Below are 72,089 nucleotides of genomic sequence, written 5' to 3'. Positions count from 1 at the left end.
TCTAGAATTACTGAACCAAAAGGAAATGTCAGAGATATTCCCGCGGGGAACATACTTTAAGTTCATTTGATACATATCATACATACATTGACTTAGACCAATTACATGCAGCTGATGGCAAAATCAGCCTGTGGGAGACCTTGAAAGAAAGGGTCCACAAGACCCAGGAGCATGCCCTGACTTGATAAAGGTTTGCTCAGGTGTGAAAACGTGCAAGGTCCTGGGTACACCGAGGCCTGGGACAAACAGAAGTTCTTGGGCAGATTCTTCAACTCTTAGAACCTCATTTTTAATAGTTGGCATTTCTTGAAATCCCTTAGTGAATGTGACTATTACTTTTCAGCACACATTTTTAAAATCTCTAGAACCCATCAAATAATGTTCAGTGATTTTTGTGGGGTCATGTTAAGGTTAGCATAGAAAAAGGACCACCCACATAGCCAAACTGGCATGCCTCTCTTTAATTTTCGTTGTCAGGAGAAGGACAAAGGAAGGATTTTAATGAAGTGTTTTTCAGTTGTCTTTTGTTTCATACTTTACACAGGAAAAAGGAAAATGTTTCTTCAGTTCGGGGCATCTGAATCATATTTCCAAGGGGACAGGCATTTTCAGGACAGTAAGTACTAAATTATAAATAACTTTCAATAAATTAAACTGTTGTCTGGCTTTTTTTTTTTCTTCTTCCTTGGAAACATTTAGCCTTCAGAAGACTTAATTGTCCTTCAAGATAAAACGACAGTTGCTTCTAAAGTCTATAAGGCAATTGGGCATATGTCAGTTATGACGCAATGACAAGATAATGTGGTACAACATACTTCGGCAAGAGGCTCCATTGAACCAATGAATGCAAATATATTCTAGCTTTCTGCCTCATGTCAACTAATCCAGCTTGCAAAACTGGACGAGCCCTCTATTAGTGGTTTGAAGACCCATAACAATCCTTGTTACCATCCAATGCCATCTCATCACACGCAGCGTGAAGGAGACAAGTGAGGCAGTTATCCTGATAATCAGAGGCCGGGAAATAAACTGGTGCCTCAGTCATCTAGATATTCCAGGTGAACACGTTCACCTGTTCACATGTTCAATTACTTGACGCCTGGTCACAACGCAGACCTTCCACAGACAAAAGATTGGTGCTGCTCCTCTCTTGTTTCTACTCCTGATGCCCTCCCCTTCCTTCCAAACTAGCAAAGTTTGTAAAAGTATGTTACTCCACAGATCACTGGGCAAATGGCCAACAGTCCTCTGGGAAAAGCCAAACCTGATTTTCATTTTAAATGGATACTTTTTTTTATGGCCCTAGGTTACTGTAATCAGAGAATATATATTGAACTAAAACTCTCCGACATACACAAAACGTTTGCACTATAGAATATGGATCTTTCAACCTGAAATTTTCAAGTTTTTTATAATATAAGATTACAGTGATGTACACCAGTAAGGGTTCTCATTGGCAAAATCTTTTCTACTTCCCTCCGCTAAGTTAAGCTATCCTTCCTCTGAATGCTGGTAGCAATTTATCTGTATTCTCTTACAGTCATGCCATGTCCATTTGGTATTATTGTTATATATGTGCCTGTCTAACCTCCCCAACGAAGGAATATCCCCCATGAATTCTTCAGAGTGCCTTGTTCCCTTACCCCTTGCCCATAGATTTGCTATAAGCCGGAATCGACTCCATGGCAACATTTTGGCTTGGCCACAGCTTGCCCCTAGAATGCCCTCATAATTTTTTGTTTCTTTATAAAACAAGTGAGTAAATCTATTCTAATTGTAAATCAGTTAAACTATTGGTCAAAAGAATCCCCACAAATAATTTACATCCTGAGATATTTAGACTTAACCAGAATTGTTAACTCTAACTGAACGCTCACTTTATGCCAGGAAGCATTCTATGCATTTCAGTTGTCTTTTCCCATTTTTAACGCTCACTAGAACCCTTTTGGAATCCCTGGGTGGCATAAACGGTTACGTGCTCAACTACTAACTGAAAGGTTTGTTATTCTAACCCACCCAGAGGCACCTCAGAGTAAAGGCCTAGGAATCTGCTTCTGAAAGGTCATGGCCTTGAAAACTCTAAGAAGCAGTTCTACTCAACACCCTGTGGGGTCACCATGAGTCAGAAGTGACTTAATAGCAACTGGATTGGGTACTTTGTTGTTTTTTGTTTGGAACGCTTTCTGCTAGTATTATCCTCTTTACAATTGAGGAAGTTGAAGCTTAGAAAATTGTCCAAGTTGACCCTGCTATGTTTATGGAATTGGCCAAAACTGAATTTGTACCCAGGCCATCTGATTCCAAATTCCATGTTCAGCAAACACTGTCCATCTGACCGGCCCATCAGGCAGAGTAAGGCCTTCTAGGCCCTTATTCCAAGAATCATTTCTTAGAAAGAACCCAGGCACAGCTTATATACTAGAAGGCCAGCTACTAAGGTCTGAAAAAGAAAGATACTTCCTCACAAAAGGAAACAAGTTCTTTGAAGGTCTAAAAAGCACCCTCTCCTCCCCCTCCCACCCACAGAAGTGCCAGAGTCTTTGAAGGAAGAGTGACAGTAAGTCAGGTTTAAACCCAGGATGACCCGGAAGCACAGAGAGACAGCAGGCTCCTGTGATACCCAAAAGCCTATTGTGCTGTAAATTTATCATCTGGGAAGTTGTTTTTTTGTTTTTGAACAGGAAAAGAACTACAAAGCTCCTGCTCCTACTGGAATAGATCTTTCATAACTCAATTTACCCAGATTTATTTTTCATGAGGTACCTACTTTTTTTTTTCCAGGGAGATTATTTTTCAACATTTCCTTATAAGTAATTTTCTTAAGGAAAATATGCAATTACATATTCAAGGCCTTGGGCTATTTTTTAAAAAGAATTCATGCTTAAGTGAGGGTAGTCTACATTTAGGCTCATGGTTAACATTGAAACACAACAGGTATGTATTATTACCCAATCTTTCATGCTCTAACGTGTCTCCTTGCTTAATTAGAGCAATAAGTCGTAGGATTCACTGGGGTTTTTTCCTGGCTGACGTCACTCTTCATTCTTGAATCAAGATACTTACAAAGAAATCCTCAAAACAACAATGGAATATTCATTCATGTGCACTGACTTATCCCCAGGTGTTACTTAGGAAATTCCCAGTCCTGGGAATCTTCTTTGTCCTGAAAATGCCCTATAGCTGTCATTTAGTTCTTGCCCTTTATTCAAAGCTTTGGGTGAATGAAATTACTGAGGTGCACATACGCTGGTGACATTTTGAGGAGGTGCAAATTTGTTTCAGTACCATGTGACCTGGTATTTTTAACCTCCTGCTTCTCTCCTTTCTGCCTTTGCTCCCATTCTTAGAAAATGCCTAGACCTTCTGATCTTTTTGGTGTCACAATCTGATCCTTTTTTAAAAAAAAAAAAAACAATTTATTGAGTTTTAGGTGAAAGTTTACACGGCAAATTAGTTTCCCATTCAACAATTCATACACAGATTTTTCCATGACTTTGGTTACTATCCCTGCAATGTATCAGCACTCCCCCCATTTCCACTCTGCCTTCCTTGCTTCCATTCCCCTGGCTTCCCTGCCCCTCCCTGCCTTCTCATCTTTGTTTTTGGGCAAATATTGCCTGTTTGGTTTCCTATAGTTTATCATTTTAAGAAGCACATTCCTCATGGGTTTTGTTGTTTATTTTATAGGCCAATCTATTATTTGGCTGAAAGGTAACCTTTGAGAGTGGTTTCAGTTCCAGGCTAAAAGGGTGTCTTAGGGCAATAGTCTCGGGGGTTCCTCCTGTTTCAATCAGTCCAGTAAATCTGATGTTTTTTATGAATTTGAATCCTGTCCTACACTTTCATCACATTCTAATCAGGATCTTCTACTGTGTCCCTGGTCAGAGAGGTTGGTAGTGGTAGCCGGGCAACATCTAGTCCTTCTGATCTCAGGCTAGAGGAGGCTGTGGTTTGTGTGAGTCTTTAGTCCTTTGGACTAATGGCTTCGTTGAGTCTTTGGTTTCCTTTACTCCCCTTTGCTCTAGATAAGAAGAGACCAATAGTTGTATCAGAATTTGATCCTTTTTTAAAAAGCCTTTTTTAGGTTCTGTGAAGGCAATCTGAACACCAGAGTCTGAAGGGTTGCTTCTTAGACATGTGGGGAGTAAGTTTTTATTCCCTGTTAAAGGCCTTCTGGGCACTGGTGAAGGTCCTTGTGTAGCACAGTTTGCTCTCAACTACTGACCCAAAGGTTGGCAGATCAAACTCAAGCGGTCGTGGCATGTAAGAAGGTCTGGAAACCTGCCAAAAAAAAAAAAAAAAAAAAGTCCATGGAGCTCAGTTCTACTCTGTAACATATGGAATCACCATCAGTCAGAATAGACTTGACAACAGGTTTGGTTTTTTGGTCAGGCACTGGTGAAGGCATTGTGTGAGTATCTGGAGTTTGGGATTCCTTGAGAGAATTTCTAAAAGAACATTACCTGGGCGGCAATACTGCCTGCCTAGTGAGAGGGGCCTATCAGTAACAGTACAAACATCAGAGGAAAATTTATCTCAAAATAAATTTAATAATAACTAATAATTTTTGAGTGTTTACTATGTTGCCAGTCACTGTTCTAAGGGCCTTGCTTGTATTACCTTGTTTAATTCCAGCAATAGCACCTTGAGGGTGGACTCCTGTTGTTCTCATCTTGCAAATGGTTAAGTAACCTGCCAAGGTTATATGCACGTAGTAAGTGGTGAACCTAGGACTCCCAATTAAAAGTAGGTGTCGTGTTACAGTGTTAGCTGTTTGGTCCCTTCCATTTACATTTGAACTAACTGATTGAAGATGAAGGAAATATATGAAGGCTAATATGAAGTATTCTCAGTTATTTGTCTCTTGTTTTTGTCTTTCTTTCATATTTCTAAATTTAGAAACAAACTCTCCTTCTCTGCTCTTCAATGTCCTAGAATGACTGGGATAACTTTTATGAAAGTAACTTATATTTTGCTTTTGTAAGGCTAGAAATTGTCCAGGAGCTCTGGTGGTACAGTGGTTCAAGTGCTTGGCTGCTAACTGAAAGGTCAGTCATTCAAACCCACCAGCTGGTCTACGGGAGAAAGATGTGGCAGCCTGCTCCCATAAAGATTACAGCCTTGGAAGCCCTGTAGGGCAATTTTACTCTGTCCTATATGGCTGCTATAGGTCGGAATTGACTCGACAGCAACAGGTTAGAAATTGTTCAATAGCCAGGAAATAGTTATAGGTTATACTAGCCCAGAACCTCCCTAGGTGATGTGCACAGTTATTGTCAGACAATATTTCATGGTTCCTCATAACATTGACATGAACAAAAGTGCTGGACAAGATTGTTCTGCCCATCTTGTTAGGGAAGATGATGAAAACTTGAGGGCCAGAAAGGTACTCCTTGAGGGGTTGGCCAACTAGTTGATCATTTTCTTTCAAAAACAAAGAATCAATCAATTAGCAAGTATTCACTGGAGTCCTTGGAAACCCTGGTGGTGTAGTGGTTAAGTGCTATAGCTGCTAACCAAAACGTCGGCAATTCAAATCCACCAGACGCTCCTTGTAAACTCTATGCGGCAGTTCTACTTTGTCCTATAAGTCGCTATGAGTTGAAAACTACTCGATGGCCACGGGTTTGGTTTGCTTTTTGACTTTTGTAAGTGCAAAGTACAGTGCTGGACTTTAGGACAGAAAGAGGGGAAAATATCAAGAAGGGATGGAAAGCAGGAAAGCAGAGGGAAAAGAAGGGTTGGAGAGAATAAAGAAGGAAGAAGGGAAGGAAGGAGGGAAAGAAAAAAAAGTGCTTCAATGACATCCATAAGTTGAAATTCCTTTTTGCTTTTCACTCCTCCCCTTATGAAAATAATTCTAAAGAAATCCTTCATTATCCTTATAAATTCTGTTGTAATACCATAGATTTTATGCATTTCTCTGGCCTATTTTAAGGAAGAGAGAGAGAAAATAGAAGTCAATAGATGTAGTTAGCCTTTAATCTTTAAAGATGACTGTGGATTCTCTAGAACCTTGCATATTGGTTAAATAACTCCAGGCTTCCTTGAAAATCCTGTTTACAAAGTTTTTATTAAGTCTTTCACAGCAGTGTTATAATCATCTCCTTAACATACAATGGTTCTTTCCTTTTGTGGGCATTTTCAGAATTGACCCAAATTATATCCCGGGGAATCTGAGGGAGAACAAATGGCAAAATGTCTCCTTTATAAGGAGACAGAACGCAATTTGAAAATTTTGTGCTCTTTTGTCCTATGCCTAAAAGTCAATATTCTTTCCATTTATGTTCTTTTCCTGGAAACCTTTTCCCCAGGGTTCAGTTTAAAAATACTATATTTGTCTGTTGAGGGTGATCTAAAAATGAGACCGATCAGGAGGTCTTATACAGACCATTCAGTCTCATGAAACTTGGATTCTATCAAGAGAGACTCACGTACCCATTTGCCCAAGACAGTCCTAGTTGACCTCTGTGGTCCTGAGGTAATTATTACTTCTGCCTCCTTTCACTCTCTAAGATACCCCGATTTGGATGATAAATTTCATTGTCACCTAGAACTTAAATCTAAATATATGCATAGAAGAAGCACATTTTATATTATAGTAGAGAAAATGGACACCTTGAACTCAGCACTAGTTATATGATCTTACACAAGTTATTACCTCTCTGAGCCTCAGTAACCGTGTTTTCAGCTAGGAAGTATAATTCTCTACCTAAAGTGTTGTGTGACGATCCAGAAAGTCAAGGTCTGCGAAAGCACTTTATAAATTGTAAAGCTCTCACAATTCTTGGCAATCATTAGTGATCTAATTCAACTTACCATAAATTATGTGGAAGAAAGGACCAAGAAACTACAAAATCTGCAGGTCTGGAGAAATACGACTTCATAAGAAATACTGAAACTGTCTTCAGATTGAAACAAGAACAAAAACCTTGTTCAAGTTTTAGGTTATAAACATGGTCACTCAGGACCTAACAAACATGAATAAACAACAGCTACATACAATTTGCTGAATGTTGTACAGCCTATGTATTTTTATCTTAGATGATTTATAATATCTTTGCTACTAAAAGAGTGTTATGTTACTACTTTACAGATTTGAAAACTAAGGATGAAGAAAATTGAGAGCTTTTTTCCAAGAACACATCTCTAGAAAGAAAGAGAACAGGGTCTTCATTTTTGTCTATAATACATAACTGGAGCTCATTTGTCTAAGCCATGTTTCTGTAATGTGATAGAGTTTAATTTCTTAATTATCTCTGTATTCAAAGATCTAAATAATAGGGATATTTCAAATAATATGAAATAGTAAAATACTTGGGAGGTGACTACTATCTTTTAGGTATCAGTGGTGGTGGTGGTGGTGTTACTTGCCGTTGAATTGACCCCAACTAATGGCAGCCTACATATAAAAAAAAAGTAAAGCATTGCCCAGTCCTACACCATCTTCATGATCTTTGGTATGTTTGAGTCCATTGTTACAGCTAGAGGGCTCATCTTGCAGCACTATGTTACATAACATTCTGTTGTGATCTATAGGGTTTTCATTGGCTAATTGTCACAAGAGGCTTTCTTCATAGCCTCCCAGTCTGGAAGCTCTGCTGAAACCTGTCCACCATAGGAAAACCTGCTATTTGAAATACTGATGGTCTAGCTTCCATTATCACAGCAATGAATAAACCACCACAATGACAAACTGACGGATGGGTAGTGGTAGGTATCTGTAGTAGGCAATATTTTGATAATAGATTTAATTGATGATACTATTCAAGGTACTTTATGAAGGATATAATACAAATTGGAGCCCTGGTGGTGCAGCGGTTAACAGCTTAGCTGCTGATCAAGAGATCTGCAGTATGAATCTACCAGCCACTCCTTAGACACCTGATAGGGCCGTTCTACTCTGTCCTATAAGGTTGCTATGAGCCAGAATGAACTTGACAGCAACAGGTTAATAACAGATTTTTTTTTCTTCGTTTGCAACGAAGATTTTAATGGTGTGGGGTGTCTTTGCCACTGGCCCCAGGAGTTGATTTCACTAGAGTGAATGAAGTAAGCCCATTTACTTAGTTTTTTTTTCATTAAGAAGCCACAATGTATTTGGTGTTTCTTCACCTGTTAAAACAGGTTAGCAGCTACTTGGCTTACCAGTTTTCTAGAGGGATTTCTTATTTGTCACAATCCAGCAGTGCAAGTCATCTAGATCCTCTTTTTATCCCATTGGGGCTGTTAGAGAACCTCTCAGCAGCAAGTGAACCAAAGCAGTAAGGGTCCAACTTGCTTTATTTTGGTCAGCAGGTCAAACTTAAGCCAACTATTAAACTTCTTTTTTAAAAAAGGCAAACAAACAAACCAAAAAGATTTTAAGATCATGAAAACAGTCTCCTTTCCAAGCATATTAAAATTATTTATTTTGAACTTTAAGTTTTGTTGTTATTTTATTTTGATTAAGAATTCTTTCTGCTCAAGAACAGAGCGGTAAATTTGGCTCATCATCCCAGAAAAGAGGAGAATTTCTGGCACTGAGTCATTATAACAACATTATTTTCCAGCTCATGCTTACCCATTCTCTAGATGGGGGAAGCATTTATTTTTAAAGAAAATCTACATTCCTTGTAGTGAGAAGTGGTAATACTACAGGATAAACAGTCAGTTTAAGGATTAACCCAGTAAGTAAGTGGCTTACACAGAGTAAACTGACTACTTGGAAATAGATAAGAATTTCATAATTTATACTTAGTGATTTTCTCCTATCACTGTTGAATTGTCAGGATTCAAACACTGGAAAAGACACATAAGTATAGGTCCTAGGGACCTAAACCAGCAATGCAACTGGGAGTATTCCTAGAAGCTCTCTCCTTCCTTCCTCCCCATAGCCATGTATGTGTTCTGTTGATTTTACCTCAGCAATGATGTTTGAATTCTTCCTGTCTTCTTCATTTCCCCGGCACTCTTCACAGGCACTTAGAAATCATTGTTGTAATCTACCAAACATTTTACTTGACACCGCTTTTCCCAACCTCAATTCCATGGTTTTCAAACTATTTTTAGCTGTAGAAATTATTAAAATATTATGTGTGGATGCTCAAAATGAAAAACAAAAAGAAGATGATTTGTTTGAAGGAAGTCCAGGAGAACCTAGACCAGAGAATAGTTTGCAAACAAAAGCTCTACTCCAGTTTGTTTTCAAAACTAACTGTGCATCGGGATTATCAGAGGGGCATAAGATGCACATTCCTTGACCATGTCCCAGTGAGTCTGTTCAGCACAGCTGGAATTAGGTGAAGGAATCTTCGTTTCTGACAAGCATCCAAAGTTGATACTGAAATATTTGTTCTAATTCTGTTTTGACATCAAAGACATCATACATGAAAGCAAGAGGTCGTTCAAAAGATGGGAAAGAAAGAAAAGACCAAAATGGATGTCAGAAGAGACTCTGAAACTTGCTCTTGAATGTAGAGTACATATATTGAAAGGAAAAATGAAGTAAAAGACATGAACAGAAGATTTCAAAGGGTGGCTCAAGAAGACAAACTAAAGTATTATAATGACATGTGCAGGGATCTGGCATTAGAAAACCAAAAGGGAAGAACATGCTTGGCCTTTCTAAAGCTGAAAGAACTGAAGAAAAAATTCAAGCCTCAAGTTTCAATAGTGACAGAATCTATGGGCAAAATACTGAATGACACAGAGAGCATCAAAAGAAGATGGAAGGAATACACAGAGTAACTGTATCCAGAAAAACTGGTCAACATTCAATCATTTCAGCCAGTAGCATATGATCAAGAATTTATGGTACTAAAGGAAGAAGTGCAAGATACATCAAAGGCATTGGTTAAAAAAAAACAAGGCTCCAGGAATTGAAAGAATACCAATTGAGGTATTTCAAGAAACTGATGCAATGCTGGAAGTGCTCACTCGTCTATGCCAAGAAATTTGGAAGACAGCCACGTGGCCAACTGACTGGAAGAGATGCATATTTATTCCTATTCCAAAAAAAAGGTGATCCAAAAGAATGCACAAAAACTATCGAACAATGTCATTAATGTCAAACACAGTTCAAATTTTGCTGAAGAACATTCAAAATGGTCACAGCAATACATCGACAGGGCACTGCCAGAAATTCAAGCTGGATTCAGAAGAGGATGTGGAACAAGGGATATCATCACTGATGTCAGCTGGATCTTGGTGAAAGCACAGAATACCAGGAAAATGTTAACCTGTTTTTTTTTATTGACTATGCAAAGGCATTCAACTATGTGGATCATATCAAATTATGGATAAAATTGTGAAGAATGGGAATCCCAAAAGACTTAACTGTGCTCATGAGGAACCTGTACATAGACCAAGAGGCAGTCATTCGAATGGAACAAGGTGTGATTTAAGGTCAGGAAAGGTATGCATCAGGGTTGTATCCTTTCACCATACTTATTCAATCAGTATGCTGAAAAAATAATCTGAGAAACTGGACTATATGAAGAAGAGCGGGTATCAGGTTTGGAGGAAGACTCATTAACAACCTGCGTTATGCAAATGGCACAACCTTGGTGGCAGAAAGTGGAGAAGATTTGAAGCACTTACTGATGAAGATCAAAGACTATAGCCTTCAGTATGGATTACATATCAACACAAAGAAAACAAAAATCCTCACAACTGGACCAATACGCAACATCATGATAAAGGGAGAAAAGATTGAAGCTGTCAAGGATTTTATTTTACTTGGATCCACAATCAATACCTGTGGAAGCATCAGTCAAGAAATCAAACGATGCATTGCATTGAGCAAATCTGCTGCAGAAGACCTCTTTAAAGTGTTGTAAAGCAATGATGTCACTTTGAGGACTAAGGTACGCCTGACCAAAGCCATGGTATTTTCAATTGCCTCATATGCATGTGAAATGAAAACTGGACAGTGAATAAGGAAGACAGAAGAAAAATTGAGGCTTATGAATTATGGTGTTTGTGAAGAATATTGAACATACCGTGGATTGCCAGAAGAATGAACACATCTGTCTTGGAAGAAATACAACCAGAATGCTCCTTATAAGAAGCAAGGATGGCTTGACTTCATCTTACATACTTCGGACCAGTTATCAAGAGGGATCAATCCCTGGAGAAGTAGAGGGTCAGCAAAAAAGAGGAAGACCTTCAATGAGATGGATTGACACAGTGGCTGCAACAATGGGTTTCAGCATAACAGCAATTATGAGTATGGTGCAAGACTGGACAGTTTCATTCTGATGTACATAGGGTTGCTATGAGTTGGATCTGACTCAGTGGCACCTAACAACAACAACAAATCCAATTTGAGGAAGGCTGTCAGTTTTATTCAACCTCTACATCTTGTTTTTGTCACTTAATTAAATGGCTTCCCAAATATTAACTAGCAGGTAAGTAAGGATAAAAAAACCCAATTAGATCCTTCAAAATCTGACCTCCACCTACATCTTAAACTCTCTTTCTCTGAAAATACTTTCACTGACTCAGCATTTTCATTCTTCCTTGAGAATAGCCTGTCCTTTCATAAAGTAGTCCCTTCGTGCCTCCACTTTTTACTTCCTAGAATCATTTTCCACATGGGATATTCTTACAGTTCCTTTAAGGTCCAGTGCAAATATTGGCATCCTGGTAAACTCTGACCTCTTTACTTCCAGAGTTAATCACTTCCTTTTCTGTGATATTCAATTTATGGCAGACTTTATCACTTTCTTTTATAATTACAGAATCTATTTATAAGACGATCTCATCTACTAGACTGTAGGATTCTTGAAGCCAAAATTATCCTCCTAGTCATCTATATTTCCACGATGTAGCAAGAATTTGAGTACATAGAAAGAGGTTAACAAATATTTGCCAAAAAAATTAAGTAATGATATATGGTAGGAGAATAGATAAAGTATTAGGCATGAGGTCAGAAGACTTGGGTCAAGTTACTCTTCTGCCACTTACTAGCTTCGTGAGAACAAGAAAACAACTTTATGACAGTGCATTTGACATCTTAGAGGAAGTGAAAAAATATTCCATGAAAATCACAAGATTCCAAAACTGGCAATAAATAAATAAATATGAATAGCTCTGTATCTTGCAAGAAAGTTGAATCAGTAATGAAAAAATAATAAAGTTACCCAAAAAAAAAAAAAAGTGAAAAGACTTCAAGTCAGGGTAGTTTTGCCAGTGGGAATAATGCCAGTGTTACACAAACTTATTCAGAGAATAGCATCACTGGGAATACTTCCTAACTCATTTTATGTGGCCAACACTACCCTTCTACCAAAACCTGAATAAAATATTATAGGAATAAAATATTATAGGAAAACAAAATTAAATACCAATGGGATATACACTAAAATTCTTAACAAAATAGTAGCAATATATGAAAATGATAAAATATTTTGCTCAAATGGGATTTATTTCATGAATGCAAGTTTGGTTTAACACTCAGAAATCAACCAATATAATACACAACATTAACAAGCTAAAGAAAAAAACAAATTATATGGCTCCATCTCTAACACTGAACAATTCTACCTCTTATGAAATGTTGTCAATCTGCTTACCTGGCTGGCCCTTTGTAGCAAACCAAGGACTCCAAAATATACCTGAAGCCCAATGAGAAAGTCTCTCCTGCTTTGAAAATTCCACCCTAATAGAGCATTTACCAATCAGAGACTGTATTTTCTCTTTTTATTCTATAAAATGCACTCTCCTTTCTAGCACCTTTGAAACCTTGCTAAAATCAAAGCGCCACAGATGGGTTCTCTGGATACAATTTGACGAATAAACAGCCTTCGTTAATTTTGTCTTGGACTTTTGTCTTTGGTACATTATAGGACAGACGAGTCTTCTCCTGCTCTGAAAATGGGGCCGTCACACTGAGAACTGTCATAGAAAGAGCTCTCCAGGTCATTGTCCTTATCATCAAAAGAGGTTCTGAAGTCAAAAAAGTTCCACCACCTAATTGACCCTATAGGCGGGTCCCACACCTTAAAGAATCACAGTGACTGTTAGTACATTGAAAGTTTGGATGAAGAAATCTTTTGTTTAACCCAGTATATTCCAAACTTCTTCAAATGTGGAATTCTTTTTTCCCCTGTATACTGCTATAATAAACTAATCACCAATCTTTTCATTCTGGGCTCAGTCTGAAATGGCTTAGCAATGTGCCCAGAGGCTACTAACTGGCCAGATAGAATAATGCCGGTGAAGACAGAGGAAAGGACAAGTTAATAGGGAAAGAGAGAAAGAAGGAAAAAGAGATACGACAGTGGAAAAAGTCAAACATCTGTAGCCTACCTGGGAAGAAATAAAACATTGGAAGCAATTGCAATCAAGCAATGCAGTCAACAGAGACTATGTTGGAACCATTGAAATGGCAATTATTTTAGTCCAGCAGACATTGAACCCTCTCCCCTAATTTCTCTTCTGAAGTAGTTTTTGGGTGGCCAAGCAGGTTTGAACATACCAGCCGCTCCATAAGAGGAAGTTGTGGCTGTCTGCTTCCATAAAGATTACAGTCTTGGAAACCATATGGACAGTTCTACTCTGTCCTATAGGGTCTCTATGAGTCAGAATTGACTTGTCAGCAATGGGCTTGGGATTTTTTTTGGTTTTTAGGCCTTTAGGGTAAATTTCAAACCAGGGCTTTAAAATTGTCTGGCTTTGAAGAGCACTTAAGCTTTCAAAAGAAATAAATTGGAACACTGCAGTGTCAAGCTAAATAGATGATTTATTGACACTTTTTCAGAAGGACTGTAGGTTATTTTTTGTGGCATATGTCCAAATGGAATAGCATCAAGGTATTTATATAGGCTCCAATTTCTGCACTACTCCAATATCTGGCATGAAGTATTCTATGCATCTAACCTTTCCCATTAAACTGGTGTTTGGTCATCCTTTTAGCTGAAAACGGATCAGTGTCTGAAGATTTGAGGAGGTATACTTGTACCAAGCAGTTTACATGGCTGGTGGAAAACCAGTCTAACAATAACTTTGCATTGTTTTAATTTGAGGAAATTCAGCAGACCAGGGAGATGCCATGTATTGAGATGAGTTGCACTGAGAGTTTTACTAAATTGTGCGGGTGTCCAAGGTCTTGCCCAACCCAAACGCCTGTGTTACTGCATTCAGGGTCTCTGCATGCTGTGCAGATCGTGTCCTGCACAACGGTTCCAGGCTAGAGGGCAACAGGAGCCCAGATCATACTCTTCTTGCCAAAGAAGGCATTTGTCCATGGGGCTCCCAATGCTCAAATTAGTCACCATTACCAAACTCGCAGAGCCCTGGTAGTGTACTGGTTAAGAGCTCAGCTGCTAATCAAAAAGTCAGCAGTTCAAATCCACCAGCCTCTCCTTGGAAACCCTATGGGGCAGATCTACTCTGTCCTATAGCGTCGCTATGAATCTGTAAGTTGGAACCAACTCCATGGCACCTAACAATAACAACGAATTTTGGACCAAGGTGCCATAAAAATGAGAAGGAGCCCAGAAACTTTTCACTCACTCAACAATTGACTCAATCAATCAGTGTTGATTGAGTGCAAGGCACTGTTCTAAATATTGTGGGAAAGGAAAAGATTGAACAATAGAGTCTAGGGAGATTCAAGTAGAAAGGGTAAAAGAAACACAAAGTAGTAGGAGTGGGCTCAAGGCTCTGAGCCTCATCTCTGAATTCCTCCTGAACAACCAAACCCATTGCTCTAGAGTTGATGCTGACTAATAGTAACCCTATAGGACAGAGTAGAACTACCCATAGAGTTCCCAAGGCTGTAAACCTTTACAGAAGCTGACTGCCACATCTTTTTCCCCAGGAGTGGTTGGTGGGTTTGAACTGCCAACCTTTCTGTTAAACGCTGAGTGCTTAGCCACTGTGCAACCAAGGCTTCCTTGAATTCCTCCTGAAAGCCCCTGTATTTCCACTCTTTCTTATCTCTTTTCTTTTGCTGGTTTGGACATAATACAAGTCTTTTATAACTCTGATCATCTCCTTTTCTTCTATGTCTCATAATCGCTGATACCAACATCAAGAGCCTTGCTTCAACTTATTCTTTTTTGTCTCCTCTTCCACCATATTTATAGCACACTTATGACTTGTGTGCCATACCTTATTACCATTTTCCCACAGCAGAGTCTCTCCACTATCTTGTGACCTAAAGCAGGGGTCTGAAAACTTTTTTGCAAAGGGCCAGATAGTAAATATTTTAGGCTTTATGGACCATATAGTCTCTGTTGCAACTATTCAAATTTGTGGTTGTAGGCAGAACCACCCATAGATAATACGTGAATGTGAGTTCCAAGAAAACTTTATTTAAGGACATTGAAATTTGAATTTCATATAATTTGAACATGTCATAAAATACTATCCCTCTTTTTATTTTTTCTTCAACCATTTAAAATGCACAAAGCATTCAAAAGAGATGGCAGGCCAGATTTAGCATACCAGTCCATAGTTTGCCCACCGCTGACCTAGAGCACACATAGAGGACAGTGACCTCAAACCATAGGGATGCAGGCAAGATGGGGAGAAGAGGAGAGAGAGGTTACAAGGAAGAGTGATGGATAGGAAGGTATAGCGTTGAAATCTGCTGGGAAGTTCAATGTTAACAATGCTCTAGCACAAGGTTTATAAGATTTTCAGTGCAGAATTGGCATGGCTGCCTATAGGACAGAGTAGAATTGCCCCATAGTGTTTCAAGAAACGTCTGGTGGATTCAACATTTGGATTGCTGACCTTTTTGTTAGCAGCCAAACTCTTAACCAGTACGCCACCAGAGTTCAGAGTTCTAAGTTTGTGTAGCAGAAAATACTAGCTGCTAAACAAAATGAGACTAAATGGGCACACCAACTCAGGGACAAAGAAGAGAAGGCAGGAGAGCACAGGAAAGCTGGTAATAGAGAACCTGAGGTCAAGAAGGGAGAGTGTTGACATGTCGTTGGGTTGGCAACCAATGTCACAAAATAGTATGCGTATTAATTGTTTAATAAGAAACTAATATGCTCTGTAAACCTTCACCTAAAGTGCAATTTAAAAAAATGCTAGCTGCTGACCAAAACTCAGCTTCCATTTCTTCTTGGTTAAACAAATAGTATACATTTCCCAGACTCCCTTGCAGTTAGCCACGGTTATGTAACTGGCTCTCACAATGGAGTGTGAGCTGCTGATGTGATATGAAGTGCTTCATTTTTAAGAAGGTAAACCTCTTCCATTCAGGTCTCCTCTTCCATCAGCTGAATGTAATTGATGATGGGCCCCAGCAGATGGTGGAACCACTTGATGGAAGGAGTCTTGGTCCCTCAAGGACCACATATATAAAAGCTCCTCGCTGACCAGAAGTATCCACCTTGGGCCACTACAAGAGCAGGATATATAAACCATAAAAACCAAACCAGTTGCTATGACGTCAACTCCAACTCATGGCAACCCCATGTGTGTCAGAGTAGAACTGTGCTCCATAGTTTTAAATGGCTGATTTTTTGGAATTTGGTTGCCAGGCCTTTCTTCCGAGGCACCTCTGGGTAAGCTTGAACTGCCACTTAGCAGCAAAGCACTTAACTGTTGTGCCACCCAATGACCCAGACACACATATACGTACACATTACAATAGCTAATGCTATTCTAATTAATACAGTAGTGAAGAATGGGACCATGCTTTATTAATCTTTGTGCTTCTAGCATCTGGCCCAGTGCTTGGCACATAAATGTCATCGAGTAAGCAATTGACAAACTAAAATACAACATCTTGGAATTTCATACTCTTCTCTTCTTCACTCAGTTCCTTTTATCTTCTCTCCTGCATGGTACCACTGCCCTCATGATGCCACTTAACTACCCAAGTTTGTCATATTGTACTAACTCCTCCAGTCTTACCCAAACAGTATTCTTAGAACAATAGTCTTATTCCACTTTCTCTAAAATCTGTTCTTATAATTGAAGAGAGCAGTTAGATTAATTTATGCTAAGGTATAAATGACTAAAAATGGTTTATTATATGACCATTATTCACAGAATACAAAATACATATTCATATTTTTCAAAGGAAAATACATCCTTAACGTGAAAAAAAAAATCTAGAATTTTTATATCAATGGAAGGTTCGAAGAATACATTTGGGGACATACGATACAGATGACTGCCTCCCACCTAAATAGACTGGAGGTGATCACAGGAAGAGGGAAACATGCCAAAGGTAGTCAAAGCACAAGAAAATTTAATATCAAGTTTTCACTGGCCTTAAGCCTTCATGGTTTAGAAATTCCTATTCTAAGCCTAACTCCTTCATTCTTCATTTTCATAGACATGTGAAATTCTACATTTTGAAAGGACTTGGATGTCATCATGTCCAATCTGTCACCTTAAGGGAAAAACGGGTTGCCATGATCAATAGTATAATCCTTGACATAGTTGAAGAATTATATCCCTGTCTTCTCTTGGCCAGGCTCAGTAGCCCCAATTCCTATAGGAATTTTCTGCAAATGTATTTTAATCCATTAATCTTTTTCATTTTTCCTCCAGTTGTTCACTCTTTCTTAGGTTACAAGGTTCAAAAAGGGACATGAGATTCTAAATAAAGACACAACCAACAAGGCCAGCCAGGCCTATGTATAGACAGAGTTGAAAGCTGCCAGCCTGGTTTGATTTGAGATGCAGAAATCTCCTGGTTCTCCTCTTCTCCAGTCCTACTCACCCACCCAAAAATAGCTCCCCTATCTTGCCTGCCAAAGCTGATTTTCCCATCAGTGGACGGCCTTGGGAAAGGGGGCAGAGGAAAGGCAACTAGTATTTCTTAAGAAAATGTGCTTGGTACTATGCTAAATACATTGTATGCATTTAAATTTTAGAAGTATCTTAAGAAGTTACTTAAAAAAAATTTTTTTTTTAGTAACTTCTTAAGATACTCCTAAAATTTAAATCTTAAGAAGTTACTAGTGCAGATAAAATAAAGGAGGTAATAAGTATTTAGTATAAGATAAGAACTTCATCTTTCCCAACAGACAGACCTGGGTTTGAATTCCAGCTCAGTATTTACTGGCAGTGTGACCTTAGCTAATTTATCCTCTCAAAACCTCAGGTTCCTGACCCATCAAGGATCCCATTGAAAAAAAAAAACAAAAACCCATTGCCATTGAGTCTGTTCCAACTCACAGCAACCCTACAGGACAGAGTAGAACTGCCCCGCAGGGTTTCCAAGGAACGTCTGATGGATTCGAACTGCCAACCTTTTGGTTAGCAGCCATAGCACTGAACCACTTCGCCAGCAGGGTTTCCCTATCAAGGATATGTGAGATAATCTAGGAGGTAATCTATGTGGCTAGCCCAGTGCCTGCTTCTTGACAAACACTTAGTATATCTGAGCCACTATTATTATTATCCCCTTTTTACAGATAAGAAAACTGAGAGTCAGAGAAGGTAAATGATTTGCCTCAGGGTACAGACCTAGGAATTGGTGGAGACAACATCTGAACCTAACTCTGTCTCCCAAGCTTGGGTTCTTTCCACTTGTTATGGGTTGAATTTTGTGTCTCCCCCTGCCCAAATATGTGTGTAAACTTGGCTAGCCCATTATTTCCCAGTATTGTGCGATTGCCCACCATTTTATCATCTGATATGATTTTCCTATGTGTTGCGAATCCTACCTCTATGATGTTAATGAGTTGGGATTAGCGACAGTTATATTAACGTGGTAGGACTCAATCTACAAGATTAGGTTGTGTCTTAAATCAATCTCTATTGAGATACAAAAGAGAGAAGGGAACAGAGAGACAGAGGGACCACCAAGAAGTGAGAGCCAGGAGAACAGTGCATCCTTTAGACCTGGACTCCCTGCGCTAAGAAGCTCCTTGGCTGGGGAAGAATGATGACAAGGACCTTCCCCCAGAGTCGACAGAGACAGAAAGCCTTCCTCTGGAGCTGGCACCCTGAATTTAGACCCTGAATAGCCTACTGGAATGTGAGAGAATAAATTTCTCTTTGTTAAAGCCATCCACTTGTAGTATTTCTGTTAGAGCAGCACTAGATAACTGAGACACTACTGCGGTCCAGTTGCCATCCAGTGGATTCTGACTCGTAGAGACCCTATGTCTGTCAGTATAGAACTGTGCTCTATAGAGTTTTCAATGGCTAATTTTCCAGAAGTAGATCACCAGGCCTTTCTTCTGAGGTGGCTCTGTGTGGACTCTAACCTTCAACCTTTTGGTCAGCAGTCAAGAGAGGCAACCGTTTCTCCCACTATTGTTTCCAAAAGCCTTCTCATAAGTGCATACAAGTTGTCTAGGAGAAGACGTACGTATGGCCCACCACAAGCACATAAAGTCCACTACCACAAATTTAGACTGTCCAATTTAGGAACTAAGTTTGTAGTTCTGAGACAATTACAGGCAATAAGTAAGTCTTGATAGCTGGAAAGAACAAGTCAGAAGATAAATTTTAAGAAAGTGTGGCTCAGAAGGGAGAAGGCAGAAAAAGGGCCTCCAGGGAGTTAGGTTGCCCAGGGCTCTAGTTAAGAGCAGTGGGAATGTGCTGAGAAATAACACCAAAAAAGGAGGCAAGAAAAGGAGTAGAAAACAGACTTCACCTAATTCCTAATTGCTCTAACGCAACTTAAAAGTTAGACAGCAGTTCACACTCTGACCTAGACCTGCCTTTGATAGCATCTCAATTTTTCAAATTGATACAGGAAAAAACCTTGAAGAAGTCAGGTACTTAGTCAAGGATAAAAGAAGACTACAGGAAGGCCGAAGGCAGATTTACTTGGCTCTGTTACTCAGAACAGTGTTAATCAAGCTAGGACCCATAACAGAGTTTCTTGATATTTGTTTACTGCCTTGTAGGATAAGATGCATATTCATTCAAAATATAGTGATGACATTCTTGACTCCAAAGCTAGACATGCAGGATTCAAATCTTCATTCCTGTCCCTGTGGTCCCTTGGATCATAGAAAATTCATGTTCTGCATAATTTTTAACGCCTTCCTTATATATTGAAATTTCCTTTGTGTTCCCCAATACTTCTAGCCACCACACACCTCAAAATGCACAACGTTTTGAGTTAATATGGAAGGATATGAATAGAAGTAGCTTAATTCTTACCATCCTAGCTCAGAGAAAGCCCAGTTTTATTTTTGTATTCCTTTTCTCTGAAATGTAAAAGCTTAACCCATCCATCCCATAGGTCTGTGAATCCATAAACTTTCAACCTGTTTCCTAGAGGATCCTCAGTAAGAAAGAAGTTCTTGCTCAGAGTGAGGGCCAGTGCAGGGAGGCCAAAGATGCCACGTGCAGGGTAAAATGCCCACCTTAACTGAATTGTGGTGAGAGAAGTGAGAAATATTGACTTGGTAATGGAGAAAATAAGCATTTCCAGCCTCCCTAATGGCCTCCACAATAACAGATCATCACCTGTGTGATCATGTGAAACTGAGAATAAAGTTAACCAAGTTGGGGTTTGCCTAAGGGCCACAGACCCAGAACTCTAGCCAGTGTCAACATCAGGCTGGTAACTGTGACTGCCACAGGCATGAGCAGCAATAAGGACATCCACTGTCTTATATGCACCCTACACCACAGACCTAATGTCCAAATCCCCAAATCTGTCTGGCTTTAGCTGAGTCCTGAAAGCATGGATTTAAAAGACCATAAATCATCTTCTTCAGACTAGAGGTAGCACAGGATGACTCCTAGAGAAATATGCCAGGGTCTTCCAAGAAAGTAATAGAACATGTTCCCATGACAACTTGTATATCCCATTTTTGGCACATTGCATGGTATTGTGTTTATAGACGCCTATCTTTCCCATCTGTCAAGGAGATTCTTAAGAACAAGAATGATATCTCAAATACCTTGACATCTCCAGGTCTGTGATCGAGCCTAGCACATACAAGAAAACCAGCACATATTTATTGAATGGATAAATGGATGAAAGTCCAACTTTATAGCAGTGCTGAAAACATGTCCTATCTTGATAGTAAATAAATACTGCACATTACTTGCCTTTTCCTTCAAAAATACAAGAGCTATCATCCTAAATAAGAGACATGACATTTACTTATTACATTCCAGGCTAAGTCCACATTTGGTATCAAGTACCTTGAGAGTGAGGAAAGATTTAAAAAAAAAAAAAAATCTCCTTACCAAGACACACCATCTAGGAATAAAGAACATCATTTCATCTTGTGACAATAAACATTTCAGCTCTCTTATGTGGCATTCCTCTGGAGAGTTTATTAAATGATTCAAGGTTAATCAGGGTCTCAAAGGAATCTAAAACAGCTCTCAGTACCAGATGCCTCAATAGGGTCTTGTGGAGTTTCATAGAGAGAAACAATAGGTTCTCTCCTACTTTCCACACAACTCAACTCATTTTTAGAGAATCAGTACTGCCTTCATATAATAAATACTGAAGCCAAAGGAAAGAGAAAGCATTTAGGATTTTTTAAAAAAGCATCAGGAGTTCCAGGTCTGTAACATGTAAAATGTGACAAGGGTACTATGGAAAAAGGCATAAATGATGCTAGGAATATGAACTCAAAGAAAATTGTATAACAGGAAGAATGTATGGCTTTCAGTTCACAGCAGGTAAAATAGGTTCAGGGTAAAAATAGAAAAGCAACATTTAAAAACAAGGAATCCAGAAGGATGAGTAAGCACTTTGGAGATTTAGATTTCAGTTAACAAAGTTCAGGAATGCTAGCCAAGTAAAGATAAGAGACTGCCAAGGAAAAATAATATCCAGTGAAATTAAAAAAAAAAAAAAAATATGCATTTGACTTTGCCTCCTCAGACTGGGGGTTTTGTAGAACTTAAGAAGCACACTGGAAGAATTTTTTTTTTCTCTTTTCTTAATTATAGAATTTTAGAAAACCACAACCACTGTCAGCAATATCTGAAGGTATTATATTAGACAGGTCCGGAGTAGAAGGTTGAAAAAAAGATCTTTTAAATTGCTGATAAATCTGAGCTATGTCATTGTCATTAGGTGCCATCAAGTTGGTCCTGACTCATAGCAACCGTATATACAACAGAGAGAAACACTGCCTGGTCCGGGCCATTCTCATAATCGTTGTTCTTCAATTTGTCATTCCAAACATAGTAGACCATATGGTTTTCTGATTCAGAATGGCCAATACCAGTTCATTTTAGTTCACTAGGATATCGATAACATCTAATAGTCAATCAAATCATCCCTGTTACCTACCTTCCCAAGCATGTAATTACCTGTTGCTATATGGGCACAATGTGTTAGAGATTGATCAATTTATGGTTCATATTAACAATGTTAACCAAAAGTGTCAAATGGTGGTTCTAAACTAAACACAACAATATAAACTACACACAAATTTCAACACATCCACACTGATCAAGTCTGCCTAAATTGTACAAAATATAAAACTAAAACCTGGTTTACATGAAATAACTGAAGTTCACACTCAGACTATTATCAATAGTATTAGAATAATCAGAGAAATTTGGCTTAAATAAAATCTTGAGAGAACCAAGAAAAATATGTAATATATCTATCATCAGATAAATGGCAACATTGTATAAAACATTGTGTAGGCAACATATATTCAAATACTAGTAGCGTCACCCATAGTGGACAGGTTTCAGTGGAGCGTCCAGGTTAAGACAGACTAGGGAGAAAGGTCTGCTGATCTACTATCAAAAATTAGCCAGTGAAAACCCTATGGATTACAACAGAATAGTATCAAATTTAGTGCTAGAAGATGAGCCCCCTAGGTTAGAAGTTACTCAAAATATACAGTATCTGCAATGATGGACTTGAGTGTACCAAGGACCATGAAGATGATACAGGATCAGGCAATGTTTTGTTCTGTTGTACACTGGGTCACCATGCGTCAGATTTGACTCAACGGCAACTAATAAATAATAGATCTTTTGGCCTAGTGGTGTTAAGAGATGGTGAAAATAGTAATACAGAAAATGAAAATAAGAGTGACTCAAGAAAATCCCTGCAGAGAATGTAATTTAGAAAGTTAGAATTTTTCAGTAGCACAATAGGTTATAATATTGACTAATAGTTTTATTGTGCTTTTTGGCATCTTTTATTGTTATTGTTGTTGTTGGGTGCCATCAAGTTGGTTGTGACACGTAGGGACCTATGTACAAAGAATGGAACAGTGCCTGGTCCTGTGCCATCCATATAATCATTGCTATGTTTGAGCTCATTGTTGCAGCTACTGTGTCAATCCATCTCGTTGAGGGGCTTCCTATTTTTCTCTGACCCTCTGCTTTACCAAGCATGGTATCCTTCTCCAGGGATTGGTCACTTTTGATAACATGTCCAAAGTACATGAGACAAAGTCTAGCCATCCTTGCTCCTAAGGAGCATGCTGGCTGTACTTAATTCAAGACAAATTTGTTCCTACTTCTGGCAGCCTAAAATATATTTAATATGCTTCACCCCCACCATAATTCAAAGGCATGAATTTTTCTTCAGTCTTCCTTATTCATTGCTCAACTTTCACACGCATATGACGCAATTGAAAATATCATGGCTTAGATTAGGCACACCTTGATCCTCAAAGTAACATTTTTGCTTTCGAAAACTTTAAAGATGTCTTTTGCAGCAGATTTGCCCAATGCAATAGGTCATTTGATTTCTTCACTGCTGCTCCCATGGGTGTTGATTATTAATGAGTCTTCTTCCAATCCTGATGCCATGTTCTTCTTCATATATTCCAGCTTCTCAGATTATTTGCTCAGCATACAGATTGAATAAGTATGGTGAAAAGATACAACTCTGACACACATCCTTCCTGATCCAAGCCACACAGTATTCCCTTGTTCTGTTCAAACAACTGTCTCTTGCGCTATGTACAGGTCCCTCATTTTCTAGAATTCTCATTCTTCTCAATGTCACCCATAACTTGTTATGATCTACACAGTTGAATGTCTTTACATGGTCAATAAAACATAGGTAAACCTCTTTCTGGTATTCTCTGCTTTCAGCCAAGATCCGTCTGACATCAGCAGTGATGTCCCTCATTCCACATTCTCTTCTGAATCTGGCTTGAATTTCTGACAGTTCTCTGTTGATGTACTGCTGCAACTGCTTTTGAATTATCTTAGCAAAATTTTAATTGTGTGTGATATTAATGATATTATTCAATAATTTCCACAGTCTATTGGATCACCTTTCTTTGAAATGGGCACAAATATATATATATATATATATATATATATATATATATATATATATATATATTTCCAGTTGATTGGACAGGTAGCTGTCTTCCAAATTTCTTGGCATAGATGAGTGAGCACTTCCAGTGTTGCATCCTTTTGTTGAAACATCTCAATTGGTATTCTGTCAATTCCTGGAGCCTTGTTTTTCTACCATGCCTTCAGTGCAGCTTGAACTTCTTCCTTCAGTACCATTGGTTCTTGAATATGCTACCTCCTGAAATGGTTGAACGTAGACCACCACTGGTCTGTCAGTTCTACCACCTCTCTGTCAGTTTGTGGTACTGCGGTGGCTTGCATGTTGCTGTGATGCTGGAAGCTACACCAACAGTATTTCAAATACCAGCAGGGTCACCCATGGTGGGCAGGTTTCAGTGGGCTTTCAGACTAAGACAGACTAGGAAGAAGGACCTGGCAATCTACTTCTAAAAAAATTGGCCAGTGCAAACCTTATTATTTTTTACTAGAATATCAAAAAAGAATTTAAGTTATTCATGTTATTCTTCTATGTGGTGACTATTGTTATTCCTACTTCATAATAGAAAAAAAACTTACATATGGAAACTACTCTGAGGATTATCTGGATCTTAGGAAAAAAAAAAAAGGAGGGCCCAGTCTCACTTATTTTTTATTAAATGACGGTATAAACACGTTTGGTTTACCTTTTTTTATCGGTAATACCAGACAAATGCCCCGTGCAATTTTTCGTTGAAACTTCTTGTTTATCTAAGAACAAATCTAGATAATATTTGCAGGTAGTATTATTAGAGAGAAGGAGCTCTGGTAGCACAGTGGTTAAGTGCTTGGCTGGTAACCAAAAGGTCAGCAGTTCAAACCCACCAGCCACTTGACAGTAGAAAGATGGGGCAGTTTGCTTCCATAAAGATTACAACCTTGGAAACCCTATGGGGCAATTCTAGTCTGTCCTATAGGATAACTATGAGTTAGCATTGACTTGATGGCAAATGGGTATTATTAGAGACATCATACATTCTTTCTTGGATTCTGTGATTCCTATCAGTATTACTGAAAGAACAGTACTCTCTATGTTTGCAAAAGGCTGAATTTGAATGGAGAATTACTAGCTTTATTATCATCATTTACACACTTTTAAATTAAGTTGTCAATATTTTCAATAAGGTATTTCACTCTTGTTTTAAATTTTTAGTTAGATAAGTTCTTCCTTTCTCCACTTGCTCTGGCTATGTTAATTCAATATAGTCATTGAATAGGGTATCATGCTTCCCCAAACAAGCAGGAATTAAAGACACAATCCATAGGCAAAAGCTCATTATTGCTGGATTATTTAACCCTTGGAAATGATCACTTTTAAAGCAGCGATTTAACCTGGTAACTCTCAACAACTTAATTACCTTGGCCATTCATTCTAAAACTATTTCTACCATCACACTCCTGCAATCTTCTCAAACGCTTCTAGAAATCCAACCCTATGACCCAGGTTCTGTCTTTGGGCCCTTATCCACTGCTATTCCCATGCAAAGGAACATGTCAAAAAAAAAAAAAAAAACATTACCGCTACATTGGTGTTTATAGGGCTCCAGGAGCAAAGCTTCCCACAGTGCAGCTGCGTCAGAATACCCTGTCTGATATAGATTAATACTAACATTTTCAAGGAAATTACATATACTTTTGCAAGTGTTGGTACAAGTTACAGCTTTCCACTTTGATTTTTCCATTTACACCTTTAAAGATGAAGGTCACTAGAATTGCCATTGAACTGTAGATTTCAGGTGTTGTTTATTGACATTATTAATAGAAGAATAACTGATGCCACAATTCTTATGAATTCAAGTTCTATATTTTGGCTGGAAAAAAACCACTGGACTTAAACTTGATCTTTTGCCAGTAATAGGCTCACTTGCGGCCTCAATTCTACGTTTTTAAAATGAGTGGATTGCACTAGATATCTATGAAGTTCCCTCCAAAATTTTGAGATCATTTAAGACTTAAGATAAAATGGAGTGATTTTTTTTTTCTATAGCAGATGAATCGCCAAACCCCCACCACCACACACACCCTCTTAGAGAGCTTGCTTCCATTATGTAGTTAAGCCTCATCATTTGTCAGGAGAAAAAAAAAAAGATATAATATATATATAAAAAAAATTTTTTTTTTATTAGAACAACTGATATTCCAAAATTTACCGATATCTTGTTTTGAAAGACAGAGACATACCTCTCACTTAAAGATCCAGGTTGGAAAACAAACTATCATGCAGCCTTGTTAGAACTCTTTATGGGCTGTTCTTTCCCTCTCTGGAGAATGCAAACTGTTGATGACAGCCTGAGATCTAACTAAGTGCCTGGGCACATGAGAAGAAATAGTGGATATGGATTGCACTATTTTATCTAATTCCAGGGTTTACTTTACCTTCCTGACCTTCTTCATAAATAGGTTTTAGTGAAATTCAATGATAGATTAACTTAAAAGTCAGTGGTAAATAATCAGTGAGCGCTGGGAGGGAGGAAGGAAGGAAGGGAGGGAGAGAGGAGGGTAGGAAGGAAGAAAGGGAGGGAGGGAGGGAAGGAAGAGAGGGAGGGAGGGAGGGAAGGAAGGAATGAGGGAAGGGAGGGAGGAAGGAAGGAGGGAAGGGAGGGAGGGAAGGAAGGAAGGAAGGAGGGAAGGGAGGGAGGAAGGAAGGAGGGAGGAAGGAGGGAAGGAGGGAAAGAGAGAGAGAACATAATTAAAATTATTCACAGCACTGTCAACATTTTCTTATTATTTATTTTTATTCTCTTCATCTGGGAAAGTTGAAGGCATGTTGTATTTTAATGTTGCCCCATGCCAGGAATTGCCGGGAAATAAGTTTGGTGTTCCAAGCAATTCCCCATGGTTTTAAAAAGAGATGAAGGAAAAGAAACAGCTGGTTTAAAAGCAGTCATAGAATCCTCCACATGCGTTCCCATGAACTGAAACAGATAGCGGTTTACGTTTAAGATACAATAAAAACAGGCACCGTAACCTGTTTTTATTGAATGGGTGTGTTCACTTTGAAGGTCATTGCCAACTCCATATCAGTTTGTGGATTCAAAATAGTTGTTAGCTTCAAAAAAAGAGAGGACCTTAGACCAAGATTAGCAGACAAAGGACTAGAATGGCAATAAGATAATGTGAAAATTGAAATTTGGAATTCTGATGCAAAATGGTTCTGGAAAGAATTTAAGCAATTATCCAGCTTAACCAAAAAGAAAAAAAAAGAAAATTTCCACCATGCTATTAAGCCTAGAGGCAATTTTGAGGTAAATTATGCAGACTTTCTTTCATAATGATTAAACTGCCTTATTGAGTATAAAACTCTGCTCAGTTCACCCACAGCCAAAGACTATTAAAATCCTAGGATGTCAGACAAGTAGGAACCACACAGATGGTCATATTCCATCACACCATTTTGGAGATGAGAGAGCTGGGGGTCAAAGAGTTTAAATGATTTGCTTAAAGATATAGAACAGAGTCCAACCAGAACTCAAGTCTTGAATCTCCTAGCCAGTTCATTCCCCATTATGTAACATTGGTCATGTAATTGTTCAGCAAGAAGAAAGATTAATGTTGACAAAATTAAAATCATATAGAAAAGTGAAATAAGATTAAATAATATTATGCTAAATATATTTAATGCAGAATAATTAGTTTTTTTAATTATTATAATGGCACACAGAAAAAACACTATAATTTGAATGTGTTCTATAAATGATGATCTCTAAACATGGACTTTTTAAAAAAATCTTTATTGGGGAATAATTCACATAAAATACAATGCACCAATTTCAAGTGGGCACTACAATGATTTTTCACCATTTCCCCTTCCTCCCACTGCCTAGTAACCACCAGTTTTCTTATGTCTCAATGGACCTTACATATTCTAGATGATTCATATAAGTGGGATCGTACAATATTTGTCCTTGTATGTATTTCTTATTTCCGTTAACATAATATTTTCAAGGTTCGTCTATGTGGTGGCATGTATCAGAACATAATTTTTCTCTGTAGTTGAATAATGCTCCATTGTGCACATATACTACAATTTGTTTATCCATCCAACTGTGAATGGACACTTGGGTGGTTTCTACATTTTAGCTGTCGTGAATAACACCACAATAAACGTTGGTATGCTTTTTTTTTTTTTTTGAGTTGCTGCTTTTTATTTTGGGGGCTATAAACCCTGTGGGGTAGCTCTACTCTGTCCTCTAGGTCACCATGAGTAGGAATCGACTCGAAGGCAGCAGGTTTTTTTTTTTTTTTTAACACCATAAGTAGAAATGGTGGGTCATATGGTATTTCTATGTTTAACTATTTTAGAAACCGCAAACCATTCTCCACAGAAGCTGCGTCATATGTACATTCCCACTAGTAATGTGCTAGTTGTTGTCGTTGTGTGCCATCGGATCAATTATAACTCATAGTGACCCCATGTGACAGAGAAACACGGACTCTTGTAGGATTCATTGGTTTTCTATGTTTATCGATATTTTATATCCTTTGTTCAAAAAAATTGGAAAGAAAGATCAAATAAAATCTTTAATGTCTAGGATTCAGATTTTAAATTTTAGCAGCATATTTACTGTAAATATGCAATCCAAACACCTACTTTTTAAAATGCATCTTTAGAAACAGCTGTAAATTGCTAGGCAAACCAAGATACCTACTTCTACCCCTTTCTGATTAAATCTCCCAATTTTCCTAAGGCATCTCAACAGACTGGAGAAAGGGTATGAGTGAGCAGATAAGCATGTGACTGTGTGAGTGTGTGTGTTACCTCTGAACTCTGGACAATGTTGATAATGCCTGTGATGGTTGTCAACTCACTTGAAAAGATAAATAAGGCTCTATCTAGATAATAATTGTTTTACCCCAAATATTGTTAAAAAACAGAAAGCCCAAGATGCCCAGGAGATATCCAAGAGAGCAGAGCACTCTGGCTCATTCACTGTGTGATTATCATATTTGTTTATAGGTTCTCACTGAAGAATAACACAGATAGTGGATTCTCTACTATTAAATCCAAAAGGGTCTTTAACATTATAGTCATCCAACATATTTCACAGAGGAGAAACCATTCCCAATTTTAAAAGTAGTTTGTATAGCTCAAAGACTACTAAAATCTAGACTTTTCAGCAACTAAGACCGATTCAGGCCTTTTCCCAATACATTTCACGCTTTTATTTTATTTTTTATAAATTTATTATAAAGTTTTAAAAGTTGGGAAATATGTTTGCACTATTGGAAAATATTGATTTTAATTTCATAGAGAAATCTGACTAAATCAGATACGAAAATGTTCATTGCACAATACATACCCATGTCATAGAGGAGGTTAACATAAAACTCCAATATGACACTTAATATCTGCCTCCATATGTCATGCTGAGACTGAAGCCCTGGACTCCATGCTAAAAGGCTGTGAGTGTAGATATTTAACTAAAATGATTCTTCCCTAAAATATCTACTTTTAAATGGAATTCAACCAAGGGCTAGCTTCAGCAGTTCAATTACGATATATTTCTGTCATTAAGGCTCTGTTCTCAGAGAGGCTTCCATTTTTTGTTCCTCTCCTTTGGTTCTGTTCTTAAGATTATTGACTCCAATCACTCCGTCCCACTGTTCTAAGAATTTCCCTCTATCATACAACTCCCTACCTTTCTGCTTCCATTCTTTCCCATGCTGTGGTTACAAACAAGCTCACAAAGAACCCTTTAATCTTCCAAAGACCTTTCTAACAATTGAATCTGTCTCGTGGAGCTGCTGCCAAACCACTACCAGCTCTCTCGTACACTCCTCATTCAGGTTCTAGCCTAACGCCACTGTTGTTCACTTACAATATCTTCCCTGGGCTGTACTTCACACAAGCCACTGGTCCCCCTGCAAACTGCCTTGAGTCTAGGCAAACGACTGGACCAGCGAACAAACCCAAATGTGTCGTTTGTAGAGCTAAGACATCAACCAGGTCAGGAAACGCAGTATGTCAAAAAAGCGATCCAGGTTATTGGCTTACAATGTGTAGTTAAGACAGACATTCACTGAATGCCTAGTAGGCACCAGGTAAACAGTCCCGATGACAATGCTGATGTTGTTGTTACATGCCATCAAGTCGATTCTGACTCATGGTGACCCAATACCCAACCAAACAAAAACTGCCCAGTCCTGAACCATCCTCACAATCTTTGCTACGTCTGAGCTCATTGTTGTAGCTACTGTGTCGATCCATCTCATTGAGAGTCTTCCTCTTTCTCCATGACCCTCTACTTTACTAAGCATGATGTCCTTCTCCAGAGGCTAGTCCCCCTGATATCATGTCCAAAGTACATGAGATGAAGTCTCACCTTTCTTGCTTCTAAGGAGCATTCTGTCTGTACTTCTTCCAAAACAGATTTGTTCATACTTTTGGCAGCCCATGGTATATTCAATATTCTTCCCCAACACCATAATTCCAATGCATCAATTCTTCGGTCTTCCTTATTCATTGCCTGGCTTTGGCACACATATGAAGCAATTAAAAATACTATGGCTTGGGTAAGGCACAGCTTAGTCCTTAAAGTGACATCTTTGTTTTTTAACACTTTAAAGAGGCCTTTTGCAGTAGACTTGCCCAGTGCAATAGGGTCGCTATGAGTCAGAATCGACTCGATGGCACCGGGTTTGGTTTGTTTGTTTGTTTTAATGTGTTGTTTGATTTCCTGACTGCTACTTGCATGGGCATTGATTGTGGATCCAAGTACTGTAAAATGAAATCCTTGACAACTTCAGCCTTTTCTCTATTTCTCATGCTGTTGCTTATTGGTCCAGTTGTCAAGATTTTTGTTTTCTTTATGTTGAGGTGTAATTCATACTGAAGGCTGAAGCACAATAAGTGCTTCAATTCCTCTTTGCTTTCAGCAAGCAAGGTTGTATCATCTGCATAACGTAGGTTGTTGATGAATCTTCCTCCAATCCTGATACTGCATTCTTCCTCATATAGTCCAGCTTGTCGGATTATTTGTTCAGCATACAGATTGAATAAATATGCTGAAAGGATACAACCCTAATGCACACCTTTCCTGATTTTAATCCACACAGTATCCCCTTCTTCTGTTTTGAACTGCCTCTTGGTCTAAGTACAGGTTCTCATGGACACAATTAAGTGTTCTGGAATTCCCATTGTTCACAATTTTACTCATAATTTGTTATGATTCACACAGTTGAGTGCCTTTGCATAGTCAATAAAACACAGGTAAACATCTTTCTAGTATTCTCTGCTTTCAGCCAAGATTCATCCGACATCAACAGTGATATCCCTTGTTCCACGTCCTCTTCTGAATCTGGCTTGACTTTCTGGCAGTTCCCTGTGGATATACTACTGCAACTGTTTTTTGAATTATCTTAGCAAAATTTTACTTGTGTGTGATATTACCGCCATTGTTCAGTAATTTCTACATTGGGTTGGATCACCTTTTTTGGAATGGGCATGAATACGGATCTCTTCCAGTCAGTTGGCCAGGTAGCTATCTTCCAAATTTCTTGGCATAGACTAGTGAGTGTTTCCAGTTATTTTCTCTATCTTACAGTGAGGAAACTGAGGCTAGGAGGTTCTAAATTGTCCTGTTTTGGTAGGTGTCTTTGGATGGACTGGCTCATCATTGAAAATTATGAAAGTGTTTCAGGTTAGGAGTAAGGTTAGTCAGGAACACTTCTTGCCATCCACAAGAATACCCTGCTCCTCCTCCTCTCACCTCTTCTGATTCTCTGTCCCTCCTTTTGCTTCATTCTTCCTCTCATGATATTCACCTCAGGATCCCTTGCTCATTACCTTGCTTTTGGGTCACTTTCCATTTATACATTCTTTCATGGGAATGTGATACCCTTATTCATGTTGCAACCTACAAAACTTAGTTAGCTAGGAAAACATGATGCTCAGCTACCTGTTGGCTAATAAGTCTTAGAACCAGAATTAAAACCCATTGGGACCAATTGAATCCTTTCAATCCAATACCAAACTCCATATTCTTTCAACTACTCCATGCAACAGTTATTAGCATCAGCTCCTTTTTATACAACTACAGAAATTAGCTTCTTAAGTCTTTTAAAAAGAATCTGAGAACTGTAACAATTGCTACGTTAATAGAATAATAATAATCAATGGCTAACATTTTTTACATGTTTACTGAGTATCAAGCCCTCTGCTATGTGCTTTATAAATATTTTTTCCTTGAATTTTGTCTTCTTACTTGAAATACATAAACTCCACTATCAAAGAGATGAAACTCTGAAATGATATCTTAAAAGACCACATGCAGAATTTCAAAAGACCACATGTAGAACGTGCAAAAAAGTATTCCATATACTTTTAGATTTTTAAATGACCTAGAATGTAGACATGAGAAGAAAAAGTAAGTGGAATTTAAAGCAAGTCACATACAACTTAGTGGACAATTATTTGGGACAATTACATATGTTACTTTATTTTTTCCAATGCTATAAAAAATGAAAACTATTTACCAAAAATGCACAGGTAATTTGGCTAGAGGAGAAGTTTGTATTCTGCATTAATTGCCAGATGAGTTTAAATTATTTCTATCATCCCTAAAAATCTTCGTTATTGACTTTAAGCTTTAAAAACAGAACAGGGGTTTTATGAAAACAACATGCTTGAATGAACAGTAAAGACATTGTTCACATTTATACAACTCACACTGTCTTCAGGGTGGACTGGGTTAAACTAAGGGCCCATTTTGCAGCTGTTTCAACATAGGCTGAGTGAAATGTATTACGTAAGGGAGATGAGTACAGAATTCTACAGTGATAAGATAAACTGTTGAATGACAATGACATAGTCCCAGGTGAGGGAGAGAAGTGTCATAATTTTAACGTGTCAATGAAGAACAGTTTTTTTTTTTAATTTAAATAGTGAATTGACTTTTAAGGAATTTAAATAAAGAAATAATAGTCTTTTTATTAAACCACTTATTTATCATTTCTTTGCTCTTCATTTCTTCCTGTAGGTTAAAATTTCTACCTGTTATCTCCTTTCCTTCAGTTTGAAGAATTTCTTTTTTTTTGTATTTCTTGTAGTTCAAGCCGGCTAGTGACCAATTCTCTTGCCTTTCACTATCTGAAAACAGTCTTACCAAGTCTTTCTAACTTTGTGGAACTTGAAGTCTAAGTTCTATCTTCCCTGTGATAGGCAGTTGCTGAAATCTCTGCTTAGTTTCTTCTGTCTTCTAGCTATTGTTTTCTCTCTGGGCAACTTGGAGTTTTGCCTTGAACAAGACCTTCAGGGGTCACACAAGTATCTGAAGGGAGTTTATATGCAAAATTGGGGATCCCTTTTTGTGGCTCCCTTCTTACCAGGATTTTCCAGCTTAATTTCTTTTTTTTTTTTTTAAGTTTTTATTGTGCTTTAAGTGAAAGTTTAAAAATCAAGTCAGACTCTCATACAAAAATTTATTAACACCTTGCTATGTACTCCTAATTGCTCTCTCCCTAATGAGACAGCACACACCTTCCCTCCTCTATTTCTTTTTGAGTCCATTCGGCCAGCTTCTAACCCTCTCTACCCTTTCACCTCCCCTTCAGACAGGAGATGTCAACATAGTCTCATGTGTCTACTTGATCCAAGAAGCTCATTCTTCACCAGTATTATTTTCTATCCCGTAATCTAGTCCAATCCCTGTCTGAAGAGTTAGCTTTAGGAATGGTAAAGGACACATATATTTTTTAAATTACTGCAAATATAACTGGATATGAAAATACAGGCATGGTATACCTCCAGTCTAAATGCATAACAAAGTAGCAGGCTGACCCACATACAATTGCCATTTTGAATATCAGAAATTATTAAATATCATGCTTTTATAAATAAATTAACGATGAAAAAATAAATACATAGAGGAGAAAGAAAAACTCTTCCTTATAGCACAATGCCAGTCATTAAAGGGTTAAGGAATAATGCAGTTAGAAAATCACCAACAGACGCTGAAACTAATGGATGAAATTTTAATGAGGTGCAGGATATTTACATGGTCTTCAAGTATCCCTCCACAAATTATTTATTAATTATAAAAGGGAACATGGTACCTTTAGAGGGGAGAAACCTGGTAGGTACCACCTTAATCAAACTTAACTCACCAATACTGGGACAAACTGGCATGGCGTACCTCCTGATGTGAAGCACCGAGAAGAACACAGCACCAATTCTGTGCTGTTTGTTATAAAAAGCAAAGTCTGAATTTAATCATAAAGAAATATCAAACAAACCCAAACTGAAGGTAATTCTATAAAATAACTGGCCTGAATTCTTAAAAATGACAAGGTCAAGATTAAAGGAGACTAAAGAGACATATTACATAATCCTGTATTGGATCTTGGGTGAGAAAAAAAAAATTACTATAAAGGATATTGCTGGAACAATTGACCATATAGGAATTTGGACTATGCGTTTAATAATGACATTGTCTCAATGTTTAATTTTCTGATTCGAATTACCGTACTGTGGTTATGTAAGAGAATGTCCTTGTTCTTATGAAATACACACTAGTATTTAGAGGTAGAAGCCACCATGTTCCCAACTTACTTGCAAATCATTCAGAAAAATATCCAAATTTATGTAAATATATATAGAACATGACAAAGCAAATGGGATAAAACAAATGATCCATGACTACAGATTAAAAGAAGCTGCACAGAAATTTTTAGAAGTTTAACTATGCACCATATCATACGGTTCTGTCGCATATCTTAATGTTCAATTAAGTAGAAACCACAAGTTAGGAACTAGAAACATCTTAGTAAAATAATACAATTAAAAGTATCAAGTCCTGAGTATATGAACCTGAATGAAATTGAACCCAGTATAGAAGGACATCGATGACACGGTCAATAGTTTACATTCTCACAGCAGACATTGCATTTTTTAAATCGTATCCTTTCAATAGCTCTTTGGCCCAAGACCCAACACAGGAAATTGCCTGAGCTGGTCAAGGGGACATCCCCAAATGAGCAGTCATGTCAGTGTTGTTGATATTGCGTCCCACTCTTTACTGGAGTTCATAGCATGGAAAAGTAATTCATCTCCCTCAAAATGTCTCATATGAAAAACAGAACTCTTGTAATTCTTTGCCACATAATCCTGGGGCAATAGTAAAGTGTTGTATCCAAAATTTGAAAGGAACTTTTCACAGCTTGAAATCCCACCGTCTACTATATACCCTGTGAATTATTTTTATAAAACTAAAGGTAGAAGAAATAATGTCAAAGCCCCTCCCTCCCTAAACTAGTCGGGCCACATCGGATTACTCAGCACTGTTCCTGTTGGTCTTTCTGATAAACTGGATTCCCCCACGCTGTACCAGGTGACACTTAAGAAGCAGATGGAGACTACCACATCACAATGTACTTTCTGAAATAGTAACCCATTTTGAGGATGGATTTAATGCTAAATACATCCGTTGTAAAAAAAAAAAAAAAAGAATTTTATTCGAACCATAGCAGTAATGCATTCTTTTTCATACATTTCAAAAATTAAAAAACAAGTAAAGGCTAAAATTAAAAATCAGCCCAGAAAGATAATGTCGCTGTTAAAGCTTTGGCATCTTTCATGCCAGCATAAATCCATTTATCGCCCCATCTATCCATTTATTTATTGTATAGAATAAGAATATCGTATATGCAATTTTTTAATTGCTGTCTTTCCAACTATAAGCATTTTCTTATGCTTCTAAATATTCGTGTCTTGATACAAATGAAGGTGGAACATTATTTCCAGGACATAGATAAACAGCTGACCTATGTTGAAGACGCATGGGTTTTTTCACCTGTGGGGAAGTCCTAAATTGAACCTTAACGATGGAACTGCGTTGAAAGGATGAGGCTTTTTTTCCTTCTCCCCCTCCTGGAAAGACCACACTGAGGACTTCTCCCACAGTTAGGAAATGTAACATCACTCTCTTCATATTGGGACATTCACATTTTCTACTTGTTCCTTCTTGGCTCATAATCTCAGTTACTGGGCAAGGCTGTAGTTACAGTTTCAGCCATATATTGTTTTCTCTGTACACAGCTACCAGTCGCCATCAAGTCAGTCCTGACTCTGGCAACCACACATGTGTCAGAGAAGAACTGTGCTCCATAGGGTTTTCAATGGCTGGTTTTTCTGAAGTAGATTGCCAAGCCTTTCGTCCTAAGCACCTCTGGGTAGACTACAACCTCCAACCTTTCTGTTAACCATTTGCACCACCCACTGACTGCCCTGTATAAAACTAGCAGACCTATGTGAGCATTCCCCCTATTAGTGCTGGTTCCATTAGCACACGTCGTTAAACGAACTGCCCACACCATGATCTAGCTCCAGCCTGCCTTCCCAACATCATCTTCCCTGACGGTTTCTCACACACCCGTCAGTCACTCTGTTCTAGTTGTTACTGCCCACACGTGCCGTTTGTTCTCCCATCTCCATATATTGGTTTAAGTCATTCCTTGCTCCCAGAATATTCTTTGGTCACTTCTCTCTATACTGAAATGTTATATAAACCTAAAAACTCCATGTATCTCTACTAATGCATTTCTTTCAAGTAGTTGTTATAAGTGGGTTTTTTTCTTTGTTTTTGTTAGTTTTTTTGTTTGTTTGTTTAATGCTTCATTTCCTATAGAGCGAAACCTTTTTGAGGACCTAGACCACATTTTGTTGTTGTTGCTGCTGATAGTTGCCCATTGTCATCAAGTCGATTCCAACTCATGCAATCCCATGTTTCTTTTTCTGTGGAATTTTAAAATAGTATAATGACCATGTTAGGTTCTTAAGAATGTTTTTGAAATGGGTAGACTGATGAACTAAACTAAAAAAAGTAGAGAACCACTAAAAGACTTAGGACCAAGTGAATTTAGGACCAAAGCAAAACACATAATCTGGTGCACTGTGGGCTAATTATTCAGACTACTAAAACTGCCTGAGGTAACTGTGCAGCTTCAGGTTTTAATGAGAAGACAGAGCCTCAGCATATATTGATTTTATTCAAAATTATAGTTATTTCCAGAAATTATATTGGCTCAGGAGGCTTCAACCTCTTCAAAGGTTTGTGTTGGCTCCACCTACCATCTACATTCTTTTGTTTCTAATGCCCACATACAGGAAAGGCTACGTAATGTGAGAAATGAAAATGTGGGCCCTTTGGTCAGAATTATTAAAGGCTTCAGGACGGTGGCAGCTCACACCACAAGCATTAAACCAAGCGTGGAGTCCTTCTAAGCACGATGCCCTATGTGACTACACAACTTACGTGTCCGTGAAACAAACAGTCTATATAAAACCTCTGATTGAAGCTCGCCCTTCTCCATTGAGCTAAAAACCAAAGGGCGTTTTAAGGGGAGGAAAACTACTCTGCAAGATATTGTAACAGGGGTCCGTGACAGGATGCATTTGTCAAAATCCGTAGGACTGTACAACACAAGAAGCTCTGATGACATAGTGGTCTAGAGCTCGGCTGCTAACCAAAAGGTCGGCAGTTCCAGTCCACCAGCTGCTCCTTGGAAACTCTGTCCTATAGGGTGGCTATGAGTCGGAATGTACTCGACAGCAACAGGTTTGGTTTTGGTTTGGTACAACACAAAGAGTTAACCCTAAAGTAAACGCTGGGCTTTAGTTAATAGTAATATATCAATATTGGCTCATCAATTACTATAACAAATCTACCACACAAATGCACACGATGTTAATAACAAGAGAAATGGAATACAGGGGGAAGAGGAGACATATGGGAACTCTTTGTACTTTTTGCACCATTTTTGTGTAAACCTAAAACTGCTCTAAAAAAAGGCTATTAAAACACACACACACAGAGATTCTCACACAGAGTCAATCCTTCTTTCTTAATAAATTCGCAAAAGTAGAATAGAAACGGGGCCCCGGAATTTTAAAATTCTTCTCAGACCCATTATTCAAGTTTCTTTCCTGCCCGGTGCACAAAACTCTCAGGGTGATATTTCTATTTCAGGTCAACTTTTAAATTATTTTTTCCAGGTTCCAAGTCATGCAACAAAATACTCGCAAGATTCTTCCAAAAAAGAGAGTGTTGGGCAGGGGATGGGGGGGGGGCGGGCGGGGTTGCTTTATTACATTCAAGTCTCTTTTAACTAATGTTTTACTTGTGTTTTTATAAACTCTGTTCATCTAAGATTTAGCTTATCTATATTTAAAAAAAGCCTTCTCAGTCTCTAATACAAGAAATTCGGTTTGTAAAAAATTCAGATGCATAGAATTAACTCTGGCCTTATAAGACCCATTATTTCTAAAAGCATTTCAAGTCTTGAGTGTATTGAGTGTAGCCTGAAACATGAGCCTTGCAGTGCGGTGGGGACTGAGGAGGGAAGTGGTGGGGAGGGAGGAAGAGGAGGACCAAGGCCAGCGGAGAACCTGCCAGAGGTATGCCGGGTTATAATTAATGGCATGAGGTTACAACTTGCAGCTGACACTGGTTACAGTAAAAGGTCAGCCCCCTGCTGCAATTTGCATTTACTGATTTGGAAGGGAGTCGACTGCAGGCCTCCCTTCCCCCTACGCCCTCCAGGTTGCTGTCTCACTGATCTCTGTTGCATTCCTTTCTTTATTCTAGCAAAGGTTATTTTTCACTCTTTACACAAACAACCACCCACACCCATACCCACACCCGCACCCACATGTACTCACTCCCAGTCCCACAGAGGCACATGGACTCAAAGACAACACTCCCCGTGGCTTTTAGAGTCAGAGGACCCAGGCTTTTGGACGACTCTGCCAAAACCGAATACGCTCTTCTGCCAAACACTCTCCCAATTCCCTTGACATTTGGAAGGACAAAGGGGACATGTTAGAATGGGCCTTATTTCCAGCAGATAGGATAGCCACTGCTGAGCATACAGCAACTGGGGAGTCAAAATCATTTTGTTGAATGTACTCAAGGCATTGCGGAATTTCCATTTCTGGTGGAAACGATAAAGGGAAAATGGTGGTAGAGTGGACGAGGGGGTAGAGAGAGGGCCAGGTGGAAAAATCCTGGGTCCTATGCTGATACTAACAATTTATCCGGGGATATAGCTGTCCAGGATAGTAGGGATTTCTCTCATCACACCAGGCCCAGTGTTACTCTGAGACCAATGCTTGTCCACCATGAGTAGGCAAAGTACTCGCAGACAGCATTCTCTTAAAGACTCCTTTAATGCTGGCAGGTGATAACTTGACTAATGGAGGCGCTTGTGCTGAAAACCATACCAGATTGCTGAAAGCTAAGTTTCTATTTCATGTAAATACCTGACCTTCCCAGGAGCCAAAACCTACAAGTCAATCAATCTGCAATTGCTGCCTCAGCTACAGTATATGACCTGGCTACCAAATTTCCAACTAACAAATCAGTTTTTGCCCGATGTTACTTCCTTGTTCTTACACCACTTTGCCCATATATCTCTGGTGTCTTCCACTTGTCCTTCGGAACTCTGGCTTGACTTTCAAATCCAAACATTCTTCCAGTTCGTGGATTGAAAAATAAGGCTAATGTGTTCATATACAAATTTAATAATTGTGAAAATTTTACTTTTAACACAGGTGTAGCTGACTGCTGCTCTTCATTCCCACCCACATCCTTCACTCGGTGCCCTACCCACCTACAGCTCCCTGGGGCTTCCTATTTTTTTAACCACCATTCATCTGCCATTCCAATGATTCCCAAACTCAATCACTTATGCACTATTGTCCAGGATTTTGACACTTCCAATTATCACTGGTCCCGTTACTTACTGAATATTTTTCTTTTACTTACTCACTTTTTTAAAAAACTTAAGTACACGTATTTCATAACTACCAAATGGAAACCATTATCACTTGCTGAATGACTTTCCTTGGGCCACCGCAACAAAGTACCACAAATTGAGTGCCTTATAAGAATGTACACTTATTGTCTACAGTTCTACAGGCTGATAGTCCAAGTTCAGGGTGTTGGTAGGGACATGCTCTTTCAAAGTCTCTAAGGGACGATCCTATTTTGTCTCTCCTGGCTTCAGGTAGCTCCTTGGCTTGCCTCCGACACATAACTCCATCATCATATGACTGTCCTCTTCCCTCTGTCTCTTCTCCTCACTTATAAGACACTGTCCAGATTGGATTAGGACCCTTTGTACTTCCATATGACTTCCTGTTAGGAAACCCTGGTGGCATAGTGGTTAAGTGCTACGGCTGCTATCCAAAGGGTCGGCAGTTCAAATCTGCCAGGCACTCCTTGGAAACTCTATGGAGCAGTTCTACTCTGTCCTATAGGGTTGCTATGAGTCAGAATCAACTCGACAGCACTGGTTTGGGGTATAACCTCCTGTTAAATGATAATATCGCCAGAGACCCTATTTCCGAACAAGGTCATATTCACAGATGCCAGAGGCTAGGGCTTCAACATAAATTTGGGGGAGGGTCAAAGTTCAATCCAAAACACTTAAAATATTGGAAGGAAATATTTTAAATAAACACTTCATTAGAATAGTAAAAAAGCATTCATTCAAGGACCTCCAAAAGCCATCTTGCTTATCATCTAGGATACCTGTCCCCCTCTCTGGGAAACATTGTATTTATCTTGGCCTATCTGAGCCAACTAGCTAATCAAATCAATCTAAGTATCTGTCTAATCAAGGTGTATCCATCAATTGTGACTTTATCTAGTATCCTTCCCAGGTAACAGGTGCATATTCCTGGATGTCTTCAAGGTCAATCCAGGGGGGGAAAAAAAATCAAAATTCTCAGAATTAAGCCATTTAGTTCCTTTTCCTGGAAACTCTTCAGCTCCCTTCTCTAAGTTTTACTTTTAAAGACTGAGGAATCAATGAATAGCAAATGAATGAATGAAGAAATCTCAGATGCTGAGTAGGGCCAGTGGGAAATGTGTTTTGGATCTTACAGGATTCTATCCAATCCGCTTACAAATTAGGACCCTGACTACACAACCTGTCCCAAGTACTGGGCTTTTCATTTATTTTGCAAACATATACTGAGTTCAAAGGGGCCTCAAGCCCGGTTCTAGCACTAGAGATTTGGCTTTAGAACTCATAGCCCAGCCAAGGAAGCATAGGATTTAGGGAATCCCAAACTCTAATGACTTTATAGGTAGAAAAAGAAAGACTGTTCCAAAGTTCTATTCACATGCAACCTTAAGACTTGAAATTCAAGGCCAGCTCCAGGCTTCCTGGTGCAATGGTAGTTACCACACTGATAACAAGAATAGCCCGGCCCCACTCTCAGCGTCCTGATCCTGTCAGGGGCAGGTATAACCGGCTGATGAATTGCTCACGGTCGGTAAAGGTAGCTGCACACATGGATGGGATACTCAAGGCGGCTCGTAAAACTTATGAGCCATGTTCTGTGGTGTGACCTGGGTGAGGGATGGTTCAGCTTCAGTGGAGGGATAATTAAAAACAATTAAGTGTTGCTAGAAACACAGCAGAATTCAGTTCAGATGACAAGGGTGTGCAAACCTGGTCTGGAAGAACACCAGGAGCCCAAGTCCTTACTTTATTAAGAGAAAAAAAAAGTGAGGGAGAGAGAAAAACTATTGAACCAGGGGCAATGCTGCATATTGACTGGTTGGTGCCGCCAGCAGGGTGTCTTCTGTTGGAGTCTGAAAACCATGTTTGTCCTGTACTTCTCACAGTGCTGGGTCATCTGCCTATGAGAGGCACACCTGGGTGTTCCTTCACTGTGTTCCCAGACAAGTCCTATGCAAAAGAATAGAAAGCCGTTCACACTTATTAAGCATTCCCTTCAAATACCAGCAGGGTCACCCATGGTGGACAGGTTTCAGAGGGGCTTCCCGACTAAGACAAACAAGAAAGATAGGCCTGGCAATCTACTTCTGAAAATGAACCAATGAAAACCTTGTGGATCACAGCAGAATACAATCCAATATAGTGATGAAGGTGAGCCCCCTAGGTTAGAAGGCATTATACAATAGCCAGTACAATGAACTCAAAAATACTAATGATGGTAAAGATGGTGCAGGACCTGACCATGTTTCGTTCTGTTATACATAAGTTTGCCTTGAGTCAGAAGCAGACTTATAGCAACTAACAGCAACAACCTTAGGGAGAATGGGAATGGGATAAAGGGCAAAAGAAAGTAGTGTGAAGAAGAACGCGTGGGAAGGTGTCAATATTAAGGACAGACAGTTCTAGGTAGGACCCTAAGAGACACGAGGTTATGGTGGATAGGTGGAACACAGCGAGGAGGATCATGCAAAGGCAAGGGGTAGTAGATGCTTTAGGCTCAGGGCCAACACAAATCTCATATGTAGCCTTGGTTTCCTAGGAGAACTGGGAATAATAATACTCATAAGGTGGCTGCAGGCACCCAGTAAGTGGTCATTTAATAGTAGCTGCTGTAATAGTCATCTATGATTATTTTATTACTATGTGGCACAGTGGTTAAGAGCTATGGCTGCTAACCAAAAGGTCTTCAGTTCCAATCAACCACCCACTCCTTGGAAACCCTAGGGGCAGTTCTACTCTGTCCTATAGGATCACTATGAGTCGGCATCGACTCGACAGCAGTGGGTTTGGTTTACTTTTCTTTTTTTTAATATTATGACAACCTACTTGAGACCGTTGTTTTGAGTTTCTCTTGTAATTGTAACTATAGTCTTCTTTTAGGGAAAATAGCAATTTTTACCATGCTACCCCTTCCAGAATTTTTTTTTTTTTTACCCCTTCCAGAATGAGATAAGGAAGAGGGAGACCTGGATTAAGGTAAAACATGGTGAAATGTTTGTAGAAAGCAAGAAATAAGGGGCTCTGGATACTCAGGCTCTTCACATCTTATGTTCCTTAAGCAAATAAGAGCAAAGATTATACACATGTGGTGTTAATTACTCTCCATCACCACCTGCTTAGTGTTTAAGAAAAAAAAAAAAAACAGGAAGTTTGTATATCGTTGTATGTCATAGCTGTCAGAACATATTACTTGTTGTATTCCGTCTGACCAAGGAAAGCAAAGGTAAGAATTTATCCAGCCCCACCCCAGACACCTCAAGGAACTTCAAAAGCTTTTAAAAATGTCAACAGAAAAGAATAGAGCCCTTTGTCTTATGAGCACAAGTAAATTTCCTTCTGAAGAAAGCTCAGGCTTACAAAGGGAAGATAGGTATATTATGAATTGTATATACATCTGTGGGAGTACCTGTAGGGTCACGTACGTAGCGAAGGAAAGCATGTGAGAATAGATGGGTCTGTGTCTATAGATTAAAGATAAAAACCTTTAAAGATAAAAATCCTATTATCTTGAAGGAAACAAAATGGAAATGTACAACATGATTCATAGAGTTACCAGGAACAAATTAAGTGGTCTTCTGATTAACACACTTACGAATAGATTAACACAGCTATTAAAGTCCCTGGGAGGTACAAATGGTTAACACAGTTGGCTGCCAACTGAAAAGTTGGAGGTTTGAGTCCACCCAGAGGTGCCTTGAAAGAAAGCCCTGGCAATCTACTTCTGAATAAACAGCCATTAAAATCCCTACAGAGCCTAGTTCCACTCTGATATACATAGGGTTACCATGAGTCAGAGTCAATTCGATGGCAACTGGCAGTTATTAAAACAGTTATATGAATGTGTGTTATGTTCAATTTATTGCCACTGGAAAATGGTCTGAAATCTCTTGTTTCTGAAAAATAAAATCAGTGAAGGATATGTGATACCACAAAATGGCATTGGAAAAGCAACGCTGGTCAACACATAACCAGAGGCTTTGCCTCTGTTGCCCTCAGTATTATAAAATGGACTGGGATTCTTCCAAACTCAGACTTGACAAAGTATTTTAATGGCACAATGTGAATATAGGCATGGATTTTTCCAGTCACATTAAAATTGTTCCCTTCCTAGATTGATGATTGATGCACACAATATACTATAAACTGGCAGAAGAACAGACAAATCGGCCTGAGAAGAAACACAACCAGAATGTTCTTTATGGGCATGGATGGTGAGACTTGGACTCACTTTACTTTGGACACATCATTAGGAAAGACCAATCACTAGAAAAGGACATCATGTTTGGTAGAGGGTCAGCAAAAATGAGGGAAACCCTGAATTAAATGGATTGACACAACAGCCGCAACAATGGACTCAGACGTACCAGTGATCATGAGAATGGCACAGGACCAGGCGACATTTCTTTCTGTTATACGAAGGTCACCATGAGTCGGAGCCTACTTGATGGCACCTAATAACACAACAACTAGACGTGAGAGGAGAGTGACAAGCAAGACAGAGAGAACTCAATCCTCATTGTGTCCGTAGTCTAGTTTTTGCTCTCTAGGTTAAATGCTGTCCTTTTACTCTTCTACCCTTGACAATCTTTCTCATCCTTCACGGACGGTTCAGATGTTTCACCTTCTCTGCAGTATTCATTACCCGTTTCACAGATCTACCCCAGGTGCTTTGCCTTTGAGTGTTTTGTCGTTTAGTGTCATATTTACTTCTGAGTTTCCTCACAACATTTAAAAAAAGAGGGGACGGGGGGACAAGGAGACATGTAGCACTCAACATCTGACAATAAGAACTGTTATGGTCCACCAGGAACTCTAGGAACAATGCTGCAGACAAATTTGAACAACCATCTGCAGAAAATAGGAGCCTTCGTGGCACAGTGGTCATGTGCTTGGCTGTTAAGCAAAAGGTCGATGGTTCCAACCCACCAGCAGCTCCAGGAAAGAAAGATGTGCCAGTCTGATTTCCTAAAGAATACAGCCTTGGAGACTTTATAAGGCAGTTCTACCCTTTATGAGTTGGAATCAACTCAATGGCAATGGGTTTGGGTATTTTGTTTTTGCAGAAAATGCGGAAATGATATATTTTTACCTACCCTCAACAGAAGCTGAGAAGATTCAATTACATTCTCATTTTATGATAGCATTTTTATGTGTGGAGTTCTGACTCAGCATGGGAGTAATGCTTGGCCAATTTAAAGAAGTTGTTCTTAATTTTTATGGGTTGTAACATTTTTGAAAAGCTGAAAAACTGAGACTTCTTCATGAAGAGTGTATCTACGTGTGCAAATATACCCTCATGCAGATTCAGTTTTACACTTAGTTTCGGTGAGTTTATAAACCTGAGGCTGACTCATGAATCCAAAGAATCCCAAATTAAGAATTTCTGATCTAGGGGAATATGTGGTAATAGTGTGTCTGTTGACCAGTACTTCTCAAAATTTGATAGGAATATGAGTCAATAAAGGAACTTGTTAAAAATGCAGATTCCGATTCAGTAGGCCTGGGGTAGGGCCTGAGACTCAGCATTTCTCACAAACACCCAGGTTATGTCCATGCTGCTGGTCTGCAAACTACTTTGAGTAACAACGCCTGACTCAATCTCTCAAATATCAAATGTTCTCTACTGGGCTTTTGATAATGTTGGGTAGCAGTTGTCTTAGTTATCTAATGCTGCCATAACACAAATACCAAAAGTAGGTGGCTTTAAAGAACAGAAATTTATTCTCTCACTGTTTTGAAGGATCAGAGTCCAAATTAGGATATTGGCTCTAGGGGAGAGTTTTACCTTGTCAGTAGCCCTGAGCGTTCTTTGGCATTCCTTGACGTGTAGAGGACCCTTCACACTGAATCTGTCTTCCCCCTGTGTGTGCCTCTGCACCTGTATTGTCTTTTATAGGACACTACTCGGAAAGGATCAGGTTTAGTACCCACCCTACTCAGGTATGGCCTCATTAACATAACAAAAGAAAACCACTATTTCCATGTTGCTGTTAGGTGCTATCCAGTCAGTTCTGACTCATAGCAAACCCTGCATACAACAGAAGAAAACACTGCCCAGTTCTGCACGAACCTCACCATTGTTGTTATGCTTAAGCCCATTGCGGCAACCACTATGTTAATCCATTTCATTGAGGGTCCCCCTGTTTTTCGCTGACCGTCTACTTTACCAAACATGATGTCATTCTCCAGTACTGATCCCTCAAAGAATGTGCCCAAAGTATGTGAGACATAGGCTCACTATCCTTGCTTTTAAGGAGCATTCTGGTTGTACTTCTTCCAAGACAGGTTTGTTAGTTCTTTTGGTAGTCCATGGTATATTCACTATTCTTCAACACTACAATAAAAAGGTGCCAATTCTTCTTTCTTCTTATTGATCATCCAGCTTTCACATGCATAGGAGGTGACTGAAAACACCATGGGTTGGATCAGGTGCACTTTAGTCTTCAATATGACCTCCTTGCTTTTCAACACTTTAAAGAGGTCTTTTGCAGCAGATTTGCCCAAAACAATGTGTCTTGATTTGTTGACTGCGGCTTCCATGACTGTTTATTGTGGATTCAAGTAAAATGAAATCCTTGACAACTCCAATCTTTCCCCCATTTATTATGATGTCGCTTATTGATTCAGTTATGAGGATTCTTGTTTTCTTTATGTTGAGGCGTAATCCATACTGAAGGCTGTGGCCTTTGATCTTCATTAGTAAGTGCTTCAAGTCCTCTTCACTTTCAGCAAGCAAGGTTGTGTCATCTGCATAAGGCCGGTTGTTAATGAGTCTTCCTCCAATTCTGATGCCCTGTTCTTCTTCACATAGCCTAGCTTCTCGGGTTATTTGCTCGGCATACAGATTGAATAGGTATGGTGAAAGATACAACCCTGATGCACATATTTCCTGACTTGAAACCACACAGTACACCCTTATTCTGTCCGAACAACTGCCTCTTGATCTATGTACAGGTTCCTCATGAGCACAATTAAGCATTCTGGAATTCCCATTCTTCCTAATGTTATCTGTAATTTGTTATGATCCACACAGTCGAATGCCTTTGCATAGTCAATAAAACATAGGTAAACATCTTTCTGGTATTCTCTGCTTTCAGCCAGGATTCATCTGACATCAACAATGATACCCCTGATTCCACATCCTCTTCTGAATCTGGCTTGAATTTCTGGCAGTTCCCTGTGCATATACTGTTGCAGCCCCTTTTGAATGATCTTCAGCAAAATTTTACTTGCATGTGATTTTAATGACATTGTTCAATAATTTCTGCATCCAGCGGGATCATCCTTCTTGGGAATAAGCATAAATATAGATCACTCCTAGTCCAAATTTCTTGGCATAGATAAGTGAGTGCTTCCAGCACTGCACCCGTTTGTTGAAACTTCTCAGTTGTTATTCCATCAATTCCTGGAGCCTTGTTTTTCAGCAATGCTGACAGTGCGGCTTGGACTTCTCCTTTCAGTACCATCGGATCCTACTCATATGGTGCCTCCTGAAATGGTTGAATTTGGGCCAATTCTTTTTGGTATGTTGACTCTGTGTATTCCTTCCACCTTCTTTTGATGCTTCCTGTGTCATTTAATATTTTCCCCATAGAATCCTTCAGTATTGCAACTGGAGGCTTGAATTTTTTTCTTCACTTCTTTCAGCTTGAGAAATGCAGAGCATGTTCTTCCTTTTTGGTTTTTCATCTCCAGGTTTTTGAACATGTCATTATAATACTTTACTTTGTCTTCTCCAACTACACTTTGAAATCTTCCGTTCAATTCTTTTACTTCATCATTTTTCTTTCGCTTTAGCTACTTGATGTTCAAGACTAAGTTTCAGCATTTTTTTCTGACATTCATTTTGGTCTTTAATAACCTTTGCTCTCTTCCTGTATGATGTCCTTGATATCATTCCACAACTAGTCTGCTCTTCAGTCATTAGTGTTCAACTTGTCAAATCTATTCTTGAGATGGTCTCTAAATTCAGGTGGGATATACTCAAAGTTGTATTTTGGCACTCATCGACTTGTTCTAATTTTCTTCAGTTTCAACTTGAATTTGCACTTGAGCAATTGATGGTCTGTTCTGCAATTGGCCCCTGGCCTTGTACCGACTGATAATATGGAGCTTTTCCATTGTCTCTTCCCACAGACGTAGTCAATTTGTTTCCCGTGTATTCCATCTGGTGAGGTCCACATGTATAATTGCTATTTATGTTGGTGAAAAAATGTATTTGCAATGAAGATGTCTCTGGTCCTATAAAATTCTATCATGTGGTCTCTGGCATCGTTTCTACCACTAATGCCATATTTTCCAACTACAGAGTCTTTGTTCCAACTTTTGCATTCCAATCTCCAGTAGTTATCAATGCATACTGATTGTATGTTCAGTCAATTTCAGACAGCAGAAGTTGGTAAAAATCTTCAATATCTTCATCTTTGGCCTTAGTGGTCAGCGTGTAAACTTGAATGATAGTTGTATTAACTGGTCTTCCTTGTAGGCGTATGAATATTATGCTATCACTGACAGTGCTATACTTCAGAATAGATCTTGAAACGTTCTTTTTGATGATGAATGCAACGCCATTCCTCTTCAAGTTGTCATTCCCAGCATAGTAGACCATATGACTGTTCAATTCAAAATGGCCAATACCAGTCCATTTCAGCTGTTTCCATACAGGGTCATATTTATAGATACAGGGGTTAGGGCTGCAATCCATATTTTGGGGGGACTCAATTCAATCCACAACAGCAGTAAATTTGAAATTGAGTTCTCTGGTGGATACCAGTGGTCAATTTCTCAGTAGGAATAATTGAAAATTGTCCATTTTCTTTAGACACTAGGCTTGCTAGAAACACCAAAAAATACTACTTGATTTCTTGTTCTGTCAGAGGCTTCAGCACCTTCGCACAGAGGTAGACTTGAGAAGAACCTGCAGACATGGTCATCATGGTCCACAAAAAGCATTTGCATTGGCTCAAATACTTAAGTATTCAGTAGAGACCCCAGAGTTTCTGCCATGAGACATGATTTTCAAAGTAGTCTTTGGTAGCTAAAACCATTCTTTATTATGAACCTTTCACGGATACCAAATCAGTTAAGCAACTTGAGAATAAAATTGCCTTAGTTATGAGCAGGGAATGTGGAGAAGGAAACCTAGAGTCTTTCTGGAAACACCTCCCAAGCCACGTTGATACTTCCCAGGGTGCCTCCCTGAAAAATCTCTCAAAATCTTTGGGAGAAAACTTTGAAAAACACTGCAAAATGACATGGAGTAAATAATTGTAGCCTGTGTTACTAGCAAGTCAAGGGATCCCTAGTGGCACAACAGTTTAAGTACTCAGTTGCTAACCAAAGGTTGATGGTTCAGACCCACCCCGTGGTGCTGTGAAAGAAAAGACCTGGTGATCTGCTCCCTTAAAGATTAAGCCCAGAAAATCCTATGGGGCCGTTCTACTGTGTCACATGGGGTCTCTATGAACTTGACAGCACCTAACAACAACAAAGACATTAGCAAGTCACCTCCACAGTGCAAGTATCAATCGGTCTCTGAAGTTTTGGTTTGGGGCGTCAGAGCATTCACTTCGGGTATTTAACAGTTAAAGAACACTGGCCTTGAAAGCTGCTTCCAACTCCAAGATTTACATCTGCTACTCTAAAGTCTGCGATTCCATTCTTTTCTAACTTAATTAGGACCCAGAGTTTAAATAGAATGTCAAACATTTTGATATTTGTCTGTTCCCTACAACACCCAGGGTAAAGAGGCTGCTTTGTGAGGGGACTCTCATGTGGCAGAAGTCACTCATCATGAGTCTGATAATTTTACTTCTGCTGCTGAGAACCCAGACCTGCTCATTCTTTGCCCCACTCTCAATTCCGGTGGTTTTTTGTTGTTGGTTTTTTTTTTTTTCAGTTTGTTAGTTTTTGAGAGAATATTAACTTTTCACTTCCATGCTGCAAGTAGAAATCACAGAGAGCAGACAACTGCATCTCAAAGTGCGAAAACAAAGAATTGTAGGAAAAAGAGGAGGCCAAAGCTTGACTGCCGAGATTCTTTTTCAAGGGAGGGAGAAAAGATTTTGTATTTCATAACAGGACAGCATTAAAATGATGCAGCCCCACACAATGAAAACCTTGTGTTTTATTAAAATGAAAAGCTTGCTCAAGGCCTCCATTACTCATTTCTGGATGGAATGGCAAAACATCAAGTTTGAAACGACTCAAGTACCTACAATCAAACTTTCTCTGGTAGTAGCTGATAACACAGCACTTGCCAGAAATCCATTTTGTCAATTGTGCAGATCAGCTATTTCCAGGGCTCTCAGAGGCTGAGCTCTGCAAAAAAAGGGGTGGCAGCACAGAACACCAGAAGATGTTTGGTGCTGAAAGTGTTCTTTCCACTGTTTCAGGGTGGGAGCTGAGGGGGAATTCAGTGGGTGGGTAAAGAGGTAACTACCATATGTGAGGGTCAATATTTCAGTACCTCCATGCCACCATTCCAAAGGGCCAGAGACCAGAGCAAAACCACTCAAAAGCCCACTTGGCCCACTCAGCTTCTTCCTCACCGAGGACAGTGTTCAGAGACTCAGAAGTAGACGTCAGGTAGCAAACACCAAACCTCATGCCAGTTCCTCATTTAGGTTGGAGAACAGGCACCTGGTCTTCATTAACATTGCGGCTGTAGTTAATGTGTTGCAGGTGTGAAAGTGTGCTGCTGAAATCTGACAAAACACCTGTCTTTTGTGGCACCATTAGATCTGCCTAGTGTGGGACACGACCCCCTTGGGTGTGCTTTCTCCTGCCTTGAAAGCCACAGTAAGCGTTGTCCTGTAATTACAAAATCAGAGTCATCATTGCTGGGAAGAATTCCTTAACAAATTATACCTAATTAGTCTGAAATTACCTTTAATTCATGGTGAAACCATAGGCTTAACTGTGTTCTATAACACCTTCCTTTTTATCTTTATGCAAATATGATTATACACTATCAAACTGGCACAACCAGGCATAAAAAACAGCTGCAGCTAGTTCTTTGGTTACTAAATGGGAACTGGACGGGTGCCATTGATTATATGTTCTGGAATGCAGCATCAAAAAAAATAATAATAATAATATCAGCCAGTCCCTTCCCTGCAAATCCCAGTTTTCTTCCCCACCCACAGAATCCTAATTGAAAGCTGTGAAATTTTGCTCCCTGGCCCAACCCCCCACCTCCTCACCACATTTTCTGCAGACACGTGTGCACATCTTGCTGCTGTCCAATCTCTTAAAATGTCACTTAGTGTCAAAACATGTCTCATTCTATTTCTGATGGCAGCGTCCTATGATATGGCTTCTTCAGGTGTCATTCCCATCTCAGATCTTCAGCCTCCTTTTGACCGAGTGTTTTTTACTTGTGCACCTTGAGTTCAAAGGTTATTTCCATAGGAAGCATTGATCTAACAGCGTTATATGTACCCCTTTATTTAATCCTGGCCACAAACCTAGGAACTAGGGCACTATTATCATCATCTTTATTTTGCAAATGAGGAAACTGAGGTATAAAGAGGTCAAATATTTGCAAAAGTTCACACGGCTAGTAAGAGCCAGAGCCAGTATTCTCACCCAAGCCATCTATGTCTAGCACGTTCTTAGCCACTATAATTTACACTCTCCAAAATGTTCCTGGTCTCTCTAGCTGGCACTGGTCCTTTCCAATTCTCTTGACTATCACACTTCTGAACATGCCAGTTAGTGGCACGTAAAGCTGGAAAATGTCATTCTCGTCAGAGGAGAAATCATGACTAACTCCTCCCTTGCTTCCACACAATTTGTATAATAACTATACTTCCCCCTCAGCCCCCTATGAACCAAAGTTTTCAAAGCCCAAGTCATGCTTTCTGTTTCTACCAAAACCAGCACAGTGCTGGGTGTATCACTTTGCTAACTTTGCTCTAATACGCGGAATGTTTGAGATGCTTTCTCCGATTAAACAAAAGCTTAGTTCTTTAGAAAACAAAGACAATATTAAATGTTTCTTTACATCTTAAGGTTCACTTGTCTTTCTCCCAGGAGGCCTGGTGGCACACTGGTTAAAGTGCTCAGCTGCTAACCAAAAAGTCAGCGGTTTGAACCCACTAGCTGCTCTATGGGAGAAAAATGTAGCAGTCTGCTTCCATAAAGATTTACAGCCTTGGAAACCCTATGGGGCAATTCTATCCTATAAGATCACTATGAGTCAGAATTGAGCCGATGGCAGTGAGTTTGGTTTCGGGGTTTGGTTTGGGCTAGCTCTTTCTCCACTGTCTGGATAAATACCTTGGCAAGTCAGCATTGGCTTTGAAACAGTCGTTCCCATCCTACGAACAATGACAGCTCATATTATTCCTAAGAACAGCCCAACCCCAAGTTCTCTTAAGATTGTTAACTTAAAAAAAAAAAAAAAGAGAATCCCAGACCACATCTAGGTTACTTTCCAAGAAGCTATGCTTTTGCAAGTACAAAGGAGATTAATTTCTAGAACAATTTCAGGCTTGGTATGCAAAGCCAAACACACATCAGGTGCAGACCTTGAACCAGGCACCTCTGTAGGAGGTCTTGACACTCCTCTGGAATGTAGTGGTGAACTGGTTAAAAAAATAATTACCACAGGACTAGCAATCAGGTTTTGGCTGAATACTACTTTTGTTTCAGTATCCATCAATTAAAATAAGAGCACTTTCTTGATGGTTGTTCATAACAGATACCCAGATCCATCTGTGGCTATTTTATTTATGGCATTGCTTGTCTTCGCCAACAAGTTGGCGAAAAATCAGATTTCAGCATCTTAATCAGAACGAAAACATTGCCTTCTCATTTAACGCCTCCATTCAAACTCAGATTACCGCTCTGTAGAAAACCGAGTCTGTTATCTGTAGGTGCCGCGGACTCCTGCACCCTGGTCATCAGCACATCCATCCCACAGCTGAGGGCTGAGTGATATGTTTTGTTTTGTTTTTTCTCAGTATTTTTATGAGGCTGATTCACACACGTTTAAGAACACTGGAATCGGAGGCACTGCAGGGTTACATTTAATTGCGCCCAATAAAATAAGGGGCAGAATCTGAACTCTCCTCAACCCTTTTCATACAGTTTAGAATTTTCTTCCCACTTCAGGGCAGAAGATGGTCTTCCTACATCGTTCAAGTGTCTTAAACACTGAAAGTGCTACTGGCCTCCTTTTAATCAGTAAGGGCCACCAGCATATGTTTATTACTCTTAATTATTAGACCTTCTGTGAGAGAATATTACTGCCAGAAGTTTCTATTACTAATGACCCAACCCGACTGGTCAATGGTGTAAACCCCTCCTTGTTTTCCCCACTATTAATGTTTATGGTCATCTGTACCCTTCACACCAGTGTGCCATGTTTTTCTCTCTAAATAATTTTCCATGACACCAGTTAACGATTTGTAATTATTTTAACTAAGGCTGGGTCTACTTGATGCCAAAACATCCAGTTGAGAAAAGTGGGGGGAAATTCTGGTCAAACATCTGGATGTTTGAGCTGCAGAAGGCCCAACATCTGGATGTTCCCAAATATTTTTTCAAATATTTGGAAACTTCCACCGATTTTCCCTCATGTAGACAAAACATCCAGATGATTAACTGAATGCTTCTCTTTTCATCTGGCTGTTTGTTTGGCCATTGAATTTTCTTTGAGTCCTCTATGTAAGAATATCCATCTAGCTGGAGTGCACTGCCTTTACTAGAGCAAAATAAGAAGCACAGAAAGAAAAACACATATTCTACCTCCAGCAAAACTCATTTTAGTTTTTTCAGCAATTTTGCCAAACACCACACTGAAACAAAAGTTACCTCCAGAGGTAACTTTTAAAAAGCTCTTCATATCCCCATACATCCTAAATCATAGGAAGAGTTCTAGCATTAACTCTCAGAGAATGAGGCTTCTTATCCATCCCTGACACCTTACATAAGTATTTTTGTTGCCATTAAATATCACCTTTTGAGCCTCCAGTCTCTGTATTCCCTTGAGGAATGCTCTTTAGCTATTTCCAATTGTCTTCTACTCAGAGCTGGACAAAGCTAGTCTAGGAGGTAAGTGTATAAAAACAGTCAATACTGGGAGGCGGGGCCAAGATGGTGGAACAGACAGACACTTCCGGCGAGCCCTCTTTACAACAAAGACCCGAAAAAACAAGTGAAAGGAGTATATTTGTGATAAGCTGGGAGCCGTGAGCATCAAAGGCAAGCCCAGACAATGACTGTGGGGCAGAGGAAGGAAGAGACCGTTCAGAGGCAGAGAGGAGTTGCCAGACCTGAATCACGGGGAACCCTCAGGCACCATTCCCAGAGCAGCGGTGGCAGCGGGCTGGTCCTAGCTTTCGGCCGCAGTTTCCTCAGGGAGAAGCAGCAGCCACACAGCCCACTCACACCACCGGAACCTGAGCAGAAGGGCGCTCTCAGCAAAAGCTAAGTACCTGCATATATTTTACCGTGCCCCCCCACCCCCAAGCCAGCCTCAGAGGCTGAATCCCTGGGCCTGAGATAGGCGCTAGTGAGCACCTAGAGCCATTCTCCTGGCCTTGGGGAAGGAAAAAATTTGCAATTGGGGGGAAAAGGTAATGTGTTAGCCCCATTAGCAGAAGCGGCTCCTGTCCAGGCATAAACCTTCTGTGGACCTTGAGCACCTTTCCCTTCTGCATGGACCTGTGTGGGCCTATTTTGGGAGAATAGGCCATTGTTGGCAGACTCCAACTATTTCAGCTGTGCAGTGGAGAGGTGGGTGTTTGATGTTTGACATTGCTTAGCTTATTAAACAAGGTCCTCACCTACCCACATCAGGGACCAAAGGACTGGAAGCTCCACTCAGGTCACACAGCCACCCACGACAGGGGTCCAAAGATAACTGGTACCTCCTAGTCCTTACAACCAAAAACTTTGGGTGCCCATGGTCCCTCTGCAGAGCCCACTCACAAGCACACTCTAGGGAACAGAGAAGCATTTTCCTCAGAGACACTTGGCGGTCGGTTCTCAGCCCCCTGCCTTGTTCAGAGTGTGACCCCCTGCTACAATCAGATACTGGTAGATATGCCAATCACCCCTGCCCCTCTAAGACTGTAGGACAGAGCCTGTACCACACACTTGATGATCAGCTACCTGGAAACCTTAACTGAATTCATACAAGAAAGCTGAATGGACTCCTAGACTGATATACCTGGTAACAGCTCTAGCCAGCTGGGGACAGGACACCAGAGCTCCAAAGGTGAAAATAATCAAGCTAGCTCACTCAAGCAACCCACAGGGGTATACCAAAACAAAACAAAGCAAGCAGCTATGACACAGTAAGCAAGCATAAACTAATACAATAACTTATAGATGGCTCAGGGACAACAGTCAATACCAAGTCACATAAAGAAACAGACCATGATCACCTCAAAAGGCTCTCAAAACAAAGAACCCAGGCATCTTCTAGATGAAAGTGCATTCCTGGAATTACCAGATGCAGAATACAAAAGTTTAATATACAGAACCCTTTAAGACATTAGGAAGAAAATGGGGCAATATGTAGAACAAGCCAAGGAACACACAGATAAAGCAACTGAAGAACTCAGAAAGATTATTCAGGAACATAATGAAAAGTTTGATAAGCTAGAAAAATCCATAGACAGCAATCAGAAATTCAGAAGATTAACAATAAAATTACAGAATTAGATAACTCAATAGAAAGTCAGAGGAGCAGAATTCTGCAAGTAGAAGCTAGAATTTCAGAACTCGAAGATAAATCACTTGAAACTAATATATTTGAAGAAACATCAGATAAGAGAATTAAAAAAAAATGAAGAAACCTTACGAATCATGTGGGATGCTATCAAGACAAATAACCTACAAATGATTGGAGTACCAGAACAGGGAGGGACAACAGAAAATACAGAGAAAATTGTTGAGGACTTGTTGGCAGAAAATTTCCCTGATATTGTGAAAGATGAGAAGATATCTAGCCAAGATGCTCATCGAACTCCACATAAGGTAGATCTGAAAAGAAAGTCACCAAGACGTATTATAATCAAACTTGCCAAAACCAAAGATAAACAGACAATTATAAGAGCAGCGAGGGATAAACAAAAAGTCACCTACAAAGGAGAGCCAATAAGAATAAGCTTGGACTACTCGGCAGAAACCATGCAGGCAAGAAGGCAATGGGATGACATAATTAAAAAATTGAAGGAAAAACATTGCCTGCCAAGAATCATATATCCAGCAAAACTGTCTCTTAAATAGGAAGGTGAAATTAAGACATTTCCAGATAAACACAAGTTGAGGGAATTCATAAAAACCAAACCAAAACTACAAGAAGTACTAAAGGGAGTTTTTTGGTTAGAAAATCAATAATATCAGGTATCAGCCCAAGACTAGAACACTGGGCAGAGCAACCAGAAGTCAACCCAGACAGGGAAATCCAAAACAACAAAGCAAGATTATTTTAAAAAAAAAAAAAAAAAGCCCAAAACAGGGTAACAGCTATGTTACTATATAAAAGAAGACAACATTAAAATAATAAAGAGGGACTAAGAAATGTAATAATATACCTTCCATATGGAGAGGAAGATATGGCGATACAAAGAAATAAAAGTTAGTTTTAAATTTAGAAAAATAGGGGTAAATAATAAGGTAACCACAAAGGAGACAAACTATCCTACTCATCAAACTAAAACACAACGGAAAAATACAGACTCAGCAGAAACAAAATCAACAACAACAAATATGAGGAAAGGACAATATATAAAGAAAATCTACTCAGCACGTAAAATCAAGTGGGAAAAAGAAACTGTCAACAACACACAAAAAAAGACATCAAAATGATAGCACTAAATTCATACCTATCCATAATTACCCTGAGTGTAAATGGACTAAATGCACCAATTAAGAGACAGAGAATGGCAGAATGGATTAAAAAACAAGATCCATCTATATGCTGCCTACAGTAGACACACCTTAGACTTAGAGACACAGACAAACTAAAACTCAAAGGATGGAAAAAAATATATCAAGCAAACAACAATCAAAAAAGAGCAGGAGTGGCAATATTAATTTCTGACAAAATAGACTTTAAAGTTAAATCCATCAGAAAGGATAAGGAAGGACACCATATAATGATTAAAGGGACAATACAGCAAGAAGATATAACAATATTAAATATTTATGCACCCAATGACAGGGCTACAGGATATATAAAACAAACTCTATCAGCATTGAAAAGTGAGATAGACAGCTCCACAATAATAGTAGGAGACTTCAACACACCACTTTCGGTGAAGGACAGGACATCCAGAAAGAAGCTCAATAAAGACACGAAAGATCTAAATGCCACAATCAACCAACTTGACCTCATAGACATATACAGAACACTCCACCCAACAGCAACCAACTATACTTTCTTTTCTAGTGCACATGGAACATTCTCTAGAAGAGAACACACATTAGGTCAAAAAGCAAGCCTTTTAGCAGAATCCAAAACATTGAAATATTACAAAGCATCTTCTCTGACCATAAGGCCATAAAAGTGGAAATCAGTAATGGGAAAAGAAATCAAACACTTGGAAACTGAACAATACCCTGCTCAAAAAAGATGGATTATAGAAGACATTAAGGATGGAATAAAGAAAATCAGAGAATCCAATGAGAATGAAAACACTTCCTATCAGAACCTTTGGGACACAACAAAAGCAGTGCTTAGAGGCCAATTTATATCAATAAATGCACACATCCAAAAAGAAGAAAGGGCCAAAATCAAAGAATTATCCATACAAGTTGAACAAATAGAAAGAGAGCAACAAAAGAGACCCACAGACACCGGAAGAAAACAAATAATAAAAATTAGAGCTGAACTAAATGAAATAGAAAACATAAAAACAATTGAAAGAATTAACAAGACCAAATCTGTTTTTTGGAAAAAAATCAACAAAATTGATAAACCATTGGCCAAACTGACAAAAGAAACACAGGAGAGAAAGCAAATAACCCGAATAAGAAATGACATGAGCGATATTACAACAGACCCAACTGATATTAAAAGAATCATATCAGATTACTATGAAAAACTATACTCAAACAAATTTGAAAACCTAGAAGAAATGGATGAATTCCTAGAAACACACTACCTACCTAAACTAACACAATCAGAGGTAGAACAACTAAATAGACCCATAACAAAAGAAGAGATTGAAAAGGTAATCGAAAAACTCCCAACAAAAAAAAAAGCCCTGGTCCGGACAGCTTCACTGCAGAGTTCTACCAAATTTTCAGAGAAGAGTTAATACCACCACAGAAAAGGACAGAATACTACCAAACTCATTCTATGAAGCCATCATATCCCTGATACCAAAACCAGGTAAAGACACCACAAGAAAAGAAAATTATAGACCTATATCCCTCATGAATGTAGATGCAAAAATCCTCAACAAAATTCTAGCCAATAGAATTCAACAACATATCGAAAAAATAATTCACCGTGACCAAGTGGGATTCATACCAGGTATGCAGGGATGGTTCAACATTAAAAAAACAATTAATGTAATCCACCACATAAATAAAACAAAAGACAAGAATCACATGATTTTATCTATTGATGCATAAAAGGCATTTGACAAAGTTCAACACTCATTCATGATAAAAACTCTCAGCAAAATAGGAATAAAAAGAAAATTTCTCAACATATTAAAGGCCATTTATACAAAGCCAACAGCCAAAATCACCCTAAATGGAGAGAGCCTGAAAGCATTCCCACTGAGATCGGGAACCAAATAAGGATGCCCTTTACCACTGCTCTTATTCAGTATTGTGCTGGAGGTCCTAGCCAGAGCAATTAGGCTAGATAAAGAAATAAAGAGCATCCAGATGGGCAAGGAAGAAGTCAAAGTGTCTCTATTTGCAGATGACATGATCTTATACACAGAAAACCCTAAGGAATCCTTCAGAAAAGTACTGAAACTAATAGAAGAGTTCAGCAGAGTATCGGGATACAAGATAAACATACAAAAATCAGTTGGATTCCTCTACACCAACAAAAAGAACATGAAAGAGGAAAACACCAAATCACTGCCATTTACAACAGCCCCCAAGAAGATAAAATACTTAGGAATAAATCTTACCAGAGATGTAAAAGACTTATACAAAGAAAACTACAGTACACTTCTGCAAGAAACCAAAAGAGACTTACATAAGTGGAAAAACATACCTTACTCATGGATAGGAAGACTTAACATTATAAAAATGTCTATTCTACCAAAAGCAATCTATACATTTAATGCAATTCTGATCCAAATCCCAACGACATTCTTTAATGAGATGGAGAAACAAATCACCAACTTTATATGGAGGGAGAGAGGCCCTGGATAAATAAGGCATTACTGAAAAAGAAGAACAAAGTGGGAGGCCTTACTTTACCTGATTTTAGAACCTATTATACTGCCACAGTAGTCAAAACAGCCTGGTACTGGTCCAACAACAGATACATGGACCAATGGGACAGAATTGAGAATCCAGACATAAATCCATTCACATATGAGCAGGTGATATTTGACAAAGGCCCCAAAACAGTTAAATGGGGAAAAGACAGCCTTTTTAACAAATGGTGCTGGCATAACTGGATATCCATCTGCAAAAAAAATGAAACAAGACCCGTACCTCACTCCATGCACAAAAATTAACTCAAAATGAATCAAAGACCTAAATATAAAATCTAAAACGATAAAGATCATGGAAGAAAAAATAGGGACAACATTAGGAGCCCTAATACATGGTATAAACAGTATACAAAACATTATTAAGAATGCAGAAGAAACATTAGATAACCGGGAAAAAAAAAAAAATCAAACTCCTATGCTCATCCAAAGACTTTCCCAAAAGAGTAAAAAGACTACCTACAGACTGGGAAAAGTTTTTAGCTATGACATTTCTTATCAGCGCCTGATCTCTAAAATCTATATGATACTGCAAATACTCAACTGCAAAAAGCCAATTAAAAAATGGGCCAATATATGAATAGACACTTCACTAAAGAAGACATTCAGGTAGCTAACAGATACATGAGGAAATGTTCACGATCATTAGGCATTAGAGAAATGCAGATCAAAACTACAATGAGATTTCATCTCACTCCAACAAGGTTGGCATTAATCCAAAAAACAGAAAATAATAAATGTTGGAGAGGCTGTGGGGAGATTCGAACGCTTAATACACTGCTGGTGGGAATGTCAAATGGTACAACCACTTTGGAAATCGATTTGGCACCTCCTTAAAAAGCTAGAAATAGAACTACCATACAATCCAACAATCCCACTCCTTGGAATATATACTAGAGAATAAGAGCCTTTACACGAACAGATATATGCACACCCATGTTTATTGCTGCACTGTTTACAATAGCAAAAAAATGGAAGCGACCAAGGTGTCCATCAATGGATGAATGGATAAATAAATTATGGTATATTCACACAATGGAATACTCCTCATCGATAAAGAACAGTGAGGGATCTGTGAAACATTTCATAACATGGAGGAACCTGGAAGGCATTATGCTAAGTGAAACTAGTCAGTTGCAAAAGGACAAATATTGCATAAGACCACTATTAGAAGAACTTGAGAAATAGTTTAAACTGAGAAGAAAACATTCTTTTGTGGTTACGAGAGGAGGGAGGGAGGGAGGGAGGGTGGGAGAGGGGCGTTCACTAATTAGATAGTAGATAAGAACTACTTTAGGTGAAGGGAAAGACAGCACACAATACAGGGGAGGTCAGCACAATTGGACTAAACCAAAAGCAAAGAAGTTTCCTGAATAAACTGAATGCTTCGAAGGCCAGCATAGCAGGGGCAGAGGTCTGGGGACCATGGTTTCAGGGGAAATCTAAGTCCATTGGCATAATAAAATCTATTAAGAAAACATTCTGCATCCCACTTTGAAGAGTGACGTCTGGGGTCTTAAACTCTAGCAAGCAGCCATCTAAGATGCATCAATTGGTCTCAACCCTCCTGGATCATGGGAGAATGAAGAACACCAAGGACACAAGGTGATTATGAGCCCAAGAGACAGAAAGGGCCACATGAACCAGAGACTACACCATCCCGAGACTAGAAGAATTATATGGTGCCCAGCTACAACCGATGACTGCCCTGATGGGGAGCATAACAGAGAACCCCTGAGAGAACAGGAGAGCAGTGGGATGCAGACCCCAAATTCTCTTAAGACCAGACTTAATGGTCTGACTGAGACTAGAAGGACCCTGGTGGTCTTGGCCCCCAGACCTTCTGTTGGCCCAGGACAGGAACCATTCCCAAAGCAAACTCTTCAGACATGGATTGGACTGGACAGTGGGTTGGAGAGGGACGCTGGTGAGGAGTGAGCTTCTTGGATCAGGAGGACTCTAGAGACCATGTTGGCACCTCCTGCCTGGAGGGGAGATGAGACAGTGGAGGGGGTTAGAAGCTGGAGGAATGGACACGAAAAGAGAGAGTGGAGGATGAGAGTGGGCTTTCTCATTAGGGGGAGAGTAATCGGGAGTGCGCAGCAAGATGTATATGGGTTTTTGTGTGAGAGACTGACTTTATTTCTAAACTTTCACTTAAAGTATAATAAAAATTATCAAAAAAAAAAACACTCGATATTCTAGTTGGATGGAGTGAACTCAACACTGCACTAAGGAAAAATGCAAATGTTTTAAAACGATAAGCTTTAGTTCAGGAGTCTATTGTCACCCTAAAGTATGTGCAATCCCAAAAATTGTTTATAAACATTTACATAAATACTCATTTTGAAGGTAAGAAAGGAGGGGTGCCTAGAGATTTTCTCAATCTCACAAGGGCTGTTGTTCAATGAACACCTTCTTCATAATGGGCATTTTTTATAAATCACTTCCTAAAATTATTTGTGGGCTGGGAAAATATATGCTACTTATTGCACAAAGTTGTTTATGATGAATTCCCGCAACTTTTTATTCCCTCTGTTGGACTGTATTCAAGGATAACATGAAAATAATTCAAAGATAACAAAGACACTTTATATAAAGTAATCCATAACACATACAGTCTCTTAGCCATGGGTATAAAACCCCTAACCCCATCAGCTATTGCCCTGACCAGGGATTCCATGGTAAGCATCCACTTATTCATGAGCTGCCTGGGCAAACTCCTAGAGAAACGACAGAGGGACAGCGAGAAAACAGAGGACATTCCTAAAGAAGCTAGCAAAGTTTTAAACTTTGTCTAAAGTTAGAAAATCTAGGAAGAGTTCAGGTGTTGGATCTCAGAGTAGGAGGTTTCTTATCCAGTCCTGACACCCTACGTAAGTATTTTTGTTGCCGTTAAATGTTACCTTTTGAGGCTCCCGTCTCTAGATTCCTTTCCGAGGAGTGTTCTTTGGGCATTTCCAATTGTCTTCCATCCAGAGACGGACAAAGCTGAAGAAAAAATAAGAAGTGAGTTTAAAGCAGAAAGAATTATTTCTAATCTCTCTATTCAGGGAAATTTTTTTTTAAATTTTGGGTTTTTTTCATATAATTTACACATATGTTTACATTTTTTACAAATATAAAATGATACTGTACATATTATTTAAAGTCTTTTTTATCCCACTTAATATACTGTGAACATTTCCCCTGTTACTAAAAGTTTCACTACAACATTTTTCTTAATGGTAGCATAAGACTTGGTTAGATAAACAGATGAATATACAACACAATACAATAATCTATTCTTGAACGTTTGGAATTTTTCAATTTTAGAAATTGAGATTTGATAAATTATTTGCATAAATCATTGTACACATCATTTTTCTTTATTAAAAATAAAGAAAATAAATGCATGCATGGTCATTTTATTTTCTATTTCTTTGTTAGATTATCTGGGAGTTGTCTTTTTTTAAACTCATTTTTTAAAAAAACCACCTCTTAGATTTATTTATCAATCCATCAATCACATAGGCAGGTTTCAGTGGAGGAGGTTGGAGCTAGTGAGTTACAAATAAAAGACAAGGACACAGTAGGATTCCAGGGTATGATGAGGATGTCTGTTGAACTGATTACTCTTTTTTGTTTCTGTTAATGAAATGAATGGTCTGTTCTTCTGACCACATCAAGCTTTCTGAGACTGCAAACCTGTTCTGCAAGCTGTAGCGTCTGCCTGCTAATGGAGTGCACAGTTCTGTACACGACCAATAATTTGATATTGTCAGTTATATTATTTGGGTCATCATTTAAACGTTTGCTTGCTTGTTTGTTTGCTTATTATCTGCTCCCTGTCATCTAAAGGACAGAGGAGAGTCCAAATAAAGCTTCTTATAACTATCAGAACTGTCCCTTTCTCTTCTTTCTGATATTTCTGAATTATCAATTTCAATAATGTATTCAGAGCTATTATAAATTCATTGTAGACTAAACCTTCAAGTACTTAAATTGACCTTCTTTGTCCCATTTATTATTACTTGACATAAATTTTACTCAGATACTAATATTGCCAATGCTGTGCTTTGCTGCTAAATTCGCCCAAGATATATTTATCCAAACTTTTTTAGTCTTTTTTATTTTCTTTAATACAGCAAAAAATAATACACTGTTTTAGTTCTGTCTGATGGCTGTTTTTTTTAAATACTCAGGGTTTAATTCATTTATATAACTCATCAGAACTAATCAGTTTTGTACAGAGAATAATTTCCAAGAAGGTCAACCATGCCTCTTACACAGATATAAAAATGAACAGGTGTTAAAGATTTTACTTAACTCACAACAAAACCAGACAGCTATTATAACCAGTTCAAAAGAGAACCTGCATACCCATAGGATGGCTTTTATCAAAGAAACAGAAAGTAACAAATGTTGGTAAGCAGTGGAGGTACTGGAACGTTCACGTAGTAGTCGTGGGAATGTAAAATGAGCCATTGTGGAAAACAGTTGACAGTTCCTCAAAATGTTAGACATTGAATTACCATATGACCCAGAAATTTCACTCGTAGGTATTTACCCCCAAAAATTGAAAAAAGGGACTCAAAAAGATACTTGTACACCAATGTTCATAGCATCATTATTCATAATAGCCAAAAGGAGGAAAAAATCCAAGTGCACATCAACAGATGAATGAATAAATAAAATGTGGTATATATGTACAAGTAGATATTATTCAGCCATAAAAAAAGAATGAATTTCTGATTCATGCTACAACATGGGTGGACCTTGAAAAGATAACAATAAGTGAAAAAAACAGACACAAAAGGATAACTATTGTACTATTCCACTCATATTAAATACCTAGAATATGCAAAAGTCATAGAAACAGAATTAGAGGTTACCAGTGCTGGGAGGAGGAAGAATGGACAGTTATTATTTAATGGGTCCAGAGTTTCTGTTTGGAGTGATGAAAAGTGTTGGAAGTAGTTAAATAGAATGGTGCTGGAAACAGAGATGTTGCATTGTTATCATTTACCTACAACTTACCAAAAAAACAAAAACCAATCCCATTGCTGTTGAGTCAATTCTAACTCACAGCAACCCTATAGGACAGAGTAGAACTGCCCCATAGAGTTTCTAAGGAGCACCTGGTGGATTCAAACTGCCAACCTTAGGGTTAGCAGCTGTAACTCTTAACCACTACACCACCAGGGTTTCCACCTACACTTTAACAGTCGTAAAATAACTCAAAGTCAATAAGAAGTTAGAATTACATAATTGAGAAGGGTGTGCTGTGTATACAGGAGGTATAGAGAGACCCTACAGGATAGAGTAGAACTGCTCCATAGCGTTTCCAAGGCTGTAATCTTCACAGAAGCATGCTGTCACATCTTTCTCTAGTGCAATGGAGGGTGGTTTTGAACTGATGACCTTTCTACTAACAGCCGAGCACTTAAGCATTTGCATCACCAGACATGTAGTTTCCATTAAACACAAATTTTTCCCTATAGTTTTTTTTGTGTGTTGTGTTTTTATGCTTCGTTTTTTTCCAACACTTCCTTGATGTTTTGTTTACTATATGTTTTATTCAAGTTATATTTCTTTTCCCCCATGTACTTATTTGTAAGAACTTATTCCCTAACTTATCTTTACATTGCTCACCTGTGTATAGAAATTCATTTCCCTCTAAATTATTAACTTTAGATAGAAACAGTTTCCTTAAATGAGAAAATTACAACTTTGTTTTCTTTCTACAAGTTTTCATTAATATAGTCCAAGATTTTAGGTCTAGTTTCTTATAGCCACTCTTACTTTAAAAGAGAGAATTACTAATAACATTTTGTTCCCTTAATTTATCATTATTAAGCTTTATGTTTTTTAAAATGATAGCCCTCATCTTTCTATATTTCATTATTCCCTGTTGTTGAGTGTGTGTGTGTGTGTGTGTGTGTGTATTCATCTCTTAACTGTCAGGAAATTTTTTTTTTTTTTAATTAAAGTGTGTGTGTGAAGTATGCTTTGTGTGTTCTTGTATGGACAATAAAAATTTCTGTTACCTTTATACGTAAATAAAGTCTAGCTATAGTACAGAATAAGGAGCCCTGATGGCGCAATGCTCAAGTGCTTGGCTGCCAACCGTAAGGTCAGAGGTCGAAACTTGCCAAGTGGCTCCTCGGAAGAAAGATCTGATGACCTGCTTGCATGAAGATTGTTGTTATTGTTAGTTAGTTGCCACCAAGTCCATTCCAACTCATACAAACCCCATGGGACAGAGTAGAACTGCTCCATAGGCTTTCCAAGGCTGTAATCTTCAGGGGAGAAGATCACTAGGTCTTTTCTCCCACAGATACACTGGTGGGTTCAAACCTCTGACCTTTCAGTTAGCAGCCTAGCGCTAAGCTGTTATACTACCAGAGCTCTTTCCTGTAAAGATTACAGCCTAGGAAGCACTATGGGGCAGTTCTACTCTGTCATTTAGGGTTGCTATGAGTCAGAATCAACTCTACGCACCCAAAGACAACAACAACAGTATAGAAATCTTAAGTCTTGATCTTTTTTGGCCCTATAAAACTCTGAGAAAAGCACTTCATGTCTTCTGGTGTTTCATGTTGCAAAAGAAGAATTCTTTGTTTTATAGACAACTAGTCTTTTCTGCTGAAATGCATCTTAGATTGCTTTTTTTCCTCCTGAAGTTTAAGGTTTTCATCAGGATACATCTATTTGTTGAATTCTCTTCATTAATACTTTCTATGATTTATTGAGCTCATTCAGTTTGCAAAGCTAGAACTTCACTCTCTAGTTTGGCCGTGACACTTAATTTTTGTGCATATTACTTCCCTTCTGTGTTCTGACATCCCCTTCAGGAACACCCCTTCTCTATAGGTAAGATCTCGATACTATGTCCTCCAAGTCACTAATCTAAGATCCGATTGTCCTTATTTCTTTGTCATTTACCTCTGGATTCTAGGAGATCTTTATCAAACATATGTCCTATACACTTGATTTAATTTACTATGGTATTATTTCTGCTAAATTCTGTTCTTCAATGTTTATTTTAAAGTTTTTTTTTTCCTTATAACTCATTTCAAATTGCTGCCTCCCTCTCAAACAGTTCCAATTTCAAATCTGTTTATTGTATTATCAGCTCATCTTTCAGGTTTTATTTTATAGAAACCATGTTTTTCCAATACTTGCAAGACCACAAAATATTTTATGAAATATATTTGTTTCCTTCAATAATTTTCTTTAAAAATATGCTCTTTTCTACAAGTAGTATGATCCCAGCTTTGTGTGTGTGTTTTAAAAAGCTAAAATCTAAGACTGCAGGAAAAGAACAAAATAAGCCAGCAAGACAGTTTGTGCCACACAATCCCAGAAAGTCTCAGAAATGGATCACTCCAAGTACTTCTGGTGGTGCAGTGGTTAAGAGCTTGGTTGCTGACCAAAAGCTCAGCAGTTTGAATCCACCAGCCACTCCTTGGAAACCTTATAGGGCAGTTCTACTCTGTCCTATAGAGTTGCAGTGAGTCCAAATTGACTCGACGGCAACGGATTTGGTTCTTTTTTTCGTTCAAAAGTAGAATTGCAAGGTAAGGCTAAAAACAAGTGAATGGTTGAAAATCTTCACAAGGATTCCCTCTGGCATCCTATTTATCCAGCCAAGAACCCTTTCCCTAGGCTAGAGGACTCTCCCTGAGGAGATTTACTCCCTGAAGAAACAAAACAAGTGAAAACCCAGAGACAAGGGCCTTGGGTACAGCTGAAAGTGAAGGTGAATTTTGCCCTGAAAATAGAATTGAGGGTCCAGTTTACATAGTGAGCTATGAGACCCCCATACCCACACAGGAGATAGGAGGGTTCTTCTCTGGGAAAATGGCTCCCACCTCCTCCAAAAAAAATCCTCAGATAATGACACTTGGAAGCCACCAGCTGAGAGTCTTTACCTCTGCACACAGAAATTCCAGCCTTCATTTTTCAACATGAACATACAGTTAAGATCCGTCATAGAGTTGAGAAAAGCCTCTAACAGGAAACTCAGGCCAAAATAAACAAACAAAATACACTTAGAGGGAATAAAGGCAATGCATAGAGCAGGGGAATTTTTTTTTAATTAAAAAAATATAGTATTAATAGTCTCAAGGCAATCAGAGAAGATTTTTGCATCATGAAATAATAACATGCTGCTATTTTTAAAAGGAACATTCAGAGCACAATTAAACAAAATATGTTATAAAGAAGGGAAGGCAGTAGAGAAAAATCTTCAGAAAGTAAAGCAAACACACAAGGAAAGATGAAAAATAAGAAAGAAAAATTTAGTAAAATCAGGGAAGAGGTACAGGGCATCTAACACCTAAATAATAGGAATTCCAGAAGGAGTAAAAACTGGGGAAAAAAAGAAGAGGAAGAAATTACCAACAAATAACAATAATAAAATTTGCCACATCTGAGGTAAACGGGTTTTCAAATTAAAAAGACCCAAGTGCCCAGATTGATGAATAGACTCACAACAGAGACTATCTTCATGAAATTTCAGAGTATCAGGGATAAGCAGAAAAGCCTAAAGGTGTCCAAAAAGATATAAGAGGTCAGTTAGGAAGGATAGAGAATGAGAATGGAGAATAGCATAATTGTAAGCCAAATAATATTGAAACCTTCTAAATTTTGTTGCCAATATTTCCAAATCAGAATCTTGATTCTAGCCAAATGTCAAAGTTGGATAAGGACAGTTTCAGATGGTCAAAGTCTCAAAACATTTACCTCCCCTGCTCCTAGTTTCAGGAACCCACTTATGGATGTGCTCCACCAAAATCAAGGAGTAAACTACAAAAGAGGAAGACATGAAAATCAGAAAACTCAAGTGCTACACAGAGACTAAGAGAATTCTAGAATAATATTGAAGGGAAATTTCATGATGACAGTTGTGCTGCAAACCTAGAGGAAAACCAGTCCAGATGGGAGTAGAAGAATAGAGGGCTGTGGGCGCTACATACCAGATCCCTTTGAATGTAACAAAGACAATTACTTTCCATTTGTAGAGTTTAGCAATAAATTTATTTTAAGTACATAGAAACTAAGCAAACAAACAGAAAGAAGGCAATTACTAACTCCAGCTACAACAAAAAATTGTGCAAAAATCTCAACTGTGAACAATATTTACAGTCATAATAATGTAAACACTGATTACTGATGAAATTAAAGTGTTGATATGATTATATTGAGAGGTGTGGGGGAAGGAACTTATCTTCTGCAATAGGAAACAGTATTTAAACCTAAAGATATAGCAACATAATGAAAGTAGCTACTAGACATTCTAAGTAATTGCCTTAGAGTTGTAAGGAATGAAAGCTGGGATGAGGAAAAGGAGGCCGGCATTATAAGTATTCCAGTTGACTTTTAAACTAGTACTAAATATGTTATTTGGATAAAAATATAAATTGAATTAAAATTTATAATAAAAGAATGACCAAAAAAATGAAAATATGCTCTTCCTTAAGATTGTTTACTATGTGCTCATTTCCTTATGATTCAAAATTATTCACAGGTTACATTTTTTTTTTCCTGGTTTCTCCTAACGAAACAGTAAAAAGTCTATTGAGAACTGGTTTTTGCCTCAGAAGTAGGGTGGGAGAGTCTTCCCGGCTTGCTCTTAGAGGTCACCCTTCAGATTTCAAGGTCGAGGGCTTGGGGAAAGATCAATGACCCTGTAGCTTTAAGGACATAGGAACATGAATGGAATCTGGAAATCCTAGGAAGGGTAAGATTTCAACTCAACAGGAATTCTGGTTCTTGGGTCTAGCTGCTATTGCAGGGGTGGACCAGCTGTGGTGCAATTCCCTTCCATAAGCAGGAATGGTCTCCCTGACTGTTCTTGCAGGATTCCTCACTGCCTTTGTCAGGCCTCTGCTGCCAGTGCCCTGAAGTTCCAGCCCCGGTGTTTTCAGGCAGGTCCCTATGATATAATGAAGGAATGTGCCCTTTCGGGAAGTTGCTCCTCTGAAACCATTACTACGGCAGAAGCCTGCTTTTGCAAAACTGCCCACATTCATGGATCTACAGGTCAGATTTCTCCAGACAGCTCCCTGCTGCATCAGTTAAGATCATTTCTGCCTCAGGAAATGACTTTTCCAGAGCTGCTGCCACTGATGCCACCGGAGGCTTCTGCTCACTTCTTGCAGCCACCCCAAACTGACCTTCAGTTCTGCTGACAGTCTATATGAAAAGGACTCCCAAGGCTGCTTGCTATCATCCTACGCCCTTCTCTCCCACCAGTCTCAGTCTCTCCAAGTTTAAAAGCTGTCCATAAGGTCCAACATTACTTCCACTTGCTTCTCACAAAATCACAAAACTCCTTTGCAGATATTATTAGAAATTTCAGCGTTGATGGGGAGTGGGGTCATTTGTTTTAATCTCTATTGAATCCAACAGAAATTCATCAGTGTTTCTGGCATTTAAGGAGCTTGAGTCCCTGGATGGTGCAAAAGGTTAACACTTTCAACTGCTAATCAAAAGATGGGAAGGCTACACTAACAAAGAAAATTCCAAAAAGGAAGTCAGGAAAACAATACAATTTATAGTAGCCCCAAGAAAGATAAAATACTTAGGAATAAATCTAACTAGGTATGTAAAAGACTTCCACAAAGAAAACTACAAAGCACTACTTTAAGAAACCAAAAGAGACCTTCATAAATAGAAAAATACACCAGGCTCATGGATACCATACCTTACTCACTGTCGTCGAGTCGATTCCGACTCATAGTGACCCTATAGGTCAGAGTAGAACTGCCCCATAGAGTTTCCAAGGAGCACTTAGAGGACTTGAACTGATAACCTTTTGGTTAGCAGCCATAGCACTTAACCACTACACCACCAGGGTTTCCTGGTGGATAGGAAGACTTAATATTGTGAAAATGCCAATACTACCCAAAGCAATCTATAGATACAATACAGCCCTGATCCAAATTTCAACAACATTCTTTAACAAGATGAAAAAACTAATCACCAACTTTGTTTGGAAAGGAAAGAACCCTTGGAAAAGTAAAGCATTACTGAAAAAGAACAAAACAGGAGACCCCACACTTCCCAATCTCAGAACCTACTATACAGCCACAATAGTTAAAACAGACTGGTACTGGTCTAACAACTGACACATAGGCAAATGGAACAGAATTGAGAACCCAGAAGAAAATCCATCCAGCTATGGACAGCTGATCTTTATGAAGAGTCCAAATCCATTAAATGGGGTTTTTAACTTAATAACAAAAAGACAAACAACCCAATCATAAAATGGGCAAAGGACACTTCACCAAAGAGGAAATTCAGGCAGCCAACATATACATGAACAGATGCTCACAATCATTAGCCATTAAAAAACTAAAAACCAAACCCAGTGCCGTCGAGTCGATTACGACTCATAGTGACCATATAGGACAGAGTAGAACTGCCTCATAGAGTTTCCAAGGAGCGCCTGGCAGATTTGAACTGCCGACCCTTTGGTTAACAGCCGTAGCACTTAACCACTACGCCACCAGGGTTTCCCATTAGCCATTAAAAAAAAAAAAAAAAATTTTTTTTTTTTTTTAGCCATTAAAAAAAAAATTGTACAAATCAAAATTACAGTGATGTACCATCTCACCCCTATATGAATGGCACTGATCAAAAATAAATAAATAAGTGCTGGTGAGTTTGTGGGGAGATTGGAATTCTCATAGACTACTGGTGGGAATGTAAAATAGTATAACCAATATGGAAAACAAAATGGCACTTCCTTAAGAATCAAGATATAGAAATACCATATGATCCAGCAATTCCACTCCTAGGTATATAAAAAAAAAAAAAATTTATAACCAAGAGAAAAAAGAGCCAACACATGAATAGACATATGCATACCCATGTTCATTGCAGCATTATCCACAATAGCAAAAAGATGGAAACAACTTAATTGCCCATCAACAGATGAATGGGTAAACAAACTATGGCACATACATATAATGGAATACTACGCAACAATAAAGGATAATGATGAAACTGCGAAACATCTCAAGACATGAATGAATTTGGAGGACATTATGCTGAGCAAAATAAGTCAATCACAAAAGGACAAATATTATATATAAAAGATCACAATAATAAAAAGTCAAGAAAAGGTTTACACACAGAAAGAAACAATCTTTGAGGGTTACCGGTTGGGGGAGAGGGGGTGGAAGCAAAATCACTAACTAGATATTATACATGCATTAACTTTGGTGAAAAGAAAGACAACACGCAATGTGGGGGTAGTCAGCACATCTTGACCAAGGCAAAGGAAGTCACTGAGAGGGACACACACACACACACAAAAGCAACCACAGTAAATACCAGAACATATACAACACTACAACAGTAAAAAAAAATAATAATAATACTAATTTTAAAAGCAGATACATAGGTAGATACATACGGTAAATAGGAGTAGGAGGGAGTATAGGAGTGCACGCATATATATATATAGGTTTGGTTGTGGATATTTTTACGTACATATTTGTATGTGCAGCATATATGTGTGTATACATATATATATATATATACTAGAACACACAGGGAGCACAGTCATAGAAGCTTCTTACACATAACTAAACACCTCATGGGACAGTGCTAGGGACCTTGGTCTTAAAAAAAAAAATGGTCTTAGGGTACAACTAATTCAACTGGCATAACAGAGTTCATAAAGAAAATGTTCTACGTCCTACTTTGGTG

This window comes from Loxodonta africana, chromosome 9 (assembly GCF_030014295.1).
Source record: "Loxodonta africana isolate mLoxAfr1 chromosome 9, mLoxAfr1.hap2, whole genome shotgun sequence".
Taxonomy (NCBI): domain Eukaryota; kingdom Metazoa; phylum Chordata; class Mammalia; order Proboscidea; family Elephantidae; genus Loxodonta; species Loxodonta africana.
This window is presented reverse-complemented; position numbering follows the sequence as displayed.